General features: G+C 42.5%; 2 protein-coding genes, 1 long non-coding RNA gene and 2 pseudogenes across 4 annotated transcripts; 3 read left to right on the plus strand and 2 right to left on the minus strand.

Annotated features, from left to right (window-relative positions):
• Nucleotides 1–13,773: 13,773 nt before the first annotated feature.
• On the plus strand, nt 13,774–21,696 carry LOC121841607. 2 transcript variants are annotated; one of them, XR_006080622.1, is made up of 3 exons: nt 13,774–13,986; nt 20,051–20,268; nt 20,804–21,696. It is a non-coding gene; the product is annotated as an uncharacterized LOC121841607 (long non-coding RNA). The 2 variants fall into 2 exon arrangements; XR_006080621.1 differs by lacking the exon at nt 20,051–20,268.
• Nucleotides 21,697–30,011: 8,315 nt separating this feature from the next.
• LOC112245055 lies at nt 30,012–31,390 on the minus strand (annotated as a pseudogene).
• A 12-nt stretch (nt 31,391–31,402) lies between these two features.
• On the minus strand, nt 31,403–35,427 carry LOC121841555 (annotated as a pseudogene).
• A 5,416-nt stretch (nt 35,428–40,843) lies between these two features.
• Nucleotides 40,844–44,958, plus strand: LOC112245065 (zinc finger protein 2 homolog; the record flags this gene model as incomplete). Its single annotated transcript, XM_024413008.2, has 1 exon — nt 40,844–44,958. A coding segment is annotated over one exon (1,917 nt), but the record flags the coding sequence as incomplete, so codon positions are not given.
• Nucleotides 44,959–53,438: 8,480 nt separating this feature from the next.
• On the plus strand, nt 53,439–59,246 carry LOC121841598 (zinc finger and SCAN domain-containing protein 2-like). Its single transcript, XM_042310878.1, has 2 exons — nt 53,439–53,974; nt 58,223–59,246. The coding sequence occupies exons 1-2, from the start codon at nt 53,671–53,673 to the stop codon at nt 58,636–58,638; spliced, it is 720 nt and encodes a 239-aa protein (XP_042166812.1). The 5' UTR covers nt 53,439–53,670; the 3' UTR covers nt 58,639–59,246.
• Nucleotides 59,247–72,089: the final 12,843 nt, after the last annotated feature.

Below are 72,089 nucleotides of genomic sequence, written 5' to 3' on the forward strand. Positions count from 1 at the left end.
TAGTATATCTGGTAATGAGGAAACCACTAGTTATGGATGTAGTATATCTGGTAATGAGGAAACCGATAGTTATGGGTGTAGTATATCTGGTTGTAGAAACTCCTCCCTGCTAATTAGGAAACCAGACACTTCAGAACAAACTTCCTTTAGAAGTTTTGGGAGATACTGTTACTATGGTTACTATTGTTCCATGTTGTAAATGTTATCCAATGTGTTACTATGGTTACTGTTGTTCCATGTTGTGAATGTTATCCAATGTGTTACTTATAGCAGTATGGCCTAATAATTTGACATAAATTACTTATGAATATTTTTGGTTGATACTTCAAGGAGTCTTACAATTCAAAATCAGAAAGCCTACTTATCCTTGGTATAATCTTAAAACAGTGCTATACTGGGGAAGCCCTTCATGTTGAAGGGTGTTTCTACAGTACTATACTGGAGAAGCCCTTCATGTTGGAGGGTGTTTCAACAGTACTATACTGGGGAAGCCCTTCATCTTGGAGGGTGTTTCTACAGTACTATACTGGGGAAGCCTTTCATATTGGAGGGTGTTTCTACAGTACTATACTGGGGGAGCCCTTCATGTTGGAGGGTGTTTCTACAGTACTATACTGGGGAAGCCCTTCATCTTGTAAGGATCTTACAATTCAAAATCAGAAAGCCTAATTATCCTTGGTTTAAACTATCTGAAACTTACATTACTCTGAGACTAGTTATCCTGGGATCTAACATTACTCAGACTAGTTATCCTGGGGAATAGTTTTAATACATTTGCAAAAAATCTAAACCTGTTTTTGCTTTGGCACAAAGGGGTATTGTAAAGGCATTATTGGGTATTGTGATGGCATTATTGGGTATTGTGATGGCATTATGGGGTATTGTGTGTAGATTGATGAGGATTTTAAAAATAATTATCCATTTTAGAATAAAGGGATGCACTGATATTACATTTTTGGCCAATATTTTCCGTGTCCCAAAAAACGATACCGATAACCGATATTTAAAATTTTAGTGGCCTTTTAAGCATTCTAGTACAGTTAAAAAGTTAACAAACACACACATGGACGCAGCGGTCTAAGTCACTGCATCTCAGTGAAAGAGGCGTCACTACAGTCCCTGGTTCCAATCCAGGCTGTATCACATCAGGCCGTGATTGGGAGACCCACAGTAGCTGTCTGTTATTGGTGTAGAGAGGACGACAAAGGAGAGCGATCCTTCTTTTACTGTAACATCTTCCTCCTCTTTCACTCTGAACACGTCTTTCTCTTCTTCTTTCACTAAACAGCCTCACCCTCTTCTTCTTGTTTTACAGTAACATCCTCCTCCTCTTCCTTCTCCTCTTTCACAACAATGTTCAGCCCCTGAGCTTCTTTCTCCGTCCAGCATTTCCCCTCTTCTTTAACAGGAGGTGAGTAGTTTAGGGAGCTCATGGTCGGGGATGTTAGCTAGCTATCGTCAGCGACTAGGCTAGTGCTAACTTAACCAGCCAGATACTATAGCTGACTAATACAATATAACGTAATATTACATTAAATATCTTAACAAGTAGATACGACAGAAGTGTGTCTAAAACACAGTAGTTAATATACACCGAAAGCGTATAAATAGCTTGAATCTTTCGGCTATGTTGGCTAGCAAGCTACCGAGGTTGTTGACGAGCTGTTTCTGAAGAATATAGATTATACGTCACGCTGGCAGCGTCTCCTGAAAGACGCACATCGCCGTCTGCTGACGAGGGAAAACGCAGTTGAGGATCATATTTTATTTTCAGACAAGGATTCTTTTAAATGTACTAAACTTACTTTTTTTTTTTTACTTTAATTTACAGCGCAGTCGGAAAGTATTCCGACCCCCTGGCTTTTTCCACATTTTGTTACCTTACAGCATGGGTGTCAAACTCTGGCCCGTGGGCCAAATTTGGCCCGCGGGGTAATTATATTTGGCCCGCGAGACAATACTAAATTACTACTAGAGTTGGCCCGCCGGTATTATACAGCGCATTCACCACTAATACTACGAATCCCATAATGCTCTGCTGTTTTCGCGCGCCAATCAGGACAGGACCCAGAAACGCTCTCTCCTCTGTGACAGTAGTCATAGCAACATAGACGCTACAACTGTCAGCGAGCTAACCCTTCCCAAAAATGGCGAAAGAAAGGCAGAAAACAGGAGCTTTCTGGACAAGTGGGAGGCAGAATATCTGTTTACATATGTAAAAGACAAACCTGTTTGTCTTGTTTGTGGAGTCAACGTGGCTGTAAGTAAGGAGTACAACATTAGACGACACTATGAAACGAAACACCATGACAAATACAAGGACCTGGACATGACTCAAAGGAGCCAGAAATTAGAGGATATGAAAAGAAGTTTGGTTTCACAACAGAATATGTTTAAAAAAGCCACATCACAAAGCGAGGCTGCTGTAAAGGCTAGTTATATAGTGGCAGCAGAGATCGCAAAATCAGCCCGGCCTTTTAATGAGGGAGAGTTCATGAAAAAGTGCATGATGAAGGTTTGTGACCTCGTATGCCCAGAGAAAAAACAAGCATTTTCAAACGTGAGCCTGAGCAGGAACACAGTAGCTGATCGCACATGTGATCTTGCCACCAATCTGTATGACCAGCTGATGGAAAAGGGAAAAGATTTTGTTGCGTTCTCCCTCGCTGTGGATGAGAGCTGCGACGCATCTGATACTGCTCAGCTGTCAGTCTTCATCCGTGGAGTGGACTCAAATCTGTGTGTTACGGAGGAGCTATTAGGATTCAAATCAATGCATGGCACAACCACAGGAAAGGAAATCTTTGAGGAGGTTTCCAAATGTGTAACTGAAATAAAGCTGCCGTGGGATAAACTCGTTGGATTAACGACAGATGGTGTGCCAGCGATGTGCGGTAAAAAGAGTGGACTGGTGGGCATGGTTCGGGAGAAGATGCGGGAAGAGAACTGTGCAGGTGAGCTAACTGTTTACCACTGCATCATACATCAGGAAGCACTGTGTGCCAAAGCCCTAAAGATGGAACATGTTATGACCACAGTAACACAGGTAGTTAACTTTATAAGAGCCAAAGGTCTAAATCACCGCCAGTTTAAATCTTTTCTGGAGGAGTGTGGTTCGGAATACGCAGACGTGCCGTATCACACAGAGGTGAGATGGCTAAGCAGAGGAAAAGTACTGAACAGATGTTTCGAGCTGCGTGAGGAAATATGTCAATTCCTGGAAACCAAAGGGAAGGATACAGCAGAGCTCCGGGAGCAAAAGTTCCTGTGTGAGCTGGCCTTTCTCTGTGACATCTCGAGCCATCTCGATGCGCTGAACCTGCAGCTTCAGGGGCGGGGGCGCATCATCACAGACATACGCTGCAGTGAGGGCCTTCAAAACTAAACTGTGCCTGTGGGAGAATCAGATGCTGCAAGGAAACCCTTGCCATTTTCCCTGCTGCCAATCCATAAAAGCGCAGATCTCTACCGCCGTGTTCCCATGCGCACAGTTTGCTGAAAAACTCAGTGTTCTCACCGCTGAGTGTAGCCGGCGATTTGCCGACTTCGATGCCCAGAAATGCAAGTTTGAACTGCTTAGTAATCCCTTCGCAGTTGATGTGGAAAATGCACCAACCAACATCCAAATGGAGCTGATTGAACTCCAGTGCAACGACACGCTGAAGTCAAAGTATGATGCTGTGGGCGCCGCACAGTTTCCACGGTTCATCCCTGACACAATGCCTCAGCTCCGCACCCAAGCTGCTCAGATGCTCTCCATGTTCGGCAGCACTTATCTATGCCAGCAACTTTTCTCCTCGATGAAGATGACCAAAACAACTCACAGGAGACGTCTGACTGATGAACATCTTCGCTCGATACTGAGGATTTCTTCAGCTCAGAGCTTGAGCCCAGACATTGATGAACTAGCATCCAAGAAGAGATGCCAGGTATCTGGCTTGGGCACATCAGATTAGACCAGTGTGCAATAATTAACGTTTTCTTTATGCACTTTTTCTTGCTACAAGGCATGGGCTTGAATGGTTGATTGATTTATTATCATTTTATTTGTAAAATTATTAGCCAGTGGAAAAACTTTATTTTGGTATTTAAATCAGAAGGCTGCAAATAGAAAAGAGGCATACAATTTTTATTTAAATTTTATTTATTTAATAAATGAATGCCATTGATGTGTTTTTTCATTTGAAATTCGATTTTGCATGTCTCCACTATTAACTTATATATTGTATGGTAATAAGCGATGCTTGTTCCATATTCAATGTTAAAACAAAACTTGTTTGGGTCCATATTAAAAGGTTAATTTGTTCAATGTTGGCCCGTGACTTTGTTCAGGTTTTACATTTTGGCCCACTGGGTATTTGAGTTTGACACCCCTGCCTTACAGCCTTATTCTAAAATGGATTAAATATAAAATGTTCCCCATCAATCTACACACAATATAATTTTAGAAATTATCGGAAATTTTTTACAAATAAAAAACATAAATACCTTATTTACATAAGTATTCAGACTATTATTTGCTATGAGACATATTATGGACATATTCAATCTCTCCCTATCCCAGTCTACTGTCCCCACATGATTCAAGAGGTCCACCATTGTTCCTGTACCCAATATATATATATATATATATATATATATATATATATATACATTTATATTTATAACTTACATTTTATTTAACCTTTATTTAAATTTACAATGACGGCCGAGGAACAGTGCCTGTTCAGCACTCACTTCCGTCATCATGAAGTGCTTTGAGAGAGTAGTCAAGGATTAGATCACCTCTACCTTACCTGATACCCTAGACCCACTTCAATTTGCTTACCGCCTCAATAGATCCACAGACAATACCTGCACACTGCCCTATCCCACCTGGACAAGAGGAATACCTATGTAAGAATGCTGTTCATTGACTTCAGCTCAGCATTCAACACCATAGTACCCTCCAAGCTCTTCATTAAGCTTGAGGCCCTGGGTCTGAACCCCGTCCTGTGTTCCTGGACTTCCTGACGGGCCAGGTGGTGATACCCACAAGGATGGGTGCTCAGCCCCCTCCTGTACTTCCTGTTCACCCATGACTGCGTTGCCACGCATGCCTCAATCATCAAGTTTGCAGACGACACAACAGTAGTAGGCCTGATTACCAGCCTAGATGAGACAACCCACAGGGCGGAGGAAAGGGCCAGGAAAATAACCCAACGTCAACAAAACAAAAGAGATGATCGTGGACTTCAGGTAACATCAAAGGGAGCACCCCCCTATCCACATCAAATCAAATCAAATGTTATTTGTCACATACACCCGGTTAGCAGATATTAATGCGAGTGTAGCGAAATGCTTGTGCTTCTAGTTCCGACAATGCAGTAATAACCCACGAGTAATCTAGCTAACAATTCCAAAACTACTACCTTATACACACAAGTGTAAAGGGATAAAGAATATGTACATAAAGATATATGAATGAGTGAAGGTACAGAGCGGCATAGGCAAGATGCAGTAGATGGTATCGAGTACAGTATATACATATGAGATGAGTATGTAAACAAAGTGGCATAGTTTAAAGTGGCTAGTGATACATGTATTACATAAAGATGCAGTAGATGATATAGAGTACAGTATATACGTATACATGTGAGATAAATAATGTAGGGTATGTAAACATTATATTAAGTAGCATTGTTTAAAGTGGCTAGTGATATATTTTACATCAATTCCCATTATTAAAGTGGCTGGAGATGAGTCAGTGTGTTGGCAGCAGCCACTCAATGTTAGTGGTGGCTGTTTAACAGTCTGATGGCATTGAGATAGAAGCTGTTTTTCAGTCTCTCGGTCCCAGCTTTGATGCACCTGTACTGACCTCGCCTTCTGGATGATAGCGGGGTGAACAGGCAGAGGCTCGGTGGTTGTTGTCCTTGATGATCTTTATGGCCTTCCTGTGACATCGGGTGGTGTGTGTGTCCTGGAGGACAGGTCGTTTGCCCCCGGTGATGCGTCGTGCAGACCTCACTACCCTCTGGAGAGCTTTACGGTTGTGGGCGGAGCAGTTGCCGTACCAGGCGGTGATACAGCCCGACAGGATGCTCTCGATTGTGCATCTGTAGAAGTTTGTGAGTGCTTTTGGTGACAAGCCGAATTTCTTCAGCCTCCTGAGGTTGAAGAGGCGCTGCTGCGCCTTCTTCACGATGCTGTCTGTGTGGGTGGACCAATTCAGTTTGTCTGTGATGTGTACGCAGATGAACTCAAAACTTACTACCCTCTCCACTACTGTTCCATCGATGTGGATAGTGGGGTGTTCCCTCTGCTGTTTCCTGAAGTCCACAATCATCTCCTTAAGTTTTGTTGACGTTCAGTGTGAGGTTATTTTCCTGACACCACACTCCGAGGGCCCTCACCTCCTCCCTGTAGGCCGTCACGTTGTTGTTGGTAATCAAGCCTACCACTGTTGTGTCGTCTGCAAACTTGATGATTGAGTTGGAGGCGTGCGTGGCCACGCAGTCGTGGGTGAACAGGGAGTACAGGAGAGGGCTCAGAACGCACCCTTGTGGGGCCCCAGTGTTGAGGATCAGCGGGGTGGAGATGTTGTTACCTACCCTCACCACCTGGGGGCGGCCCCTCAGGAAGTCCAGTACCCAGTTGCACAGGGCGGGGTCGAGACCCAGGGTCTCGAGCTTGATGACGAGTTTGGAGGGTACTATGGTGTTAAATGCTGAGCTGTTGTCGATGAACAGCATTCTCACATAGGTATTCCTCTTGTCCAGATGGGTTAGGGCAGTGTGCAGTGTGGTTGAGATTGCATCGTCTGTGGACCTATTTGGGCGGTAAGCAAATTGGAGTGGGTCTAGGGTGTCAGGTAGGGTGGACGCATTGGAGAAGGTGGAAAGTCTCAAGTTCCTAATCGTACACATCACTGACAAACTGAAATGGTCCACCCACACAGAAACGTGCCGAAGAAGGCGCAACCTCAAGAGGCTGAAGAAATTTGGCTTGACACCTAAAACCCTCACAAACTTTTACAGATGTACAATTGAGAGCATCCTGTCAGGCTGTATCACCGCCTAGTACGGCAACTGATACCGCCTGATGCGGTCTGCCCAACGCATGCTCCTTTTGCTTCATGCTCCTTTTGCGACAGTGGCACTACAGTCTCCTGGTAAAAAAACACTTTGCCAAAAGAAACATGCAAATTGCTGGAAGTGTGTCGATTTTATGGATCTACTATTGATGAAATAAGGAAAAGATTCAATTTACTTTTAGGGAAAAGATTGTACAATAAAACTGGACTAAAAGTTAAAATCCCCACTTTCTCCTTGATTATCGATAATAATTCCGGGCATTCAACAAAACATATAGCATCCTCCATTACATCCTCCATTACAGCCTACCTCTGAAAGCAATCTGCACAAACCTGGTCACATTCGACATTTCGAGCTTTTGCCATTATAGCCAGTTGGCAGGCATGCTGTAGCGTCTCTTTTGCCAGTCAACATGATTAAACACAACTGTTACAGTGGCTTAAATTAAGGAATGGAATGGAACACTATTAGATGCTAAATAGAGGAAAAGATGGAATGGACACTATTAGATTCTAAATAGAGGAAAGGAACACTATTATATTCTAAATAGAGGAAAGGATGGAATGGAACACGATTTGATTCTAAATAGAGGAAAGGAACACTATTATATTCTAAATAGAGGAAAGGATGGAATGGAACACGATTTGATTCTAAATAGAGGAAAGGAACACTATTATATTCTATATAGAGGAAAGGATGGAATGGACACTATTAGATTCTAAATAGAGGAAAGGAACACTATTAGATTCTAAATAGAGGAAAGGATGGAATGGGACACTATTAGATTCTAAATAGAGAAAAGGATGGAATGGGACACTATTAGACTCTAAATAGAGGAAAGGATGGAATGGAACACGATTTGATTCTAAATAGAGGAAAGGAACACTATATTCTAAATAGAGGAAAGGATGGAATGGAACACGATTTGATTCTAAATAGAGGAAAGGAACACTATTATATTCTATATAGAGGAAAGGATGGAATGGACACTATTAGATTCTAAATAGAGGAAAGGAACACTATTAGATTCTAAATAGAGGAAAGGATGGAATGGGACACTATTAGATTCTAAATAGAGAAAAGGATGGAATGGGACACTATTAGACTCTAAATAGAGGAAAGGATGGAATGGGACACTATTAGATTCTAAATAGAGGAAAGGATGGAATGGGACACTATTAGATTCTAAATAGAGGAAAGGATGGAATGGACACTCAGATTGAAAATAGCAGTGATGTCACAAACATGTCCCATCCTCAAGTCTCTCTCTTTGAAGTGAGTTTGGAAAATCACTATGCAGCATCTTAAAAATAGTTTCACAAACACACTTTATATGTCCGAACTTAGAATCAAATAGACTTCCCAAAAATAATATGGCATTTACTTTTTTTCACCTTAATTTAATCAGATATGTCAATTGAGAACCAATTCACATTTACAATGACAATCTGAATGAAGAAATTGCATTCAATCAATCTTAAATTCATAATCAAAACATATTTTTTTACACTATTTTAATCTGATTTTCGACATGATCATGTTTTGAGCTGGAAAATAAAATGTAGACCTATTTTTCAGTATGATTTCATTCGTACAATATGATTTAATGTAGCATGAACAAAAACCCAATTTCTCAATCAAAAACATAAGTCAGAACACAGCCTCACTCTTCTCTCGTGTGATTTCAGGTCCTCTGACTGGGAAAATGTCTTTTCACAATGAGAGCAGTGGTATGTCTTCTCCTCCTTTGTCTCCTTTGTATGTTGGAAAGGCTTTTCCCCTGTATGTTCTCTCTCTCATGCTTTTTCAAGCTCCCTAACCGGGTAAAACTCTTTTCACACCGGGAACATTGGTAAGGCTTTTCTCCTGAGTGTATTCTCTCATGGGCCTTTAGGCTCCCATACCACCTAAAATTCCTTCCACAGTGGGAACAGTGATAAGGCTTCTCTCCAGTGTGTCCCCTCCCCTCTGTATTATTCAGGTTCTCTAACCCAGTAAATATCTTTCCACACTGAGAGCAGTGGTAGGTCTTCCTATCTTCTGTGTGTATTTCTTCATGTTGTTTCAGGTACCGTAACTGGGTAAACATCTTTCCACACTGGGAACATTGGAAACGCTTTTCTCTTGTGTGTGTCCTCTCATGCTCCTTTAGGTTCCCTAACTTGGTAGGTCTTCCTATCTTCTGTGTGTATTTCTTCATGTTGTTTTAGGTTCCCTAACTTGGTAAAACTCTTTCCACAGTGGGAGCAATCATAAGGGTTTTCTCCTGTATGCATTCTCTCATGTACATTCAGGTTCCTTAAAACCCCTTAAAACTCTTTCCACACTGGGAGCAGTGGTGTTGTCTTGCTGGTTTGTGCCTTTCTGGGTCTGGTTCCCCTGAAGGACTCTTCCCGCTGTCAGAGTGAGAGTCTGGTCCCTCTCCTACCACAGACAAACAGAGTATTTAGTTAAATACTAAACAGAGAACTGAATTAAACCTCCATAAAAATAAAATTGTCTTCCTGTGAGGCTAGATTCCTCAAAATCCTGAAGTCAGTTTTCAGAACATTCCATAATTTAATAAAAAACATAATAATAATAATGTAGAACATAAAATCTAATCTTACTCTCATGTTTATAGCAGAGCTCGATAATAGGGAAAGGGGGTAATATTAGATAACGTAATGTATGTAATGTATAGGCTGAGCAGAGCTCTTATAATAATAGATACTGTCATGTTTTAGGCTGAACAGAGCTCTATAATAATAGATAATGTCATGTTTTAGGCTGAGCAGAGGTCTATAATAATATATATTACTATTTCAGTCAATGTTATAGGCTGCATGCTTCTTATTTTATATATTTCTCCAACATTATTTAGAAATCTGATTTTTTGAGGGTTTACACACTCAATGCAAGGTCTTACAATAGACACACGTCAAACGTTTCACTTATAAACTATATAAACTCATATGTTTGCCATTCTGTGAGACAATTAAATTGTGATTTTGTGGTGTGGGGGGGTCTCTGATGGTATACACATGTTACAGTTAAGCAATAAGGCCCAAGGATGTGTGGTATATGGCCAATATAGCATGGTTAAAGACTGTCCTTTGTACGACGCAACGCAGAGTGCCTGGATACAGCCCTTAGCCGTGGTATATTGGCCATATATCACAAACCCGAGGTGGCTTATTGCAATTATAAACTGGTTACCAACATAATCAGAACAGTAAAAATACATGTTTTGTCATACCTATGGTATAAGGCCTCATATACCACGGCTGTCAACCAATCAGCATTCAGGGCTTTAACCACCCATTTTAAAACGTAGTTTTAACATTATATTATAACATAAATTCCTATAATACAGAACAACATTTTCAAGTATAGCATTTCAGTAGCATGCTGCTACATTCGTTCAAAAACTTTGGAGAGTTAGTGGTGGTAATCAGATCTCCTGACTCCTCTGTCAATACGACAGTTCTCTCTCCCTCTTTCTCGTCATTCACTTCAAAAACTGCATCCTCCTCTTTCCCTTCCTCCTCTTGTTTTACTGTAACATCCTCCTCTTCCTTCTCCTCTTTCACGACAACGTTCAGCCCCAGAGCCTCTTTCTCCGTCCAGCAGACCACCTCTTCTTTAGCAGGAGGAGAGTAGCTTAGTGAGCTCATAGCCGGGGATGTTAGCTAGCTAGTTGTTAGCATGAGCGACTAGTTTAGTGCTAGGCTAACTTATAAAGCCAGCTAGTTGACTAACAATGTACATGTAACATTTAAATGGGGGCAATTAACTAGATGTCAGAAGTATATTTAAAACACAGAGGCAAATGTGGTTAAAATAATTTATTACAATCAAAACCATTCATACTATTACAAAATCATAATTCTCATTCATTCTTAATAAAATTCTATTTACAAAAACATCAAACAAAAACAAACCTCAGGGGAGCATCGTCCCTCCCCGTCATACCTAACCAATACCTAACCCTTTCCCTATCTCCCCTTCCCTAATCTATGCCCTTACCAAACTCACTCTAACACTCCCAGCCCTAAACCCCCTTTCCACCTCTCCCGTGCCGCATGCTTCCCCCACTTCCTCTCCTCCCTCTTCATCCTCCCCCTCAAATCACCTTCCACCCTTCTCACTATCCCTTCCACCCCCCAATCTCTCCCTGTCTTGACTAAATTCTTCCTGGCTTCCCACAGTCCCTTTTTAAAGAGACTCATGAGAAGCCAGAGCAGAAACCTGTCCCTATCCGTTCCCTTTGCTCTCCCTACGCCTCTCTCTAGCCTAGCCCATGTCAAAACAAAATCACTCCTAACCACACCTAGCATCACCCGTGCCCTAGCCCATACTAATCCGGCAAAGGCACAGTCCCAGAAGGCATGGCGAACAGTCTCCTCCCTGCCACAAGCAGATCTTGGACAGGTGGGGGATCGCACCAAACTATACCGGTACAAGATGGAAAGTACCGGCAAACGCTTATGAAGGCTCAACCAATTCAGGTCCATGAGCCCGTTGTCCAGGCCCCGCGCCTGCACTCCCTCCCAGACCACTGACGAGATGCCCGCTACGGGCGCAGGACTCCCTGCCTGCCTGACCTCCTCGTACAGGTGCCTGTGGTCTAAACCTACTCGGGCAACTTCAACCTCGGGGTGCGCACGTAGCCACTTGGCCGCATGACCAAAGTGCCACGGCAGCTGTTCCGCCCGAGGACCCGTGTTAGACCACACCATTACGCTTTTCGCCTGATACGAGAAGAACACCCGCAGGAGGTAACCGGACGGGTGTATCACTGGCTGAGCAAGCTCCGCTAACAAGACAGAAACAAAAATTGAGTCCAGCTTGAGGGGGAAATGTGGTACCTCCCTACCTCCCTCCCCGATGGGACAGATCATGCGTGCCCTGGCGACCCACTCGCACCTGCCACTCCACATAAACTGAAACACAAGCCTCACTAGAGGCCTCCTCAGACAAGCCGGCAATGGGTAGATATATGCCAAATACAAAAGAGACGGCAACACATCCACCTTTAGGACCAGGACTTTGCCCATAAAAGACAAATACCTAGCCTTCCACATTGCTAGCTTCCTCTGTACCACTGCGATACGCATGTTCCAGTTTAGCGTCGCTGAGCCGGAGGTCTCAAAATGAACCCCGAGAATCCTCAAATATGCACAGAAACAGTCTAGATGTTTCGGCTGTTGGCTACCTGGGTGGCAGACTCGTTGTTGTTGATGTTGCAGTGTTCCGTCCACTAGATTACACGTCACGCTGGCAGCAACGCCTGAAAGACGCATATCGCCGTCTGCTGACTGGAGTGGGTAACGCAGTTAAAATACGTTTGTTTATTTTTCATTCCTTTCATTAAATAATATTATATTGAGACGTTTAAATAGAGCAGTGCATATTTTGAGTGAGAATTTAAAACATACTGTCCTTCACATCTGTATTTAAGGCAGTTTCATATTCATTTAACAAAAAAACACTGGTCACACTGGTTGAATTATCTGTCAAACTAGGAACGCTCTGCAGCCTAGTTTAACAGTGATTTATGTTCTATGAAAGCAGCTGGGAGCAAACTGGAGAGTAGCTAGAGGAAACCAAAGCTAACTGTGCATCCCCAGGCCCTGGTATATCATCAGACTGCATACAAACCTAACTTCAGCCCCAGTCCCTGATATATCATCAGACTGCAAACAAACCTAACTGCATGCATAGTCCCTGGTATATCATCAGACTGCTGTGACAACCCTCCCACTCGTCATTATTATAGATGACATCCCACACCGTAGCAGCATAGCCTTTATGTCATTATTATAGATGACATCCCACACCGTAGCAGCGTAGCCTTTATGTCATTTACTAAACCACTGGCCGTGTTCGAGAGCATCGAGACCATGCTGCATTGTGGGTAAATTATGACTGGCTGACTGATTTATAAATAATAATGAGTAGTTATTTATGATGCAAGTCAGTCGCCTGCAGTATCGAACAAGCCCAAAACCAAACCAATCAGGTGGTTGTTCGATGAAATGAAGCTTCAGACGTCATTGATCACGTGCTGCTGATAAAGTGATACAGGCATCAGCACACTGCTTTGAAGTTTACTGCTTAGCGATTTGGACCCATGCCTCGTAGCTCCGGAATCAAACATAAATTCCCTACCGAAAAGTTGACCAAACAAAAAGGAGCAAGCAGGTATGATTTTCAAAACTCATGCTTCCTACACTTCAACTTGTTGTCTGAAAATGAAATATACATTTTACTCAACTGCGTTACCCACTCCAGTCAGCAGATGGCGAAGTGAGACTTTAAGGCGATGCTGCTGGTGTGACGTATAATCTAGTGGACGGAACGCTTCTTTCAACAGCAGTAACAGTTAGTCATCCACCTCGGTAGCTTGCTCGACAAAATAGCCGAACCAATAAAGCTCTTTAGACGCTTTCGTGTATATTAGCCACTGTGTTTTAAACCCACTTCGGTCCTCTAGTTAGTTATCCAATTGAATTTAATATTTACGTTGTTGTTGTTATTCAGCTAGCGGTCTGGTTAAGTTAGCATTAGCCTAGCTAGCTAACATTCCCGACCATGCGGTCACTAAGCTACTCTCCTCCTGATAGAGAAGAGAGGTGGGTATCACAGTAAAACAAGAAGTAGAGGGTGAGGCCGTTACTGTGAAAGAAGAGGAAGACATGTTCAGAGTGAAAGAGGAGGATGTTAGAGTAAAAGAAGAGGAGGAAGCGTTTTATGGATTGAAAGAGGAGGGGGAGATGACGTTCACATTGAAAAAGGAGGGGGAAGAAGAGGAGGAACCTGGATATCTGGGTCCCGGTTTCCCAAATGCATCTTAAGGTGTCCGATGGTTCTAACGTTGAATTTAGCCATAAGATGGTTTTGAGAAACTGTTCCCTGATTAACACTAGTAAGTACTGTCTTAAAAACACAAGCACAAACTCTGCAGTTGTTGATCTGATGTTTGGTGTTAAAGCGAGAAATCAGCAATTGCTACATCCATATTGTGACTTTTAAATTATTTATTTATAGCCATTGATTCTTGAAGAATATAACACATGCCTCATAAGCTTAGTTCAACTGCTGTAAACAATGTTAAAAAAAACACTACAGCCTCAACATGGTCAAAACTATAATGTTGATATTATGGATGGTCAGTCCTTGCATCCATAGGTCTGTCTATGAATTTGAGAGTAGTTTCATTTCTCCATCCCCATCCATCATCTTATTACCAAAACAGTGGTGGAATTACAGATTTGTTATTGTTTGAACTGCAGACTGCTGGGTTGTGTGTTTTTTTTAAACAGCAACAAAATGGCTGCCCAGAGACCTGGTTTGGTAAACAGCTGAGGGATGGGTGCTGGAGAAATGTAACCACTCTCAAATTCATAGAGAAAGCTATTGTAGCAACCGTAACCCAACACCTAGCGACCTCGTCAAGAAGTTCAGACATCTTGGCCTAACAGTTATAAGGTGTTGGCTTGACAGGCACTGGACCCAGGTTTGAGTTCAGCGCAGGGCTACCCCCTGAATTGACTACACTATGAATACAAAGACCGGCCATCCATGAGGTCAAAATTATCGTTTTAAAAGGATTGAGGCTATATAGTATATTCTAGAATTCATCCATGATGTCATAATGATAGTTTAACCAGGTTTCTAGGATATATACTATATTCTAGAATTCATCTATGATGTCATAATGATAGTTTAACCAGGTTTCTAGGATATATAGTATATTCTAGCATTCATCCATGATGTCATAATGATAGTTTAACCAGGTTTCTAGGATATATAGTGTATTCTAGCATTCATCCATGATGTCATAATGATAGTTTAACCAGGTTTCTAGGCTATATAGTATATTCTAGTATTCATCTATGATGTCATAATGATTGTTTAACCAGGTTTCTAGGCTATATAGTATAAAGAAATTGATCCATGATGTCATAATGATAGTTTAATGGTAGGTTTATTTGAACAGTGAGAGACAGAATAACAACAACAAATCCAGAAAACCTCGTCAAAAATGTTATAAATTGATTTGCATTTTAATGAGGGAAATAAGTATTTGACCCCCTCTCAATCAGGAAGATTTCTGGCTCCCAGGTGTCTTTTATACAGGTAACGAGCTGAGATTAGGAGCACACTCTTAAAGGCAGTGCTCCTAATCTCAGTTTGTTACTTCTATAGAAGACACCTGTCCACAGGAGCAATCAATCAATCAGATTCCAAACTCTCCACCATGGCCAAGACCAAAGAGCTCTCCAAGGATGTCAGACAAGATTGTAGACCTACACAAGGCTGGAATGGGCTACAAGACCATCACCAAGCAGCTTGGTGAGAAGGTGACAACAGTTGGTGCGATTATTCGCAAATGGAGAAACAAAAGAACTGTCAATCTCCCTCGGCCTGGGGCTCCATGCAAGATCTCACCTCGTGGAGTTGTAACCACGGTCATGAGAACGGCAAGGAATCAGCCCAGAACTACAAGGGTTGGATCTTTTATTTATTGATCTCATTTTAGCTGGGACCATAGTCAAGTTGAAAACAACTGGTAACACACTACGCCGTGAAGGACTGAAATCCTGCAGCGCCCGACACAGAGTCCCCCATGCTCAAAAAAGCACAAACATGCCCGTCTGAAGTTTGCCAATGAACATCTGAATGATTCAGAGGACAACTGGGTGAAAAAAGGCAAAAAAGGCCATGGTGGCAAAGTAAATACAATATAGTGTTGTGGAATGTGCAGATGAGACCAAAATGAAGCTTTTGGCATCAACTCAACTCGCTGTGTTTGGAGGAGGATGAAGGCTGCCTATGACCCCAATAACACCATCCCCACCGTCAAACATGGAGGTGGAAACATGCTTTGGGGGTGTATTTCTGCTAAGGGAACAGGACAACTTCACCGCATCAAAGTGACAATGGGTGGGGCAATGTACCATCAAATCTTGGGTGAGAACCTCCTTCCCTCAGCCAGGGCATCGAAAATGGGTCGTGGATGGGTATTCCAGCATGACAATGACCCAAAACTCACGGCCAAGGCAACAAGGAGTGGCTCAAGAAGAAGCACATTAGGGTCCTGGAGTGGCCTAGCCAGTCTCCAGACCTTAAATCCCATAGAAAATCTGTGGCGGGAGCTGAAGGTTCGAGTTGCCAAACGTCAGTCTCGAAACCTTCATGACCCCTCCTGAGATGTGTGCAAACCTGGTGTTGCCAACTACAAGAAACATCTGACCTCTGTGATGGCCAACAAGGGTTTTGCCACCAAGTACAAAGTAATGTTTTGCAGAGGGGTCAAATACTTATTTCCCTCATTAAAATGCAAATCAATTTATAACATTTTTGACATGAGTTTTTCTGGATTTTTGTGTTGCTATTCTGTCTTTCACTGTTCTAATAAACTTACCATTAAAATTATAGATTGATCATTTCCTTGTCAGTGGACAAATGTGAAAAATCAGCAGGGGATCAAATACTTTTTTACCTCACTGTAGTATTTTCTAGAATTGCCAGTGTAGATTTCCTGTGGGGGTCAAATTGTTACAGCTGTTGATAAGTCATTGTATAATATTCAGCCAATTTATTTTCATGCCATTATGTTAAAGGCGAAACATACCTAGATGCAATTACATTCATGAATTGGTTTGAAACCTTTGTTTTAAAACCTTCTCAAAGTTGGTGCCTTGACGGATTTGTAGAAAATGGTTTGTCATAAAACAATAATTTTTATTTATTTAAATGTAACCTTTATTTAACTAGGCAAGTAATTTAAGAACAAATTGTTATTTACAATGACTGCCTACCCCGGACAACGCTGGGCCAATTGTGCGCCGCCTTATGGGACTCCCAATCACGACCGGTTGTGATACAGCCTGGATTTGATCCAGGGTGTCTGTAGTGACGCCTCAAGCACTGAGATGCAGTGTCCGCTGTGCCACCCGGGAGCCCCAAAATCATGTTCTAGTGTTGTCCCCAACTAAAATACATCTTGGTCAACCAAGAGTCATCTGTTCTTTCTACTAATCACCCCATGTTTTAATAAAATCAACTATAAGTGCGTAACATGTCTGATGCTTTAAGCATGCTTTTGATTAAATAATTACAGATACACAAGTTACTTGAGGGACCCAGTCATCAATATAACCGAGAGAAACTCTTCCCTCCTCCTCCTCCCGCTGCTGCTGGACTTCGTAAATTCTGCCGTTATGCTCCTGAAGTTTTCAGTAATACACGACACCAGCGGTCGTCAAACTTTTTCCATTTGGAGTGCCAATTTATCTTACCATTTCTACCAATCTGCGTGCAAGTTATGATTTTCATGTGCTCATTTTTTTGTGGAACAGATTCATTTAATTTATAATAGTGTCTCAAAATCATCGTCTGTGATTCATTTTTATTTATTTATCCGTTATTTTACCAGGTAAGTTGACTGAGAACACGTCATTTGCAGCAACGACCTGGGGAATAGTTACAGGGGACATTAATCTACATTCTATATAAATCTAAATGAAAATTATACAAATCTCAATGTAACTTTTATTGCCATTGCCAACTATGGAAAAATAGCCGATATAAAGCCAACAAATAAAAACATTGCAGCCTACAGGTAGAAAATATCCTGATAAAAATACATATCCTATAAATCACATTGGCTGCACATGACCTGTCTTCAACAAACTTTAAACATTGTATCAACTATCAACTGGGTTAGCCCAAAACTCAGGATAGCAAGCTTGCAACATTGTATAAAATATTCTGGGACCTCATAGAGTTTCCCGGCCAGTGAGTTTGGGACAGACCGCTGTCGGCTATTTGTGTAAACGATAAGAAGTAATCGGGTATTTTATGACATTTCCACTGGATCAGAGCATTACATTTTTCCCTTTTATGCTGAGTGTTTATCAAAAGGGCGAGAGCTGGAAATATTTTATGAAAATACTTTGAGGAACTATTGTCATTCGCAATTGATTTTGATTAGATTTTGTTTACTTGCTGTTTGAGGTGAAGAAAAAATTACTTTGAGAAGCTCCAACTCATTAGTGGTGGTGCGTTAAGACAATCAGAAATACTATCAGACATCCCAAATGTAACTTTGACTATAATTACGTTATGACTATAACTAATGTTCCCTGAAGGAGGGAAATGAGGTACAGGTAACAGCCTGTAGCTCAGGCACAGAACCAAGGATATGCATATTCTTGGTACCATTTGAAAGAAAACACTCTGAACTTTGTGTAAATGTGAATTGAATGTAGGAGAATAACACACAATAGATCTGGTTTAGATAAAACAATGAAAAAAAAAAACCGTCTTCCTCTACACCAATAACAGACAGCTACTGTGGGATCCCTCTCCTTTGTCGTCCTCTCTACACCAATGACAGACAACTACTGTGGGTCTCCCAATCACGGCCGGATGTGATACAGCCTGGATTGGAACCAGGGACTGTAGTGACGCCTCTTTCACTGAGATGCAGTGACTTAGACCACTGCGTCCGTGTGTGTGTTGGTTAACTTTTTAACTGTACTAGAATGCTTAAAAGGCCGCTAAAATTTTAAATATCGGTTATCAGTATCGTTTTTTGGGAGAAGGAAAATATTGGCCAAAAATGTAATATCGCTGCATCCATTTATTCTAAAATAGATTGATGAGGATTTAAAAAATAATAATCTTCACACAATACCCCATAATGACATCACAATACCCCTTAATGCCAAAGCAAAAACAGGTTTAGATTTTTTGCAAATTTATGAAAACTATTCCCCAGGATAACTAGTCTGAGTAATGTAAGATGTAAGATCCCAGGATAACTAGTCTGAGTAATGTAAGATCCCAGGATAACTAGTCTGAGTAATGTTAGATCCCAGGATAACTAGTCTCAGAGTAATGTAAGTTTCAGATAGTTTAAACCATTACAGTCTAAGCCTTGTCTGAGGGGGAGGTCCTTCTCAGGTATATGGAATTGTTTTAAGAAGGTTTAAATAACATGAAGGGCTTCCCCGGTATAGTACTGTAGAAACACCCTCCAATATGAAGGGCTTCCCCAGTATAGTACTGTAGAAACACCGTCCATCATGAAGGGCTTCCCCAGTATAGTACTGTAGAAACACCTCCAACATGAAGGGCTTTCCCAGTATAGTACTGTAGAAACACCCTCCAACATGAAGGGCTTCCCCAGTATAGTACTGTTTTAAGGTTATACCAAGGATCATTTGGCTTTCTGAGTTTGAGTTGTAAGATGCCTTGAAGTATGAACAAAAAATATTCAACAGTTGATTTATGTCAAAACATGATTTGGCCGTACTGCTGTAACACATTGGATAACATTCACAACATGGAACAACAGTAACCATAGTAACACATTAGATAACATTCACAACAGTAACCATAGTAACACATTGGATAACATGGCACAACAGTAACCATAGTAACACATTAGATAACATTCACAACATGGAACAACAGTAACCATAGTAACATTGTTTCCCCCAAAACATCTAAAGGAAGTTTGTTCTGAGTGTCTGTCCTTTATCTGAGAGATATAATAACAAATGTAAATATTTATCTAGAGATATATTTTTTTAAGTATTTCAACTTTAAAAACTTTAAACCTTTTTTTGTCACTTCTTTCCACATTTTGTTACGTTACAGCCTTATTCTACAATGGATTAAATAAATACAAATCCTCATCAATCTACACACAATACCCCATAATGACAAAGAGAAAATGGGTTTAGAGAAAAAAAAGAAAAAAAAACTTATTTTAGTATTCAGACCCTTTGCTATGAGACTCTACTTTGAGCTCAGCTGTGCATCCTGTTTCCATTGATCATCGTTGAGATGTTTCTACAACTTGATTGGACATGATTTGGAAAGGCACACACCTGTCTGGCTACCACAGCATTTTGAAGCGATACGCCATCCCATCTCGTTTCTGCTTAGTGGGACTTTCATTTGTTTTTCAACAGGACAATGACCCAACACACCTCCAGGCTGTGTAAGGGCTATTTTACCAAGAAGGAGAGTGATGGAGTGCTGCACCAGCTGACCTGGCCTTCACAATCACCCAACCTCCACCCAAGTGAGATGGTTCGGGATGAGTTGGATCACAGAGTGAAGGAAAAGCAGCCAAAAAGTGCTCAGCATATGTGGGAACTCCTTCAAGACTGTTGGAAAAGCATTCCAGGTGAAGCTGGTTGAGGGAATGCCAAGAGTCTGCAAAGCTGTCATGAAGGCAAAGGGTGGCTACTTTGAATAATCTAAAATATATTTTGATTTGTTTACCACTTTTTTGGTTACTACATGATTCCATATGTGTTATTTCATAGTTTTGATGTCTTCACTATTATTCTACAATGTAAAAAATAGTAAAGATAAAGAAAACCCCTGGAATGAGTAGGTGTGTCAACTTTTGACTGGTACTGTATATCTCATGAATGTTTTTACATTCAGCTGCATGAAGTCACTTTCTTACCAATTCTTCCATAGTCAAACATGTAAGGAAAGATTTTTTTTAAATCAAAAGGGATGCTGTCAAAAAATGTATTGAATTCAAATGAATTTACCCAGCCTACAAAGCACTACACCCACTCTGTGATGACCAGTTCTGCTCTTTTATTGAGGGATCTAGTCTAGATTAAACCTCATAGGAAGACCGTTTTATCATGTGGAGGTTTCATTTAGGTCTGTGTTTAATGACATACTCTGTGTGTCTTTGCAAGGAGAGGAACCAGACTCTCACTCTGACAGCGGGAAGAGTCCTTCAGGGGAACCAGGCCCAGAGACGCCCAAACCAGCGAGACAACACCACTGCTCCCACTGTGAAAATAGTTTTTGCTGGATAGGGAACCTAAAACTGCATGAGAGGACACGCACTGGAGAAAAGCCTTTCCAATGCTCCCAGTGTGGAAAGAGTTTTGCTGTGTTAGCTAACCTGAAAAGGCACAAGAGACTACACACAGGAGAAAAGCCTTATCACTGTTCCCAATGTGGAATGAGTTTTAATCAGGATAGGGACCTAAAAGCTCACGAGGAAACACACAGGAGAAAAGCATTTCCAATGTTCCCAGTGTGGAAAGAGTTTTACCATGTTAACTAACCTGAAAAGGCATGAAAGAATACACACAGGAGAAAAGCATTTTCTGCTCCCAGTGTAAAAATAGATTTTCACGAATGTCGTACCTTGTTATGGCTGCAATCCCAACACCGGGATCGATATGACAACTACCAGTTGCCTCTTCTTGGGCAGATTTAGTGGATCTCATGGTGGGTGTCTTATATCCCAGTTGTTGTTACTAGTCAACTTTCAGTGGACACCCCCATAGTCTTTCAGAACCCCTCCTTTAAAAACAAGCTTATGTTTTAGGTTGGATATTGCATCCAATTGTTAGTTAATATTTTAATCAATGGCATTTCCTTAGAATGCTCATTAGTTTTTCTGTTGTTGTTCTGTTTTTTATCCTCTTATGTTTGTGTACTAAATATTTCTGTTTATTTTCATATTTTTTTCCTGTGAAGCCATTGTGTTGCATCCATGTCTGAAATGTGCTGTATAAATAAAGCTTGATTTGATTTGAACATATTGCTAAATAAATTATCCCAATGACCGACCAATCAACAGACTCTTGGTCCATCTTAGTATGAAACACAGAATCAATTCCACTTTTCCAGCCCCGGCTCTACCAGGGGCTTGAAGTGGTCTCCCACAGCTCTGCTTATGTCGTGTTTTGTGGCCTTGCTGTTCCATTTCTTGACTGCCCCTGCAACACAGAAAGAAACACATTTAGTCATATTAAATAAAACACTCAAAGTAATGGATATAGAGCATCTATGGCCTCAGTTACACCTGGCGCCTAAATGTGACTTCTGTCATCTGATCACTCCAAGCTGCATTAGGTCTGGATGCACAAAAATCACAATGTGATTCACAATGTGCTGCATTAGGTTTAGATCTGCCAGGATGGGCATTGTGTTCGGAATTTGAGTCGGGCCTCCGAATATGCATAAGCAATGTAAAGAGATGGGGTGAATGAGTGGGGAAAAATACATTTGACACAAATTACCTTCATAATAACAAAGAACAACTAAGGGGACATAAATATTTACCATCTAAACCAAGTGTGACCTCTCACCTCTCTGGCTGTAGGAGTGTTCTTCCTAACCAGTCTCTCAACAGCTCTCTGTCTGAGCTCCACACTCACTGGGTCTTCAGAGGAGAGAAAGGTGAGGAGGGATCGGAGGATGAATGGATCTGTCACTCAAAGTTTAGAGCTGCTGTCTATGCTGTCTAACAAAATCACAATTTTAGTAGTTCACTAAAGTAAATAAGTCTTTATGACTGATGAATACCAACTATCAATCACTTAGATCACGCATTTTCAGGTAGAGATACATCCTTGGGACGTCCCTAGCCCTTTGAAGTTGACATTTAAAATGGTTAAGGTAGGGGTTAAGGTCAGGGTTTAGGGTAGAGATGTCCCAAGAATCCCAGATGGCATTGAACATTGTGCATTCGTCTGTCTCTTTTACATAGCAGGTGTAAAGTAAACAGACAAGACAAGTAGACACACAATGCATTATGGTCATTGTAGTTCAATTATACACGCAGTGGATGACAGAACATATTCCCTTTTTTTCTTCCTTTATTTAAATTGACAAGTCAGTTAAGTCAAATTGTCAGAACAATTTCTTGTTTACAATGATGGCCTAGGAACAATGTGATTGTCAGCCCTAACAATCCATTCTAGCACCACTAGGAACAGTACCTTCCTAGACAATGTGCTGGATGGTAATTATTTATGTGGCCCATGTACCCAGTGTAACTTTACGAGAAAAAAAAGACCACATTTTCTCAGCGGACTGCAGGCGACAGGCTCAGGACACGGTTGATTGGCTATCAGACAAGGTTCATTACACTGCTAGCTGGTAGGACTGCTTTGCTGGATTATACTAGAGCTGAGATCCAATACCCATGTAACCATAGCTTACTGACTGATCAATGAGGTCAGATCCCAATACCCATGTAAACATAGCTTACTGACTGATCAATGAGGTCAGATCCCAATACCCATGTAAACATAGCTTACTGACTGATCAATGAGGTCAGATCCCAATACCCATGTAAACATAGCTTACTGACAGATCAATGAGGTCAGATCCCAATACCCATGTATTGCGAACAGGTCGATTGTAGCGGTAGTTGTTTCGATGGCGACATACTTTACAGTTATTTCGACCATGGTGTTTATTGGAGTCGTGGAAGAAACCATTGTTGTACATCGTCTTTCAACACTCCAAAACCTGATAATGACCAAACCTGTATCGGCTATTTGGGAATTAAAATGTAATTAACCTGAAAGCGTTTCTTCATAGTAGATACATCTGTTGGGTTGGTAGAATGTGGAAAGACCCACCTCATTGGTTAATATTCCCTGTAGTAGAAACATCTGTTGGGTTGGTAGAATGTGGAAAGACCCACCTCATTGGTTAATATTCCCTGTAGTAGAAACATCTGTTGGGTTGGTAGAATGTGGAAAGACCCACCTCATTGGTTAATATTCCCTGTAGTAGAAACATCTGTTGGGTTGGTAGAATGTGGAAAGACCCACCTCATTGGTTAATATTCCCTGTAGTAGAAACATCTGTTGTGTTGGTAGAATGAGGAAAGACCCACCTCATTGGTTAATATTCCCTGTAGTAGAAACATCTGTTGGGTTGGTAGAATGAGGAAAGACCCACCTCATTGGTTAATATTCCCTGTAGTAGAAACATCTGTTGGGTTGGTAGCATGTGGAAAGACCCACCTCATTGGTTAATATTCACTGTAGTAGAAACATCTGTTGGGTTGGTAGAATGTAGAAGTAGGTTTTAAATTCATACTTATTACAACTCTGCAGTTGTCTGACTATTATGTTATTATTTAATGAAAGAAATATAAAAATTCACTTTTTGTCTAAATAAAATTAACTTTAACCTGCGTTAACCACTCCAGTCAACAGATGGCGATGTGAGTCTTTCAAGCGATGCTATCAGTGTGACGTATGAGCTTGGAAAGTCTATACATTCTAGTTATCACTAGTTGTGCAATTTAAATGTTTAAATATGAAATGTAATTTTAGCTTCTAAATGAGAGAATTGTTTTCAATAAGTAAACTGGGCTCAATCAGTGGCCACTCCCAAGTGAACAGACATTGGTTGAGAACTATGAAACACGCCCTTCTCTCCCCCACTACAAAAGCCCATTGACGGAAGTCAACCTCATGTTCCTGATGAGGTGTAAATACGTTTAAAAGGGCTAATTTCAACCCTGGAGATGACGATCACCAACTTGGAAGGATGAATTTCGACTACACCAGCCAGAATATAGTACGAGCTGCGTTGAGGCAACTTGGTAAGAACTTTGAACTCTTATTCACTGAAGAAGAAGTGATACATCCTAGACGTCGAGTTATCAGCTGCAGCTGTAAACGTACGTGGCCTAGGAAAGGACAGACAATCTCCTGAGAACGATAGGGTACAACGTATCCGTTCTATGACACTACGACCAGACAGATTCTACAAGGGACGAGGGCGATCTCTGCTGGGCAAACCAGTCTTCCATTGTCGACCCGTCATGACACAGGCACAAGAATGTCAATATACTTTTATAATATTCTACAGGAAGGCCGTCCAGACCAGGTGATTTCCCTGCTTTCATAGATAAAATGGCGTCTCTAACCTCCTCTTCTGTTATAGTCCAGTCTAGGTCCTCTACCTGGCTATCTGATAATCTAGGTAATTCTATACCAGACAAAGAAATGTATATGGGGCTGAACAGGAGGATATATATACATCTTCATAATAACATTAAAACACACAGTTAACCCACTTTCCTAAAGGAGTTAACCCATCTGTTCCTTCTCAATGGCTGGAATTAACCCAGGTGATGTGCAGTTTTACCTCTTGCTAGTAACCTGCCTGTTTCTCACCTCCCTCATTAAACTGTTCTAGGTCTAAACCAGCATTTTCCCACATTTCCTAGATCTGAGGTAACCACAGTTTTGAAATGGTAACCCACTGTTCCAAATCCCTTTAGACCACATCTGTTCTAGTCTTTTCAGTTAACCCACTGTTCTTTCTGCATGTTAACCCACTACACCAGAGCCTACCATAATACATGTTCCTAGACCGTCATTTGAAAATAAGAATTGTTTCTTAACTGGCTTGCCTGGTTAAATAAAGGTCAAATTACATAATTCAATTCCTCTGCTAGGATACATATCTCCTTGTAATAGCATGGTGTTGAGTTTAAAAAATAGACTGGATTACATATCATTTGTAATAGCATGGTTTTCCCACACTGTGACTGTCTGAATATCCTTTGTAACAGTGTGGTGTTGAGCCCATCTGCTAGTGACTGGAATAAATACGTTATCTCATCTTGTAATAGCATGGTGTTGAGTCTAAATCTACCCTTCCTCTGCTAGTGACTGGATAAATATCTCATCTTGTAATAGCATGGTGTTGAGTCTAAATCTACCCTTCCTCTGCTAGTGACTGGATAAATATCTCATCTTGTAATAGCATGGTGTTGAGTCTAAATCTACCCTTCCTCTGCTAGTGACTGGATAAATATCTCATCTTGTAATAGCATGGTGTTGAGTCTAAATCTACCCTTCCTCTGATAGACTGGATAAATATCTCATCTTGTAATAGCATGGTGTTGAGTCTAAATCTACCCTTCCTCTGATAGTGACTGGAAAAATATCTCATCTTGTAATAGCATGGTGTTGAGTCTAAATCTCCTCACACTTTCGGAGTTTATATCAACATGTAAGTCTACTAGTACACACCTGACTGCAGGACATTAAGGAAAATGTCTCATTGGGCCAGCTGATGGGCCCTGGGCAAATCTCTTGTACTGGAAGTACTCTCACATGACTTCCTCTGGTGTAATCATGCCTTAGTCAAGAGTTCCTTGTAAAAGGCAACCAGACTCCTCAACTCCTCCTGACCATACTGACTGAAGGCCTCTCTGACTAAGATCCACACAGATACATGCATTTTGTAGTCGGTTTAATAATACTTGTGAAAACTGACTGGTGATTGAGGGATCTAGTATAGATTAAAGGTAGTAGGACATTTTATCATGTGGAGGTTTTATTCAGGTCTCTGTTTAAGAGAATACACACTGGAGAGAAGCCTTACCACTGTTCCCAATGTGGAATGACGTTTACCCAGCTAGGGAGCCTGCAGATGCATGAGAGGGGGGACACAGGGGAAAAGCTTTTCCAATGTTCCTATTGTGGAAAGAGTGTTGGCCTGGTAGGAAACCTGAGCAAGCATAAGAGGACACACACAGGAAAGAATACGTACCGCTGCTCCCACTGTGTAGAGAGATTTACCCGGTTAAGGTACCTGAAAGAGCATGAAAGAATACATACAAATACACAGGAGAAGAAGACATACCACTGCTCTAATTGTGGAAAGACATTTTCCCAGTCAGAGGACCTGAAAACATGAGAGAATAGAGAGGCTGTGTTCTACTTGTGTTTTTGACTGAGAATGTGTGTTTTTGTTTGGGCTGTCAGACACAAGATAACTTTGTGTAATGTTAGTGCACTATTTTTTTAAATTGCGATTAATCGCATTGTCTGAAAGGGTTAAAAATACACTAAAAACATCCAAAATACATACTATATACCGTTAAAATCTACAATGCCATGTAAAAACAAGTTGACGTGGAGGTTAAATAAAGTGTGCTTTATCAATATAACATGTTTTGACACGTCCACTGTGGGGCACTGTAGAGTCATAATATCCATAACAACTACAGGTCAAACAGGGAAATGGTTCACATCGTTTTTCCACCATTAATTTTTCCCACAGGGCTGTGTTTTTGTTTAGGCTCACCCTGGTGTGACATTTTGATAACCATGTAAATCTCTCTAGGGCAAGGTGATTGAGGGTACACCGTGTGTTGTGAATGTATTGTAATGTTTTTAATATTGTATAACTGCCTTTATTTTGCTGGACCCCAGGAAGAGTAGCTGCTGCCTTGGCAGGAACTAATGGGGATCCTTTATTCACGGATTTGAAAATGGTATTTAGCATCAAAGTAGAGGACATGCAAGACTACAAATAATAATAAACTTCTTCCATTAAGCATGATAGAGGTCACTGTATTCTTGGGGACATTCAATGCTGCAGAAATGTTTTGGTACCCTTCCCCAGATCTGTGCCTCGACACAATCCTGTCTTGGAGCTCTACATTCCTTTGACCTCATGGCTTGGTTACGTGTGGGACCATATATAGACAGGTGTGTGCCTTTCCAAATCATGTCCAATCAATTGAATTTACCACAGGTGGACTCCAATCAAGTTGTAGAAACATCTCAAGGATGATCAATGGAATCAGGGTGCATCTGAGCTCAATTTCGAGTCTCATAGCAAAGGGTCTGAATACGTGCATAAATGTAAAACAAAAAAACTGTTTTTGGTTTGTCAGTATGGGGTATTGTGATGTCATTATGGGGTATTGTGGGTAGATTGATGAGGGAAAAAATCTTCCATTTTAGAATGAGGCTGTAATGTAACAAAATGTGGAAAAAATGAAGGGGTCTGAATACATTACGAATATACTCCTGGTAGACTTTTCTACCACTGGCAGAGTTTTCTACTGCTGGCAGAGTGTTCTACCGTTGGCAGTTTTGTACAGTCATGTGATACGTGGTATAGAAAAATCCATTCTTAGGAGAGGACATGGGAGACACTATACTGTGTGTCTGCAGGTGTCTATCTGGTCAAAACCACTGATACAGGTTCCCCTCCACCCTCTGGTGGGATGGATCATGTCTACAGAGAAACCTAGATTTGAATACTTAGATTTGTGTGTATTGGGTATATGTTGTGAAATGGTTAGATATTCCTTGTTAGATATTACTGCACCGTCGGAGCTAGAAACACAAGCATTTCACTACACCCGCAATAACATCTGCTAAACACGTGTATGTGACTGATTTGATTTGAAATAAACGTCATATTTATCAAATGTGCTTTATCAAATGTGCTTTTGGCTGGGGTCAAAATGACTCCAAAGGATTTGAATATGTTAAAAGTCTATATTGATACAGAAACACTAAACCATTATTTAGATTTATTAAGAACAAGTTGAATGAACATTTTGAAGAATTGAATGAACCACATTTTGGCAATGATAAAAGATATGCCTCTGGGGTCAAAATGATCCATGTCAGAAGTATGGTTCAATGCAAATATGTAGTGGGTGTAAAGTTTGTTTTAAAACCTCACTCATTAAACACGAATCAATCAACACATGCTTCTCTGTGAACGACTTAATCTAATATTAAACTTTTATTCAATAAATGAAAAATGTACTTTTGGTTCCTCAACTGCGTTGCCCACTCCAGTCAGCAGATGGCGATGTGGCGATGTGCGTCTTTTAGGTTCAGGCTACGCTGCAAGTGTGACGTATAATCTAGTGGACGTGACGCTCCTTCAACAACAACAGCTAGTCAGACACCTCGGTAGCTTTCAAGCGAACACAGCTACAACGTTCACGCTCTTTACACTGTTGTTGGTCTATATTAGTCGCTGTGTATTCAACACTTCTGTCGTATGTACTTGTTGGCCCATTTAATTATATATTTACGTTGTTTGTCAGCTAGCTGGTTTGCTAAGTTAGCTTAGAACTAGGCTAGTCGCTAATGCTAACTAGCTAACATCCCCGACCATGAGTTCACTAAGCTACTCTCCTCCTGATAAAGAAGAGGTCTGCTGGACGGAGAAAGAAGGTCTTGTGAAAGAGGAGGAGGAAGAGAAGGATGTCACACTACAAAAACAAGTAGAGGGTGAGACTCTTACCGTGAAAAAAGAAGAGGAAGACGCGTTCAGAGTGAAAGAGGAGGAGGATGTTACAGTAAAAGAAGAGGGGGAAGAGAAAGAGGGTGCAGTTTTTGGAGAGGGGGAGATGACTGTAACATTGGAGGAAGAAGAGGAGGTTGGAGATCTAGTTAACACCAGTAAGTACCGTCTCTGCAGTCGTTGAACCAATATGCAGTAAAGGGGTTCTACACTTTAACGTTGTTCTGTAGGAATGGCTGAAGCTACACTGTAACGTGTAGAACATCAAGAGTGGACCATCAACAAAACGTTAACAATTGATCAAATGCATCCCATGACAATGCCTGAAATACTGTAGTCCTCAATATCTCCTATTAGATTAGCCCAAGATGTACTCTTAAAGGGGCAATCAGCAGTTGTTACATCCATTTTGGGACTTATACATGAATGATATGTACCCATTGTTTCTTTAAGAAATCACTTATAAATGCCTGATGAGTTTCGTTCAACTGTCGTACCCCATCAGAACCCAAAATATAAGCTTTTTGTTTTACTGCAACGTTTGTCAGTAAATATAAACAAACACTGTATATCCTCAAAACATGGTTAAATCTATAATGTTGATATCATGGATTGTTGCATTTCTCCAGCCCCATCCCTCAGCTTTTTGCTGAAACGGGCATGAAGTACGCTTTGTTATTGTTTCTAATAGAGGTCGACCGATTGTGATTTTTCAACGCTGATACCGATTATTGGAGGACCCCAAAAAAAACGATACCGGTTAATCGGACGATTGAAATGTTTTATTGTTTTATATATATATTTATATACACACACATTTTTGTAATATTGACAATTGCCACAATACTGAATGAAAAATGAACACTTTTATTTTAACTTAATATAATCCATAAATAAAATCAATTTAGTCTCAAATGACATGAGAACATATGTTGACAGGAAGCAGCAGCTTTCATGGGTCTTCAATATTCCCAGTTCAGAAGTTTTAGGTTGTAGTGCAGAAAGCAGAGCTTGTCTGCATGTTCCCCTGTCAGTCAGCTCCTCTGCTTATCATAAATGTTCCCTACCTCACTGAACACTCTCTCTGCTTGGGACTGAAGAAGGTGGGGGACAGAGAAACTTGTTTGCCAGTGGAGCGAGTGATTGAAGTCTATCCTCATTCTGCTTCCACAGCTCCAAAAGCAAGCCGCTCTTTCTGTCAATGACAGGCTCTGTGAGGTAACGTTCAAACTCAATTTCAAAACTGCACTGGACTTCAGCCCTGCCCTCTTGGCTTCCAAGGATTCTAGCGTAGAGGCTGTCCACCAGACTGGGTGGCTGAACTACCTGGTCTTCAGCCCTGCCCTCTTGGCTTCCAAGGATTCGAGCATAGAGGCTGTCCACCAGACTGGGTGGCTGATCTACCTGGTCTTCAGCCCTGCCCTCTTTGCTTCCACGGATTCTGGCGTAGAGGCTGTCCACCAGACTGGGTGGCTGATCTACCTGGACTCTTTGCTTTTTTGCACCTGGGTCCTCCTCTTCACTTGTCCCTTCTACTGTGGCTCTGGGATTTGGTTTCCTTAGTAGGTCAGACTCCTCCTTCAGCCACTCTTTTGCTTTCTCTAATGCTGTCCCTGAGCTGAAGGCATAGCTCTTGTAACGTGGATCCAGGACAGTTGCCAGCACCAGGCACTTTGTCTCCTCGGCCTTGGAGAACCTCCTTGTCAGACTGTCCAACACGGTGTTCTGTAAAGTTTTGATGCCTTCGAGTAGAAGAACCCTCCTGCTGCAGCATCAGCTTCAGCACCGACACACTGGGGATGCTTCATGCTGCTGTAGATTTGGAGTGGCTCATCTTCCAGTGTCACCTCCTCCATAGGTGCCAGATTCTCAATTAGGTTAGAGACAATGTCCCATTGTGAAGCAGACAAACTGCTGATGTGTCCGTATTCACCTGCATACACATTCAGTGCACGCCTCTGTTCAAACATCCTCTGCAACATGTGTAGTGTTGAGTTCCAGCGAGTTTGAACTGCTTGGATGATGCTGTGTTTGGGAAGGTCAAGCTCTTCCTGAATGGCCCTCAGCCTCTGTTTGGCCAGTACAGAGTGGTCAAAGTGAGTTGCACAGCTCTTCAACATGGCAATAATGTCTAGCACAGCTGTCTGACTGGATAGGCCATCATTGATTACAAGCTGTAGGGTGTGTGCACTGTAGCTGAAGTCTGGAAGCTCTGCCAGTCTCATATCTTTCACCATGTTTGCCCCACTGTCCCTGAGGACCAGCACTACACGTTCTGTGTGGATTTCACAGTATTCCAACATGGTCAAAAACATCTCTCTGATGTAGTTTCCTGTGTGTGATCCAATCATAGTCTTGACATTCAGCACAACCTGCTTTCTTGTCCAAACATTATCAATGAAATGTCCAGTAATCAAATCAAATGTATTTATATAGCCCTTCGTACATCAGCTGATATCTCAAAGTGCTGTACAGAAACCCAGCCTAAAACCCCAAACAGCAAGCAATGCAGGTGTAGAAGCACGGTGGCTAGGAAAAACTCCCTAGAAAGGCCAAAACCTAGGAAGAAACCTAGAGAGGAACCAGGCTATGTGGGGTGGCCAGTCCTCTTCTGGCTGTGCCGGGTGGAGATTATAACAGAACATGGCCAAGATGTTCAAATGTTCGTAAATGACCAGCATGATCGAATAATAAGGCAGAACAGTTGAAACTGGAGCAGCAGTACGGTCAGGTGGACTGGGGACAGCAGGAGTCATCATGTCAGGTAGTCCTGGGGCATGGTCCTAGGGCTCAGGTCCTCCGAGAGAGAGAAAGAAGGAGAGAATTAGAGAACGCACACTTAGATTCACACAGGACACCGAATAGGACAGGAGAAGTACTCCAGATATAACAAGCTGACCCTAGCCCCCCGACACAAACTACTGCAGCATAAATACTGGAGGCTGAGACAGGAGGGGTCAGGAGACACTGTGGCCCCATCCGAGGACACCCCCGGACAGGGCCAAACAGGAAGGATATAACCCCACCCACTTTGCCAAAGCACAGCCCCCACACCACTAGAGGGATATCTTCAACCACCAACTTACCATCCTGAGACAAGGCTGAGTATTGCCCACAAAGATCTCCGCCATTGCACAACCCAAGGGGGGGCGCCAACCCAGACAGGATGACCACATCAGTGAATCAACCCACTCAGGTGACGCACCCCTTCCAGGGATGGCATGAGAGAGCCCCAGTAAGCCAGTGACTCAGCCCCTGTAATAGGGTTAGAGGCAGAGAATCCCAGTGGAAAGAGGGGAACCGGCCAGGCAGAGACAGTAAGGTTCATCAGGGACTCTGTAGTGCCTGACCAGCAGTCAGTTGTGAATACCATGTGTGGAGCATTCACTGGTGCCACCAGATTCTTCACTTTCATCACAACTCTTTCATGTGTTTTATCTAGCATTTCGGTGCGAAATATATTTTTAATCTTTGATCCTGTACCGGAATTCAGCAAGAGTAATCAGCCGCTGAAAACCACTGTGAATGGCTGGTTGTCACACCACTGTGAGTGGCTGGTTGTCAGTTGCAATCATCTCAATAATTGCTACATCCATCTTCTTGGCCCTTGGGTCTTTGTCCTGCCATTTTGCTTGTTTATTAAAAAGTTGTAAGATTGTAGCCTGCAATGTGCCTGTATCACTTTTTCCTTGTGAACAATTTGCGTTTGCTTTTTTAATTATTGCTTCCTTATGGGCTTCTGGGTGGGTGTTCTTAAGGTGATTCCACAGGTTGGTGGTATGTTTTGATTTAGCTGTTGCTGACCCCATGCTTACATCTTTATCACAAATAAGACACCTTGCTTTCCCTGGTGCCAATTCCATGTAATAGTCCCACACTGGTGCTCTGCTTTTCTCTGCCATCTGTAAAACACACACACACAGCTCTGAAGTGACAACGATACTGAAGAGTATGCTTAGGAGACAAGTACTCTCAACTGTTTGGAAAAAAATAGAGTTGAAGTTACCGGTGATGAATGTTGAAAACAAAAACTGTAATTTTTATATGCAGGAAATCCTATTTTAAAAATGGGCATGGTAAGAATTGACTACCAAAGTGCGAGTCATAATTCCCATGACACCTTCCAGCCAAATCTGAAAAGCGGTTCCTTCATTCATTTATTCTATAGGATATTTTTATATTCACTTAAAATAAGGTCTGTGTTTCGTGTAGGCTTACACCACCTTGCCAATTTGATAACTGTGTAGATATCCATAGGACAAGGTACCTGATCAATATAAGCGAAGATAAAACTATTTGTAGAGTGGATTGATGAAAATATGTTGACAAACATTACCTTATCCTAGTGAGATTTACATGGGTATCAAAACGCTGAGGCGGTTTAAGCCTGCATGAAACACAGACCTTATTGGAAGTAGATCAAGACATTCTCTATGGAAGACATGAACGGTAAAATAACGAAGGAACCCCTTTCAAGTTCAGCCGCGTGTTATTATAGGAATTATGACGCGTCGACTATTTCTCTCTAAACCATATACCTTTGACTATTACGAGCCTGCTGCTACCTACCACCGCTCAGTCAGACTGCTATATCAAATCATAGACTTAACTATATATAATAAACACACAAATACTAGCCTTAAGTCATTATGGTCAAATCCGGAAACTATCATTTCGAAAACAAAACCTTTATTCTATCAGTGAAATACGGAACCGTTCAGTATTTTATCTAACGGGTGGGTGGCAATCCATAAGTCTAAGTATTGTTGTTACATTGCAAAACCTTCAATGTTATGTCATAATTATGTAAAATTCGGGAAAATTAGTTCGCAACGAGCCAGGTGGCCCAAACTGTTGCATATACCCTGACTCTGCGTGCAATGAACGCAAGAGAAGTGACACAATTTGCCTAGTTAATATTGCCTGCTAACATGAATTTCTTTCAACTAAATATGCAGGTTTTAAAAAATATACTTCTGTGTATTGATTTGAAAAAAGGCATTGATGTTTATGGTTAGGTACATTCGTGCAACGATTGTGCTTTTTTTCACTAATGCGCTTTTGTTGAATCATCCCCCGTTTGGCGAAGTTGGCTGTTTTGTTTTTGGAAGAAATAGTCTTCACACAGTTCGCAACGAGCCAGGCGGCCCAAACTGCTGCATATACCCTGACTCTGTTGCACAGAACGCAAGAGAAGTGACACAATTTCCCTAGTTAAAATAAATTCATGTTAGCAGGCAATATTAACTAAATGCAAGGGCCGCGGCTTCGAGGGTGACTGTTGTTTATGTGTGCAGAGGGTCCCTGGTTCACGCCCGTGTATGGGCAAGGGGACGGTTTAAAGTTATACTGTTACATTGATGCTGTTGACCCGGATCACTGGTTGCTGCGGAAAAGGAGGAGGTCAAGAGGGGGGTGAGTGTAACGGATGTGAAACGGCTAGCTTAGTTAGCGGTGGTGCGCGCTAAATAGCATTTCAATCGGTGACGTCACTTGCTCTGAGACCTTGAAGTAGTGGTTCCCCTTGCTCTGCAAGGGCCGCGGCTTTTGTGGAGCGATGGGTAACGATGCTTCGTGGGTGACTGTTGTTGATGTGTGCAGAGGGTTCCTGGTTCGCGCCCGGGTATGGGCGAGGGGACGGTCTAAAGTTATACTGTTACACAATGACACTTCTTTTTCGCGAAATGCTTTTGTTAAATCATCCCGTTTGGAAAAGGCTGTGATTCAATGATAAATTACCAGGCACCGCATCGATTATATGCAACGCAGGACAAGCTAGATGAACTAGTAATCTCATCAACCATGTGTAGTTAACTAGTGATTATTTAAAGTTTAATTCTAGCTAGCAACTTACCTTGGCTCCTTGCTGCATTCGCATAACAGGTCGTCAGCCTGCCACGCAGTCTCCTCGTGGAGTGCAATGTAATCGGCCACAATCGGTGTCCAAAAATGCAGATCGCTGAATGTTATGAAAACTTTAAATCGACCCAAATTAATCGTCCATTCCCATCTAATCAGTCGACCTCTAGTCTGCACAGTGCGATATCAACCCTGAACATGTCGGACTGTTTTTCTCCACTACATCACTGTATTCTGACGTAAGCTCTGGACCATTACACCGGATAATCGCAGCTAGCTAGCTGCTACCGAGTGGACCAGCCCCGAAGCTAGCCTTGAGCCAGGCCCATCTCCTGGCCTGCTCACTGGACCCTATGATCGCTCAGCTACACAGCTCATGCCTCCCGGATTCTTCACTAAGACGACTACATCACCGGATTCCTGCTGTAAGCTCTGGACCTTTGCACCGGAGTGGCTATAGTGGCTAACATCCTTGTCCCGAAGCTAGCACCAGTTAGCCTCGAGTCAGGTGCATCTCCCGGCTAACAAACAAAATGACTCCAGCTACAATACCTCTTTTGCCAATGGCCTGGGCCATTTGTCGACACGGAACCCCGCCGATCCATCACGTCTGGTCTGCCGACATAATTCCTTCTGATGTGCCCTAAACCGGCCTTTGCCGGACGTCGGTGATGCCCTGGTCCCGACGCTAGCACCAGTTAGCCTCGAGCCAGGCGCATCTCCCGGCTAGCGTAGTAAAGACTACCTAAGGGTTTCCCTGTTTCATATTCCTGTTCACTGGACCCTATGATCACTTGGCTACATAGCTGATGCCCGCTGGACTGTTCATTAATCACAGTACTCCATTTAGTTTATTTTGTTTATCTGTCGGCCCCAGCCTCGAACTCAAGCCCTGTGTGTAGTTAACTGACCCTTTCTGCCCATTCATCGCCATTTTACCTGTTGCTGTTGTCTTAGCTTGCTCTCCCAATCAACACCTGTGATTGCTTTGTACCTCACTTTATGTCTCTCTCTAATGTAAATATGCCTTGTATACTGTTTAGGGTAGTTATCATTGTTTTATTTTACTGCGGAGCCCCTAGTCCCACTCAACATGCCTCAGAGAGCTCTTTTGTCCCACCTCCCACACATGTGGTGACCTCACCTATCATAACTAGTGCCTCCAGAGATGCAACCTCTCTTATCGTCACTCAATGCCTAGGTTTACCTCCACTGTACCCGCACCCTACCATACCCATGTCTGTACATTATGTCTTGAATCTATCCTACCACGTCCATAAATCTGCTCCTTTTATTCTCTGTTCACAACGCACTAGACGACCAGTTCTGATAGCCTTTAGCTGTACCCTCATCCTACACCTCTGTTCCTCGGGTGATGTTAATCTACTGCAGAATGGCATGCCTGAGGTTCGGGTGTAACCTTGGTTTTCATATCCCTGAGTTTGTTTTACTCACTGCTTCAGCAACCTTGATGTCCTTGCCGTGTCTAAATCCTGGCTTTGGAAGGCCACCAAAAATTCAGAAATGTCCATCTAACTACAACATTTTCTGTCAAGATAGAACTGCCAAGAGATGGCATGTGAATTTATTGCCCCCATATATCTTCAAAGTTTGTTCTGTTAGGTGACCTAAACTGGGATATGCTTAACACCCCGTCCATCCTACAATCCAAGCTAGATGCCCTCAATCTCACACAAATTATCAAGGAACGCACCAGGTACAACCCTAAATCTGTAAACATGGGCACCCTCATAGATATTATCCTGACCAACTTGCCCTCCAAATACACCTATGCTGTTTTCAATCAGGATCTCGGCGATCACTGCCTCATTGTCTACATCCGTTATGGGTTCGCGGTCAAACGACCACCCCTCATCACTGTCAAACGCTCCCTAAATCACTTCTGCGAGCAGGCCTTTCTAATCGACCTGGTCCGGTTATCCTGGAAGGATATTGACCTCATCCCATCAGTAGAGGATGCCTGGTTGTTCTTTTAAAAGTAATTTCCTCACCAACTTAAATAAGCATGCCCCTTTCAAAAAATGTAGAACTAAGAACAGATATAGCCCTTGGTTCACTCCAGATGTGACTGTCCTTGACCAGCACAAATACATCCTGTGGCGTACTGCACTAGTGTCGAATTGTCCCCCGCAATATGCAACTTTTCAGAGAAGTCAGGAACCAATACACACAGTCAGTTAGGAACGCAAAGGCTAGCTTTTTCAAACAGAAATGTGCATCCTGTAGCTCAAACTCCAAAAAGTTTTGGGACACTGTAAAGTCCATGGAGAATAAGAGCACCTCCTCCCAGCTGCCCACTGCACTGAGGCTAGGAAACTATGTCATAACCGATAAATCCACAATAATCGAGAATTTCAATAAGCATTTCTGTACGGCTGGCCATGCTTTCCTCCTGGCTACCCCAACCCTGCCCAACAGCTCCACACCCCCCTCAGCTAGTTAACCAAGCCTCCCCAGCTTCTCCTTCACCCAAATCCAGATTGCTGATGTTCTGAAAGAGCTGCAAAACCCGTACAAATCAGCTGGGCTAGTCAGTCTCGACTAAAGTTATCCACCGCCATTGTTGCAACCCCTATTACTAGTCTGTTCAACCGCTCTTTCGTATCGTCCGAGATTCCTAAAGATTGGAAAGCTTCTGCAGTCATCCCACTCTTCAAAGGGGGTGACACTCAAGACCCAAACTGTTACAGACCTATATCCATCCTGTCCTGCCTTTCTAAAGTCTTCGAAAGCCAAGTTAACTTCTCTAGGGTATGTGGGACGGTAGCGTCCCAACTCATCAACAGCCAGTGAAACTGCAAGGTGCCAAATTCAAACAACAGAAATCCCATAATTTAAATTCCTCAAACAAACAAGTATTTTACGCCATTTTAAAGATACACTTGTTGTAAATCCAGCCAAAGTGTCCGATTTCAAAAAGACGAAAGCACACCAAATGATTGTTAGGTATGAGCCAAGGCACTGAAAAAGACAGCCATTTTTCCTGCCAAAGAGAGCAGTAACAAAAAGCAGAAATAGAGAGAAAATTAATCACTAACCTTTGATGACCTTCATCAGATGACACTCATAGGACTTCATGTTACAGAATACATGTTTGTTTTGTTCGGTAAAGTTCATATTTATATCCAAAACTCTGAGTTTAGGCGGGACGCTACTGTCTCACTTGGCAAAAAGCCTGAGAAAATGCAGAGTGCCAAATTAATTACTTTGAAAATTACCATAAAATGAAACTTTCATTAAATCACACATGAAAGATACCAAATTAAAGCTACACTGGTTGTGAATCCAGCCAACATGTCAGAATTCAAATAGGCTTTTCGGCGAAAGCATACAATGCTATTATCTGAGGATAGTACCATTGTAAACAAAGAGATATTCAAGCATATTCAACCCTGCAGGCAAGACACAAAACGCAGAAATAAAAAATATAATTCATGCCTTACCTTTGACGAGCTTCTGTTGTTGGCACTCCAATATGTCCCATAAATATCACAAATGGTCCCTTTGTTCGATTAATTCCGTCATTATATATCCAAAATGTCCATTTATTTGGCGCGTTTGATCCAGAAAAACACAGGTTCCAACTTGCTCAAACGTGACGACAAAATAGCTCAAAGGTTACCTGTAAACTTTGCCCAAAAATGTCAAACTACTTTTTTAATACAACTTTAGGTATTTAACGTAAATAATCGATCAAATTGAAGATGGGATGATCTGTGTTCAATACAGGGTTAAAACCAACTATAGCTAGCCTTCTGGTCTCGCGCATCTAACAAACAGGACATGTCGAGTGACTCTCTTTCAAGATGGCCGTACTTCTTCATTACACAAAGGAATAACCTCAACCAATTTCTCAAGACTGTTGACATCCAGTGGAAGCGGTAGGAACTGCAAGCATGTCCCTTAGAAATCTGGATGGTTTGTCCTCGGCGTTTCGCCTGCTAAATAAGTTCTGTTATACTCACAGACATGATGCAAACAGTTTTAGAAACTTCAGAGTGTTTTATATCCAAATCCACTAATAAAATGCATATCTTATCTTCTGGGTAGCTGGCAGTTTAATTTGGGCATGCTTTTCATCCACAATTCTGAATGCTGCCCTCTACCCTAGAGAAGTTAACAAACAGATCACTGACCATTTCGAATCCCACCGTACCTTCTCCGCTGTGATATCCGGTTTCCGAGCTGGTCACGGGTGCACCTCATCCACACTCAAGGTACTAAACGATATAACCGCCATCGATAAAAGACAGTACTGTGCAGCCGTCTTCATCAACCTGGCCTGTTGTCCGGACCTCTGGGAGTCTCTATGGGGGTACCACAGGGTTCAATTCTCGGGCCGACTCTTTTCTGTATATATCAACGATGTCGCTCTTGCTTTTCTGTATACATCTGGCCCTTCTTTGCACACTGTGTTAACAAACCCCCAAATGAGCTTCAATGCCATGCTCTTCAACCGATGGCTGCCCGCACCCGCCCGCCCGACTAGCATCACTACCCTGGACGGTTCTGACTTAGAATATGTGGACAACAACAAATACCTAGGTGTCTGGATAGACTGTAAACTCTCCTTCCAGACTCATATTAAGCATCTCCAATCCAAAATTTATTCTAGAATCGGCTTCCTATTTCGCAACAAAGCCTCCTTCACTCACGCTGCCAAACATACCCTCGTAAAACTGACAATCCTACCGATTCTTGACTTCTGCGATATCATTTACAAAATAGCCTCCAACTCTACTCAGGAAACTGGATGCAGTCTATCACAGTGCCATCCATTTTTTCACCAAAGGCTCATATACCACCCACCACTACGACCTGTATGCTCTCGTCGGCTGGCCCTCGCTACATATTCGTCACCAAACCCACTGGCTCCAGATCATCTATATGTCTTTGCTATGTAAAGCTCTGCCTTAACTCAGCTCACTGGTCACCATAGCAACACCCACCCATATCACGCGCTCCAGCAGGTATATCTCACTGGTCATCCCCAAAGCCAACACCTCTTTGGCCGCCTTTCCTTACAGTTCTCTGCTGCCATTGACTGTAAGGAATTGCAAAAATCGCTGAAGTTGGAGACTTATATCTCCCTCACTAACTTTAAGCATCAGCTATCTGAGCAGCTTACCGCTCGCTGCAGCTGTACACAGCCCATCTGTAAATAGCCCATCCAACTAGCTACCTCATCCCCATTTTTTTGTGACTTTTTTCTCTTTTGCACACCAGTATTTCTACTTGCACATCATCATCTGCACATCTATCACTCCAGTGTTCATTTCCATAGTAGTACTTCGCTACTATGGCCTATTTATTGCCGTGCCTCCTTACTCCATTTGCACACACTGTATATAGACTTTTCTATTTTGTTATTGACTGTACGTTTGTTTTTTTGTCGCACTACTTTGATTTATCTTGGCCAGGTCACAGTTGTAAATGAGAACTTGTTCTCAACTGGCCTACATGGTTAAATAACGGTGAAAACTAAATTTAATTAAATATACATTTAAAAAATCATAACTTTATTGACAACACCCAATTGGATACTGTCATTAACGTGGTTCTTAATACGGTAGCAAACATTATATTAAGCAGGACATTCAAGCGAGTCTTACAATTATAATCCAAAGTAGTGTGAAATGCACTTATAAGCTTCCTGGAAATGGAGGTTACTTCCCTGAGTTTTCCCCCATTCACATTCAGAATACATTGTGAGAAACTAAAATCTTTGCTCAACATTTTTGCTCTAATCAGATATTGTACATCCATAACTATCGGTTTCCTCATTAGCAGGGAGGAGTTTTTACAACCAAATTGCATGTGCATCGCCCTTGTGCCGTAATTTTAGGAAACACAGAAAGGGGCGTATATTGGAGACCAAAAGTCATCAGGCACACCGCTTAGAGTTTCAACAACATGAATGACTTATTTCTAGCCTACAATCATCGATGTTACTACTAATGTGAAAACAAGACAAAATATGATTGTTGCTCATTTTAAGACAATTGTCAAATAACTAACATTCATTACAGACGTCAATTGTTGTACAACATCATGGCTACGCTGTTGGCATCACCTGTTACAGTGGACTTCTGCTGTTGTGGGCCTTTAATCATCTGTCAGACTTTGTTGTTTACACAGGAGAGATACTTCACTATCGTGGATCCTCTGGGGAGCCTCAACAACCTCATGATGCTGAACAGGCAGAGAAGAATCTCTGCAGATCAGAACACCTCAATAAACACCTGCAGAGATCCACAGGGAAGAGAACTCACTACTGCTCTGACTGTGGGAAGAGATTCACCTCATCAGGCATAAAAATTCATCAGAGAACACACACCGGAGAGAAACCTTTTTGCTGTGTTCAATGTGGGAAGAGTTTTGGTCAATCTGGCCATCTGACAGTGCACCAGAGAACACACACAGGAGAGAAACCTTATAGTTGTGGTCAATGTGGGAAGAGTTTTTCAACATCTGGCTCTCTGACACTGCACCAGAAAACACACACGGGAGAGAAACCTTATAGCTGTGGTCAATGTGGGAAGAGTTTTGGTAGATCTTGCTATCTGACTCAACACCAAAAGACACACACAGGAGAAAAACCTTATAGCTGTGGTCAATGTGGGAAGAGTTTTGGTCAATCTTGCCATCTGACTCAACACCAGAAGACACACACAGGAGAGAAATCTTATAGTTGTGGTCAATGTGGGATGAGTTTTCTTCGATCTGGAGAGTTGACAGTGCACCAGAGAATACACACAGGAGAGAAACCTTTTAGCTGTGATCAATGTGGGAAGAGTTTTGCTGCATCTAGAACTCTGACTCAACACCAGAGAACACACACAGGAGAGAAACCTTATAGCTGTGGTCAATGTGGGAAGAGATGTTCGACATCTGGCCATCTGACTGTACACCAGAGAATACACACAGGAGAGAAACCTTATGGCTGTGATCAATGTGGGAAGAGATGTTCAACATCTGGCCATCTGACTGTACACCAGAGAACACACACAGGAGAGAAACCTTACAGCTGTGATCAATGTGGGAAGAGTTTTGGTCAATCTGGAGAGCTGACAGTGCACCAGAGAACACACACAGGAGAGAAACCTTACAGCTGTCATCAATGTGGGAAGAGTTTTGCTGCTTCGAGAACTCTGACTCAACACCAGAGATTACACACAGGAGAGAAATCTTATAGATGTGGTCAATGTGGGAAGAAATGTACAACATCTGGCTCTCTGACTGTACACCAGAGAACACACACAGGAGAGAATCCTTATAGCTGTGATCATTGTGGGAAGAAATGTACTACATCTGGCTCTCTGACTGTACACCAGAGAACACACACAGGAGAGAATCCTTATAGCTGTGATCAATGTGGGAAGAAATGTACTACATCTGGCTCTCTGACTGTACACCTGAGAACACACACAGGAGAGAAACCTTATAGCTGTGATCAATGTGGGAAGAGTTTTACTACATCTGGCAATCTGACTGTACACCAGAGAACACACACAGGAGAGAAACCGTACAGCTGTGGTCAATGTGGAAAGAGTTTTGCTCTATCTAAAACTTTGACTCAACACCAGAGAATACACACAGGAGAGAAATCTTATAGCTGTGATACATGTGAGAAGACTTTTGGTCAATCTTGCCATCTGGTATCACACCAGAGAACACACACAGGAGAGAAACCTTATAGCTGTGGTCAATGTGGGAAGAGTTTTGGTCAATCTTGCCATCTGGTATCACACCAGAGAACACACACAGGAGAGAAACCTTATGGCTGTGCTCAATGTGGGAAGAGTTTTACTACATCTGGCTCGCTGACTCTACACCAGAGAACGCACACAGGAGTAAAATCTCATAGCTGTGATCAGTGTGACAAGAGATACTCTGATAAAAGATCTCTGATCAAACATCACAAAATACATACATGAAGGAGTTTTTTCATGATATCAATGAATTAATGTCACATAGTAGAATGTTTTTAACATTGTAGTAGAGGAGTATTTTAAGGAATTTCACAATATAGAACCCTAAACGTTTGCCCCATTTAATTGATTTCAGCCTTAGGAAAAATCCAGGCTCTTGAAAGTGTACTATTTATGTGATTTAACAAAAAATTGACTAACACAAAAAGAGCTGTGTTACACTTACCATGTTGGTGACCCACTTGAATCAAAATGTGGCGAGCTGTTTTCCACAAATTGTCCTCTAACCAGTGGTGTACACATTATTCCCAGATTCCGAGTGGTTTTTGAGCTCTTAGTTTTAACAGGGCGTGCAACCTCATCTCCCTCCTCTCGGCACAATTGATTTCAACATGATATCGATGAGTGATGACAAATAAGTGTTGTGTTCCTTTGTTTAGCGACCCCTAAATTTAAATGACTGACTGTCTTCTGTCTTCTGCAGGTTGTCCTCTAACCAGTGAGGTAAAAGATATCTCCCATTTCCATGTGTTTTTTTTTGTTGTGTCAGTTTCAACAGCACGTATAACCTGATTTCCCCTCTAATCGATATCAGTGATTTATTGCTACTTGTCAAAACAACAGCGTTTCTGGTGCTTGTGCAGTTTATAAGGTGCTTGTTTAAAAAATTACAAGTAATATGATTATTGTGGCAGATGTTTGTGTAAATAGCACATTTTATGTTTAGGTTTTCAATTTATCCCTAACTGTTTCTGCATATTGGTTATTGATTTGGACACGTTAAAACTGTGTTTTGACATTGGGGCTATCCCACCTAGCGAAATGTCATTGAAAATAAGACTATGCAACTAAATATTTCATATTTACATTTCATGTAACATTTAGTAATCATAAACATGTAACCAACTGACAATTTTTGGTACAATTATATTGACCCACTTTTAGAATATCAGGCTTAATTCTCAGATGTGCCAACTCAAATGTACTATAGCATGACATTGGGGACTGGGCCCCGATCCAACAACATGCCTATCTAGTGAACCCTGAAAAGAGAGAGAAGCTCCGCGGTGAGGTGGAAAGTTATTACGGATATTGCAGAAGTTTCCTCTTGAAATCAGACATGTCCGTAGTAAGGACAACTTAAATGCTGATTGTCTCAAAGGTGGGCAGTCAAAAATATTTGTGTTTTGCGTTTAGCCAGTGCGTTGTCATGGATCACAATTTATTTTGACTGCATGTTTTTTTTGTATTGGGAATGAGTTTTGTTTGGGCTCGTTCCAAGGGGATGAGAGTTCTAGAAGCTAGTGAGTTTTAGGAAGACGAGAGTTCTGGAAGCTAGAGGGAAAACAATAGTTTTTTCCCCCTATTTTTAATTGTTGACAGTAGACACCATGTTTATATTGGTAAAGGTGAATCATTGTAGTTGATTATAATGTGAAATGTAAATTGTTTTCTATTGGTGGTGAGCAAACTTATCCAACAAAAATATAGGATATATTTGTTGTCTTAAGGGGGAAGGTGTTACAGGCTTTTGTTTTTCCATTTATGTTTTGAGGTTGGACTTTCGCCTGTGTAGCTTGTTAGCACCGATTGGTGTTACACCTGTCCATCTCGTTAGTGGGAAGGTGTTTAACCTGAGCTGTTCCAGGTTCTATTTAAGAGTGTCTGGCCCAGTGCTCCAGTTGTCTTGATAGATGTGGAGAGTCAACACCTTTAGTTGCAACACCTTTTTGGTTTAAGATGTTTTCATTTCAGGTTGAAGCTTCTTTCTGAAGAGAGCTTATTTTTTTAAATGAATCAATACAAGCAAACAAGATCGGTTCCGGGGATTGGTATGGCAAATACATTACGATTTGCCTGGACTGAAAAGGAGATGGAGCCGTGGAGTAGAGAGACATTTGGAAGGACCATTTTGATGGGATGCCTCAGGATAGAGGTGAAGGAGGTGCTCTGCCTTCAAGGGAACCCGAATGAGAAGGCTTTCGATGTGACGTTTCACAAAGAGGAGAAACATGATGATGTATTGAAGATGGCAAAGGAAGCGGAGAAAACGGGACCCCTGTGCCATTATGCGGTGACCAGCCTGGCGAAGAACAACTTCAGGGTGGTCACCGTAACCATGTACAATCCGCATGTGAAAGATGAAGAGGTGAGGGCCTTTCTGGGGAGGTACATGGACAATGTCTCCTCAGCGAGGTACCTCAGGGACTCCCTGGGTTTCTGGAACGGGAGGAGAGGGTTCCAGGCGTTACTCAGGGAGTCCCCGAAGAGTGTGGATGGCTACCTCCATCCTCCGGCGATGTTCTCCCTGGGGGCTGACAGGGGAACACTCTACTATGCACGTCAGCCCCCGTTCTGCAGGCGTTGTATGGCCTACGGCCATATCCTGGCCTCGTGCAGCGCCAAGAAATGTCGTTTTTGTGGGTCGGAAGAGCACGAGGCCAAGGAGTGTGACGAGCCCAAGGCTTGCCACGGGTGTGGCTCGAAAGTACACCTGTGGCGTGATTGCCCGGCTCGTCACAGGTCATACGCGTCTGCAGCTGGGGGGAGCGGGGATGGGGGAGGAAAGAGAGGACGCATGCGGATTGTACGGATGGCACAGGGGAAAGGACGGAGAAGGAAAGAAGGAAGAAGGAAGAGGCGAAAAGAAAGAGGAGAGAAGATGGAAAGAAGGAAAAAGAAGGAGAGATTAAAAAGAAGGTGGAAGAACGTGGAGGAGCTGAGAAGAGGGAGAAGGGGACAGTGGTACGAGAAGGAGTGGAAGAAGGAACGGGGACAGTGACGGAGAAGGAGGGAGGAGGGAGGTGGGAGGGGAGGGGGGAGGGGGAGGATGGGGAGGGGGGACAGCCTGCCAGGCTTCCTCGAGGTCGAAATGAGGGATTTGGTGGAGGAGTTAGCGGGGATGGGACGTTGTGTCTCCCCGCTACCTCCTTCACCAAAGAAGAAAGGGATGAAGAGGGGGAGCTTGGCAGGAAGTGAGAGGGAGGGGGTGGGGGGGGGGGTGGGGGCTAAGAGAGTGGCGGGGGGGGGGGAGGGTAATTTGTCCTCCCGGTTTGCCTCAGTCCCTTGCATTTTAGTGGATGACTCCAGTGAGGGGTCGGTGGGCTGTTTGCTAGAGGGATCCCAACTCCTGTTTGAGGAGATGGGGTCCCCTACATGCAGCCCCGGGGCAAACAGGGAGGGGGGATGGTGGGTGGGGAGGGAGGACCCAACACACTGCCTGGGTCATGGGTTGGGATGGAGGACGGGGGGCGTCAGGAGAGGAGAGGACGTCCCCGCCGGTGGAGATGGACCAGGGAGCATCGGGTGAGTCTCCTGGTTTTTTTTTTGGTTTTTGGGGTTTTTTTATTTGTTGTTAATAATTAAATGAATAGTTCTGTTTCTTTTTTTAGTCTAAATGTTAGGGGTTAAGGAATAATGTTAAAAGGAGGGCGGTTTTTTGTTATTTAGAGGGTGTGGGGTTTGATTTCTGTTTTTTACAGGAGGTTCACCTGAGGGATGGTGGGGATGTGTGTAGATTTAAGAGGGAGTGGGATAAGGGGGAATCTTTTGGGGCATAGGAGGGGTGCACTCAACAGGAGTAGGGATTTTGTGTGGGCATAGAGAGGTTAAAATAGAGAACACTTTTGTAATAATGCAGGGTAGAGTTTTGGGGATAGATGTTAAGTTTAGAGAAGCTAGATATAGGTTAATTGGGGTGTATGGGCCACAGGTGGCGGCAGACAGGAGGGAGATGGTGGACTGTCTGGTGCCCCTGTGTGTTACAAACAGGCACGTGGTGATAGGAGGAGACTTTAATATAGATTTAGGGGTAGGCGGTGATAGCAGTGCAGGTGCCATCTCTGGGCTAATCAAATCAAATCAAATCAAATTTTATTTGTCACATACACATGGTTAGCAGATGTTAATGCGAGTGTAGCGAAATGCTTGTGCTTCTAGTCCCGACAATGCAGTAATAACGAGCAAGTAATCTAACTAACAATTCCAAAAAACTACTGTCATACACAGTGTAAGGGGATAAAGAATATGTACATAAGGATATATGAATGAGTGATGGTACAGAGCAGCATAGGCAAGATACAGTAGATGATATCGAGTACAGTATATACATATGAGATAAGTATGTAAACCAAGTGGCATAGTTAAAGTGGCTAGTGATACATGTATTACATAAGGATGCAGTCGATGATATAGAGTACAGTATCAACGTATGCATATGAGATGAACAATGTAGGGTAAGTAACATTATATAAGGTAGCATTGTTTAAAGTGGCTAGTGATATATTTACATCATTTCCCATGATTAAAGTGGCTGGAGTAGAGTCAGTGTCATTGACAGTGTGTTGGCAGTAGCCACTCAATGTTAGTGGTGGCTGTTTAACAGTCTGATGGCCTTGAGATAGAAGCTGTTTTTCAGTCTCTCGGTCCCAGCTTTGATGCACCTATACTGGCTTGCCATGGTCTGGTTGATGGTGGCCTGCACACTAATCCGGCAATGGTCGGTCCTACATGGCGCAACTCCAGGGGGTTGCGCGGAGGCTCGACTACATTTTTGTATCCAGGTCTTTGGGTCAGTGGTCTGGGCGGCTGTTGACTGTTTTCTTCACGGATCATGACGGGGTGTTCCTGCAGGTGGGGTCGCCAGTCTGCCTCTTCGGTAGGAGGTACTGGAAGTTAGATCGGGATATACTGGAGGAGCAGGCTTTCGTTGACGCATTTTTTGTTTCTTTCGGAGGCTTGACGGCCTCCGGTCCATGTGCGAGGGGGTGTTAGAGTGGTGGGATTTAGTTAAGGTGAGGATTAGGGCTTTTATAATAGGATATTGTAGAAGGAAAAAAAGGGAGGAAAGGAGGGAGGTGGATCGTATCCAAAGGTTAATTGAACTCGAGTACGAGGCAGGCAACCTCGGCGGGTCGATTGACTGGGAGAGATTCGCAGCCCTAAAGGCGCAGCTCAGGGAGCTGCAGGAGCAGAAGGCTCGAGCTTTCCTGGAGCGTGCGCATAGTGGCTTTCTAGAACATAATGAGACTTGTTCCGCTATGTTCTTTAAGTCGGTTAGGGCCAGGCAGAGTAGGAAGGTAATGCATGGAGTTAGGGAAGAAAATGGTAGTATAGTAAGTAAACCAGAGGAAATGGTCAGGGTGACAACTGATCATTTCCAAGGTTTATTTAAGGAAAGGGAAATAGATGTAGAGCAGGGAAACGTGTTTTTAGAACACTTGTCCCGGCGGTTGCCAGAGGACATTAGAGACGTGATGGAGGCCCAGATCTCACTAGAAGAGGTTGAGAGCGCTCTTAGGAGGATGGGAAAAGGGAAGGTGCCTGGGATGGATGGGCTGCCGGCTGAGTTTTACCTCAAGTTTTGGGGTATACTTGGACCAGTGGTTCTCGAAGTCTTGAAGGCCATCCTTGAGACGGGGGTCCCGGGGGGATCAATGGCTGTTGGTGTGCTGTCACTTCTTTATAAGAAGGGGGAAGCAACTGACCTTGGCAACTGGCGGCCATTGACCATGCTGTGCGTAGATTACAAGATTCTTGCAAAGGTTTTAGCAGACCGGTTGCGCACAGCCCTTCCCTACGTCGTCCACGAGGATCAGACGTGCGGGGTAGAGGGCCGCTCTATAAGATGGAACCTACAGTTGATCAGGGATTCCATCGCTTGGGTTGAAGATAGAGGGCTGCCTTTAATGGTAGCAGCGCTAGATCAGGCGAAAGCTTTTGATTGCGTGAATAGATCTTTTCTATTCAGGGTGAAGTTTATAGGATGGATCCGTACTTTATATGTCGGAGCGGGGTGTCGAGTTAGTGTAAATAGTCACTTAGGTGACGTTTTTGACCTCTCGTCTGGGGTCAGGCAGGGATGCCCACTCTCGGCTCTCCTCTTCGTTCTGTACATGGAGCCTCTGGGGGCTGCCATTAGGGCAGACACAGGGGTGGAAGGCTTGTTGATCCCTGGAAGCGGTGGGCTGCGTGTTAAGATGACGCAGTACGCCGACGACACTTCCTTGCTGTTGTGCAAGGACTCGTGCCTGACAAGGTCCCTTGCCATCTTTGGGGATTTCACCCGAGCGTCGGGAGCAGTTCTGAACCATGCAAAGTCTTCCGTCAAGTTTTTCGGAAGATGGAGGGGTAGAACGGATGTGCCTGGGGGGTTATCTCTCTGTGAAGGGGCCCTGAGGATTCTCGGGGTTCATTTTGAGACCTCCGGCTCAGCGACGCTAAACTGGAACATGCGTATCGCAGTGGTACAGAGGAAGCTAGCAATGTGGAAGGCTAGGTATTTGTCTTTTATGGGCAAAGTCCTGGTCCTAAAGGTGGATGTGTTGCCGTCTCTTTTGTATTTGGCATACATCTACCCATTGCCTGCTTGTCTGAGGAGGCCTCTAGTGAGGCTTGTGTTTCAGTTTATGTGGAGTGGCAGGTGCGAGTGGGTCGCCAGGGCACGCATGATCTGTCCCATCGGGGAGGGAGTTAGGGGGGTACCACATTTCCCCCTCAAGCTGGACGCCATTCTTGTTTCTTTCTTGTTGGCGGAGCTTGCTCGTCCGGTTATACACCCGTCCGGTTACCTCCTGCGGGTGTTCTTCTCGTATAAGGCGAGAAGCGTAATGGTGTGGTCTAACGCGGGTCCTCGGGCAGAACAGCTGCCGTGGCACTTTGGCCATGCGGCCAAGTGGCTGCGTGCGCACCCCGAGGTTGAAGTTGCCCGAGTAGGTTTAGACCACAGGCACCTGTACGAGGAGGTCAGGCAGGCAGGGAGTCCTGCGCCTGTAGCGGGCATCTCGTCAGTGGTCTGGGAGGGAGTGCAGGCGCGGGGCCTGGACAACAGGCTCAAGGACCTGAATTGGTTGGGCCTCCATAAGTGCTTGCCGGTACGTGCCATCTTGTACCGGTATAGTTTGGTGCGATCCCCCACCTGTCCAAGATCTGCTTGTGGCAGGGAGGAGACTGTGCACCATGCCTTCTGGGACTGTGCCTTTGCCGGACTAGTCTGGGCTAGGGCACGGGTGATGCTAGGTGTGGTTAGGAGTGATTTTGTTTTGACATGGGCTAGGCTAGAGAGAGGCGTAGGGAGAGCAAAGGGAACGGATAGGGACAGGTTTCTGCTCTGGCTTCTCATGAGTCTCTTTAAAAGGGGACTGTGGGAAGCCAGGCAGAATTTAGTCAAGACAGGGAGAGATTGGTGGGTGGAAGGGATAGTGAGAAAGGTGGAAGGTGATTTGAGGGGGAAGATGAAGAGGGAGGAGAGGAAGTGGGGGAAGCATGCGGCACGGGAGAGGTGGAAAGGGGGTTTAGGGCTGGGAGTGTTAGAGTGAGTTTGGTAAGGGGATAGATTAGGGAAGGGGAGATAGGGAAAGGGTTAGGTATGACGGGGAGGGACGATGCTCCCCTGAGGTTTGTTTTTGTTTGATGTTTTTGTAAATAGAATTAATTAAGAATTATGATTTTGTAATAGTATGAATGGTATTGATTGTAATAAATTATTTTAACCACCTTTTTGGTTTGCTTCCTGTCTTTAAGTTTGGTGTGGGTGTTTCTTTTGTTTTCCTCTTCTTGGGCAGATTTAGTGGGTCTCATGGTGGGTGTCTTTTAGGTCCCAGTTGTTACCAGTCAATTTTCAATCGATGCCCCCGTAGTGTCTTTCAGAGCCCCTCCTAAAAAACAAGTTATGTTTTGGGTGGATGTAGCATCATGTTGTTAATATTTTAATGAATGGCATTTCCTTTGCAATGCTCATTAGTCTTTCAGTTTTTATTTTATTTTTTATCCTCAATATTTCTGTTTATTTTCATTGTTTTTTCCTGTGAAGCCATTGTGTTGCATCCATGTCTGAAATGTGCTGTATAAATAAAGCTTGATTTGATTTGAACATATTGTAAAACAAATTAACCCAGTGACTGACTAATCAACAGACTCTTGGTCCCTCTTAGTATGAAAATCAGTATCAATCCCACTTTCCCAGGCTGCTGAAGGTGTGGTGGAGTGGTAAACACCACCCCCGGCTCTATCAGGGGCTTGAGGTGGTCTCCCACAGCTCTGCTTATGTCATGTTCTGTGGCCTTGCTGTTCCATTTCTTGACTGCCCCTTCAACACAGAAGCACATTTAGTCATATTACATAAAACACTCAAAGTAATGGATATGGAGCATCTATGGCCTCAGTTACACCTGGCACCTAAATGTGACTTCTGTCATCTGATCACTCCAAGCTGCATTAGGTTCAGATCTCCCGGGATTTGCCTTTGACATAGTCTGGACACAGACAGGCCACTAAAAATGCATAAGTAATGTAAAGAGATGGGGTGTTTCTAACTAAATGCTTGTGTTCATAGCTCCAACACTGCATTAATATCTAACTTAATGCTCGTGTTTCGAGCTCCAACAGTGCATTAATATCAAACTAAATGGTTGTGTTCATAGCTCCAACAGTGCAGTAATATTTAACAATTTCACAACAAATACCTAATACACACAAATCTAAGTAAAGGAATAAGAATATATAAATATATGTATGAGCGATGTCAGAACGGCATAGACAGATACAGTAGAATAGGATAGAATACATATGAGATGAGTAATGAGTATGTAAACATGCAGGAGATCCATGAAGGAAAGATAGTGATGGTGCTCAGTGATGTTGTTGCAAATGGTGGGGAACAACCAATTTTGGCATTTTTTAAATAATTTTACCCCCGTTTTTTTCTCCACATTTTCGATATTGTGATGTCTACAGTGCTGTTGGCTGTTCGTCATTGACCTTGCGTAGGCTTAAACACTGGTATACACTGATTTATAAGGCCAATATCATTTTATCTCTGATCTTTTTTAGTCAGGTCGGAAAATAAATATATATTACGGTCCCCTTCTCATTTGCTTCTAACAGTACCAAAAATTAGAACAGGTCATGGTAGAAATAGTTTTAGTTACTCAGCTCCGTGGTCCTGGAATCCTCTCCTGAACATTTTAAAATTTGATGATCTAGTTTCGTTGGTGGAGCTAAACACTTGATCGATGTATATATCATAGGAGAGTGTAATTGTTTTTAGGACAGCTGTTTTTAGTCAAACTTTCATGTTTTTAACATAAAATGTTATTGTTGTACTGTGTGAGTGTTTATAGCTTTGTTTAATGTTGTGTTAGTGTACGTAAGTTGTTGTCTGAAACGTTGTTTCCCCTGCTGCTATTGGACCAGGTCTCTCTTGGAAAAGAGATGTTATCTCAATGAGAAAAACCTGTATAAATAAAGGTAAAATAAAAAATAAGAATATTGTCTCATCGCTGCAACTCCCCAAAGGGCTCAGGATTCGAAGGTCGAGTCATGCGTCCTCTGAAACATGACCAGCCAAACCGCGCTTCTTAACAGCTGCCCGCTTAACCCGGAAGCCAGATGCACCAATATGTCGGAGGAAACACTGTTCACCTGACGACCGAGGACAGCCTGCAGGCGCCACAAGGAGTCGCTAGAGTAGTAAAGCCCCCGGCCAAACCCTCCCTAACCTGGGCAACGCTTGGACTATAGTGTGCTGTTCTATGGGACTCCTGATCACAGCAGGTTGTGGTACAGCCCGGGATCAAACCCGGGTCTGTAGTGATTCCTCAAGCCCTTCGATGCAGTAGCTTCGACCGTTGCACTACTCGGGTAAAACCTTTTTTTTTTTTTATCCAATTCTGATGTTTGTTAAAAGTGGGATTTTGACATTATTACCGTTATATCTACACACTTTGACACTCCCAACTATCAATGTCTTTGGCACCGTAGACATCAAGTCACTTGACAATAATGTTTCATACAACGTTGCATTCCATGTTTGAAAGGTCTATCATTTTCATTGAAGACAATCAAAGTTAACATTCCATAAAATTGTAATTCAAGGCTGAGTCTCAAATAGTCTCCTGTCCATTTTAAAAGCTGGGCACACATGATATCATTCATTACATGTTTTAGATAAAATGTCCATAATATCTGCATTAATAGTGGAATGATCGTGTTTCACAATATTCCTAAACATAAAAGTATATTCTCTATCTTCTATTGTGTTGTTGACTGAATGTTTGTTCATGTGTAACTCTGTGTTGTTGTTTTTGTCAAACTGCTTTGCTTTATCTTGGCCAGGTCACAGTTGTGAATGAGAACTTGTTCTAAACTGCCTACCTGGTTAAATAAAGGTGAAATAAATACTACATAATAATACATAAAAATTTAGGAGCAGTAGAGACCTAGTCTGTTCATTATATACATCTACATGATGTATTGTTACACCATGTAGGAGCAGTATAGACCTAGTCTGTTCATTATATACATCTACATGATGTATTGTTACACCATGTAGGAGCAGTATAGACCTAGTCTGTTCATTATATACATCTACATGATGTATTGTTACACCATGTAGGAGCAGCATAGACCTAGTCTGCTCATTATATACATCTACATGATGTATTGTTACACCATGTAGGAGCAGTATAGACCGACAGTAGTAGCAAGCTACTTATTTAGACTTTATGAAACTTCCTTAAATGTGCTGTAGTAAACATTGTTTTATTCGCACTAATCAATCAACACATTCAAGTCTTTTGTATGTCTCAATATAATAGTATTATTTAATTAAATCCATTAAAAAAATAATCTTTGTCTGAAAATAAAATATGATCCTCAACTGCGTTTCCCCTCCAGTCAGCAGACGGCGATGTGTGTCTATAATCTAGTGGACGGTTCTTCAGAAACCTCCGTAGCTTGCTAGCCAACATAGCCGAAAGATTCAAGCTATTTATACGCTTTCGATGTATATTAGCTACTGTGTTTTAGACACACTTCTGTCGTATCTACTTGTTAACCTATTTCATTTAATATTACGTTATTTTGTATTAGTCAGCTATAGTAGCTGGTTGGTTAAGTTAGCACTAGTCTAGTCGCTAATGATAGCTAGCTACCTAACATCCCCGACCATGAGCTCCCTAAACTACTCCCCTCCTGTTAAAGAAGAGGGGAAATGCTGGACGGAGAAAGAAGCTCAGGGGCTGAACATTGTTGTGAAAGAGGAGGAGGAAGAGGATGTCACAGTAAAACAAGTGGAGGGTGAGGCTGTTACAGTGGAAGAAGAAGAGAAAGATGTTTCAGTGAAAGAAGAGGAAGATGCTGTTTTTGGAGTGAAGAAGGACGGGGAGATTACTGTCACATTGAAAGATGAAGAGGTGGAGATAGGAGATCTGATTCAAACCAGTAAGTACCGCCTTAAATTGGTTTTTCACTTTGGATATTCGGAGTTGGCTCGTCAATACCTCTTCAAGGGAGGGCCCTAGAATGATGACTGATATGTCTAAAATCAGACGACGTAGAGAGCAAGCTACCCCTTGTTTTCTCCATTCCGTTTCCAAAAAGTGTCTTAACATATATATTTGAGAAGGGTCTATCTGCTGACCGCAGACTGGGGGGTACGGCTTGTAGTGATTTTCGTGTAGTGATGTTTTACTACACACCGTGCCCCCCAATAGTGCCATGTGAGAGTTGGGTTGACTACACCAAATATTATGGATATACTGACAAGATGTCTCTCCTCCTTAACAAGAGGAGTCGTTGTCCACAAAGCGGCACTGCGGGTTGTCTAGCTCCCGCCTATCCTTTCTTTGGATTGGTGGATACATCTTATTATTGTAAACTATTGTTTATATTCTATGAGGGTTGTTGACGTCCACCGCCTGTATTCAATGGAGAGAGATGCTAAGCTACTAGCATGAATATGCATAGCGATCTGGAGACAACTCCTATAGTGTTTTTATCAAAGTTGTCGGTATGTCACGTGTCCACATAACAACTTAATCATTACGAAACTTCTGTTAGATCAAGTAAACCTCACGTAGCAAATAAGCCATTAATTTTGTTGTTGACCAAATTCAACATTTTCCAAGTTGGGTTGATAATTGTTTGCACTTGGATACAACCTACTGGCATGGATACAACCTACTGGCATGTCCTAGAAAGCCAAAGTTGTTAAATTCCTGGATTTTAAATTAATATTTTCCATAATAATGGTAATTTGTGTCTTCCCATCCAAATGTGGGATCCCTCTCCTTTGTCGTCCTCTCTACACCAATAACAGACTACTACTGTGGGACTCCCAATCACAGCTGGATGTGATACTGCCTGGATTCGAACCAGGAACTGTAGTGACACCTCTTGCACTAAGATGCAGTGGCTTAGACCGCTGCGTCCGTGTGTGTTAACTATTTAACAGTACTAGAATGCTTCAAAGGCAGCAAAACATTTTATTTCAGTTATCGGTTTCGTTTTTTGGTCATGGAAAATATTGGCCAAAAATGTAATATCGGTGCATCTCATTATTCTAAAATTGATTATATTATACTTTTTTTCCTCATCAATCTACGACATCAAAATACCCCATAATACCAAAGCAAAAACATTTTTTTGATTTTTTGCAAATGTATTAAAACTATTCCCCATGATAACTAGTCTTCGTAATGTAAGATGTACGATCCCAGGATATCTAGTCTCTGAGTAATGTAAGTCTCAGATAGTTTTAACCCATTACAGTCTAAGCCCTGTCTGAGGGGGAGGTTCTTCAAAGCTATATGGAATTGTTTTAAGAAGGTTTAAACAACATGAAGGGCTTCCCCTGTATTGTACTGTTTTAAGAAGGTTATACCAAGGATCATTTTGCTATTTGATTTTGAACTGTAAGACCCATGGAATTATTAACAAAAAAGATTTGTCCATACTTCTATAACTCAGTAAAAGGCACCTGACAGCCCGCTTGGAGTTTGCCAAAAAGGCACCTAAAGGACTCTGACCACGAGAAACAAGATTCTCTGGTCTGATGAAACCAAGATTGAACTCTTTGGCCTGAATGCCTTTTGGCAACCTCCAAGCTGGCTATCATGTGCCTTTTACTGTGGAGTGGATTCCGCCTCCCCACTCTTCCATAAAGACCTGATCGGTGGAGTGCTGCAGAGATGGTTGTCCTTCCGGAAGGTTCTCCCGTCTCCACAGAGGAAATCTGTAGCTCTGTCAGAGTGACCATCGGGTTCTTGTTCCCTTCCCCGATGAAGGTAACACTTCCCCAGATCTGTGCCTCAACACAATCTTGTCTCTGAGCTCTAAGGACAATTCCTTCGACCTCATTGCTTGATTTTTGCTCTGACACCTGTGGGACCTTATATAGACACGTGTGTGCCTTTCCAAATCATGTCCAATCAATTGAATTTACCACAGGTGGACTCCAAACAAGTTGTAGATACATCTCAAGGATGATTAATGAAAACAAGATGCACCTGAAAGCAATTTTGAGTCTCATAGCAAAGGGTCTGAATACTTATGTAAATAAGGTATTTCTGTTTTTTTTAACCTGTTTTCCCTTTGTCATTATGGTCTATTGATGACACCCCTCTGAAACAAGATAGCCATCAGAATAAAACCTCTTCCTTAGCCTACTCCTCCCGTTGCTGCTGGCCTTTGTAAAATCTGATGTTATGCCTCTAAAGTTTCTGGTAATAGGCTACACTAGCAGTCGTTATGCTCCAAAAGTTTCTAGTAATAGGCTACACCAGCAGTCGTTATGCTCCTGTAGTTTCTGGTAATAGCCTACACCAGCAGTCGTTATGCTCCTATAGTTTCTGGTAATAGGCTACACCAGCAGTCGTTATGCTCCTATAGTTTGTGGTAATAGGCTACACCAGCAGTCGTTATGCTCCTATAGTTTCTGGTAATAGGCTACACCAGCAGTCGTTATGCTCCAAAAGTTTCTGGTAATAGGCTACACCAGCAGTCATTATGCTGCTATAGTTTCTGCTAATAGGCTACACCAGCAGTCGTTATGCTCCTATAGTTTCTGCTAATAGGCTACACCAGCAGTCGTTATGCTCCTATAGTTTCTGCTAATAGGCTACACCAGCAGTCGTTATGCTCCTATAGTTTCTGCTAATAGGCTACACCAGCAGTCGTTATGCTCCTATAGTTTCTGCTAATAGGCTACACCAGCAGTTGTTATGCTCCTACAGTTTCTGCTAATAGGCTACACCAGCAGTCGTTATGCTCCTATAGTTTCTGGTAATAGGCTACACCAGCAGTCAGACAGCTGACACCTACAGCTTTAGGCTTTGTGAAAGGGATAAGAAGTAATCAGGTATTTTGACATTTCCACTGTATCAGCGTATTACGTTTTTCCCTTTTGTGCCGAGTGGATATCGAAAGTGCGAGAGCTGGAAATATTTTTCAAATACTTTGAGGAACGATTCTCATTTGCAATTGATTCTGATAAGACTTTGTTCATTTGCTGTTTGAGGTGAATAAAGCATTACTTTTCAGAAGCTCCAGAACTCATTTAGTGGTGGTGCGTTAAGACAATCAGAAATACTATCAGACATCCCCAAATGGGCACATTTATAGACCTACATTTGCGTGCAGGCCAGGTAGACTAGTCCTACTTCTATATGCGTAATTAGGTGTGCGTCCTAACTCAACATTGACAGGAGTGTTTCAAACAAAACACAATTAATAAATTGACAAAACTGACGCATCTTGCGGGGTCAAATCAAATGTTATTGGTCGTGTCTTTGGTATAATTAAAGTGAAGATTTGTTTTATCAAATCAATTCATTATTATTACGTAATTAACTAATCATGAAAGTTTTGTGCCAAATTGGCGAACACAGTGTACAAACCCTCATTGTCAGGCTGATGTTGAAGTGTCTTTTTTTAAAGTATAAAGTGATATTTGCGATGATAACACAAACATTATGTTAAGCAGAACATTCAAACGAGCCTTACAATTATAATCCAAAGTAGTGTGAAATTCACTCATAAGCAACCTGGAAATGGAGGTTACTCCCCTGAGTTTTCCCCATTCACATTCAGAATACATTGTGAGAAACTAAAATCTTTGCTCACCATTTTTGCTCCAGGCAGATATGGTACATCCATAACTAGTGGTTTCCTCATTACCAGATATGGTACATCCATAACTAGTGGTTTCCTCATTACCAGATATGGTACATCCATAACTAGTGGTTTCCTCATTACCAGATATGGTACATCCATAACTAGTGGTTTCCTCATTACCAGATATGGTACATCCATAACTAGTGGTTTCCCCATTACCAGATATGGTACATCCATAACTAGTGGTTTCCTCATTAGCAGATATACTACATCCATAACTAGTGGTTTCCTCATTAGCAGATATACTACATCCATTAATTAGCGGTTTCCTCATTAGCATGGAGGAGTTTCTGCAACTAAATTGTATGTGCGTCGCCCTTGTGCGGCAATTTTAGCATACACAGAAATTGTCCTATATTGGAGACCAAACGTTGTCTGGCACATTGCTTAGGGTTTCAACAACTTGAATAACTCAATCATCGATGTTACTACTCATGTGGAAACAAGACAAAATATGACTATTCTTGCTCATTTTGTGGGCCTTTAACCATCTGTCTGACTTTGTTGTTCACGCAGGAGAGAGACGTGGATTCTCTGGGGAGCCTCAGCAACCTCATGATGCTGACAAGGCAGAGAAGAGACTCTCCACATTTGAACACAAGAAACACCAGCAGAAACCCACAGGGAAGAGAAGTCACCGCTGCTCTGACTGTGGGAAGAGATTCACCTCATCAGCGGGCATTAAAATTCATCAGAGAATACACACAGGAGAGAAACCTTTTAGCTGTACTCAATGTGGGAAGAGTTTTACTCAATCAGCCAGCCTAATATCACACCAGAGAACACACACAGGAGATAAATCTTATAACTGTGCTCAATGTGGGAAGAGTTTTACTCGGTCAACCGGCCTGAAATCACACGAGAACACACAGGAGAGAAATCTTATAGCTGTTTTGAATGTGGCAAGAGTTATGTTACATCTAGCTGTCTGACTAAACACCAGAGAACACACCCAGGAGAGAAACCTTTTAGCTGTGCTCAATGTGGGAAGTGTTTTACTCAGTCAAACAGCCTGATATCACACCAGAGAAAACACACAGGAGAGAAGTCTTATAGCTGTGCTCAATGTGGGAAGAGTTTTACTATGTCTAGCAAGCGGACTACAAACCATATAACACATACAGGAGAGAAACCTCAGCTGTGATCAGTGTGACCAGAGATAATCTGATAAAATACCTCTGATCAAACATCAGAAAATACATACATGAAGGAGTTGTTTCATGATATCAATGAATTAATGTCACAATGTAGAATGTTTTAACAATGTAGGAAGAGTATTTTAACGATGTCACAATGTAGAATGTTTAAACATTGTAGTAGGACTATTTGAATAATGTCACAATGTAGAACTCTAAACGTTTGCCCCCTGTTCTATTGATTTCAATTTGATAGGTATATTAGCCTCAAGGAAAAATACAGGCCTTGAATTGAAAGAGTTACTATTTGTGATTTAACAAAAAGTGACTAACAAAAAAAGACTTGTGTTACACTTACCATGTTGGTGACCCACTTGAATCAATATGCAACACTTCAAAATGTAGCAAGCTTTTTCTACAAATTGTCCTCTAACCAGGGATGTACACATTCCCAGATTCCGTGTGGTTTTTGAGCTGTTAGTTTTAACAGGACCTGCAACCTCATCTCCCTCCTCTCGCACAAATTATTTTAGCGATGAGTTATGACAAATAAGTGTTGTGTTCCTTTGTTTAGCGACCCCTACATTTAAATGCAGCACTCCAAAATGTAGCTGACTGTCTTCTGCAGGTTGTCCTTTAATCTCCCGTTTCCATGTGTTTTTTTAGTTGTTAGTTTCAACATCACGTACAACCTGATTTCCCCCCTAATCGATATCAATGATTTATTGCCACTTGTCAAAACAACAGTGTTTCTGGTGCCAGTACAGTTTATAAGGAGCTTGTTTAAACAATTCAAGTAATATGATTATTGTGGCAGATGTTTGTGTATATAGCCCATTTTATGTTTAGGTTTTCAATTTATCCCAAACTGTTTCTGCATATTGGTTATTGATTCGTACATGTTAAAACTGTGTTTTGACATTGGGGATATCTCACCTAGCAAAATGTAATTGAAAATAAGACTATGCAACCAAATATTTAATATTTCCATTTCATGTAACATTTAGTAATCATAATTATTTATGTAACCAACTGACCATTTTTGGGTACAATTATATTGACATTGTTGCCCTGCTTTTAGAATATCAGGATTCATTCTCAGATGTGCCAACCCAAATGTACTAGAGCATGTGGTAAGGACAACTTGGTTGCTGATTGTCACAAGGGTGGGCAGTCAAAATATTTGTGTTGTGCATTTAACCAGTGTGTTTTTAACCAGTGTGTTACCATGGATCATGGATAACAATTGATTTTTTTTTTCCATGTTGGAAATGAGTTCTCTCTTCTTCTTATCTGTATTTTTTTTAAAACTGCACTGTTGGTTAAGGGCTCATAAGTAAGCATTTCACTGTTAGGTCTACACGTATTCAGCGCATGTGACTAATACAATTTGATTTGAGTTTTGTTTGGGCTTGTTCCAAGGGGATGAGAGTTCTAGAAGCTAGTGAGTTTTAGGGAGACGATAGCAATGTAAAGAGATGGGGTGAATGAGTGGGGAAAAGTACATTTGACACAAATGACCTTCATAATATCAAAGAACAAATGCGTGTATGAGGGGAATTAACTTTCATAGAGCCAAAAAGGGTGAGAAATTACACCAATACCAGTGGTCAATTTGCACTAATGTAAATAAACATAGATGATGGAACATATTACCTTTTGCTGATGTGATGAACCGCTAAGGGGACATAAATATTTACCATCTAATCCACGTGTGACCTCTCACCTCTCTGACTGAGCTCTACCCTCACTGGGTCCTCAGAGGAGAGGAAGGCTGAGGAGGGATGGAAGGATGAATGGATCAGTCAGTCAAAGTGTATAGCTGCTGTCTGACAAAATCACTATTTTAGTAGTTTGTTAAAGTAAATTAGGCGTTATGACTGCTGAATACCAACTATCAATCACTTAGATCATGTATTTTCAGGTAGAGATACATCCTTGGGATGTCCCTAGCCCATTGAAGTTGACATTAAAAATTGTTATGGTTAGGGTTTTAGGGTAGGGATGTCCCAAGGATCCCGGGTAGAATTGACCATTGTGCATTCTTCTGTCTCCTTTACATAGCAGGTGATGGGTTCTGACTTCTGAACTTGAAAATATGAAATATCCTTATGTAAAATTGAATGAAACAAAATAATGTACAATATTCCAGGATGATATGATAACAAGAGTAATATATTTAATATGCCATATACTCTTTTTTAACAGTTTCACTAATTAACTTAATCTTTATGATTCAACGTCAGTTCACCGTCTCACCTCATACTGTATTGGAGCAGCAGCAGCAGACTGCCCAGTTCACCGTCTCACCTCATACTGTATTGGAGCAGCAGCAGCTGACTGCCCAGTTCACCGTCTCACCTCATACTGTATTGGAGCAGCAGCAGCTGACTTGTCCGTTGATGCTAATCAGCATGTTTCGAATTTGAGAGTAAATAGAGCCGACTACAACTCTAAAAATGAAGGGTTCAACTGGAGTTGTTCTCAGATCCCCTAAGAACCTTAGGGTTCTTGACAATGAAAAACAGCCCCAAAAAGTTTCTTCAAAGAACTTGTTAGAAGATGGGTTCATCGAGGAACCTCCGTTGTTGCTGGACTTCTTCCGGGAACTTCGCAATTACAACTGAAAACGATGGTGACAAGTTTGGATGCGACAACAGTTAAAAAGGTTAAGTTGGGTTGATGTTTGGCTCTGAATATGTCTCGAAATAATTAATATAATAATATAACATACTAATAATGAATAACGAAGACAATTATGGTTTTCAGTGAATATCTTCCGTGACGTTCCTATAGTTAATTGCCGTAAATATTAGAAAGCCGGGTTTGACCGTCGGCCTTGTATGAGCTACAGTACAGTACTGTTATCTAGCTAGATAACGTTATGTCCTAACTAGACAGAACTAGGTTTGGATTATTTCCCTCAACTATATTCGTTCCCATATATTGCATATCGTTTCCATAAAGCCAACATGGCTTTACACTCATTAACGTAAGTTTCCAATCTAGAGCAGTTCTCAGTTTTGTGATAATGAACTAGCAAACGTTAACTAACTAAGGACGGTGACCTGTCCTTACGAGATGTTACAACGAACTGAATCGTCAATGGAGGTCTTCCTCTTTATATAGCCTGCTACAGCATGCAATACTATCAACTCACAAGGGGGCATAACGTTACATGTACAATACTATCCCATTTTGGAAACGTTACATGTACACTACTATCCCATTTTGGAAACGTTACATGGACAATACTATCCCATTTTGGAAACGTTACATGGACAATACTATCCCATTTTGGAAACCTTACATGTCCGCGTTAATTATCTTAATGATCTTTTCTGATCTCCTCCAAAATTAATAAAGTCCATGGAATGTGTAGTGTATTAACACTTAGTACTTATTTATGTAATAAGAAAGACTCTGAATACAAGCAATTGAACTGGAGCTTCACATTTACTCAAACGAGTTAGTACCAGAATAACATTGAACAACACTGCGCATGACCAAGGGTCCATCCTTAAAGGGGACATCAGTAATTAACAGAACATAACATTCCTTCTCTTATACAATCAGAGTTACTTTAACCAAACCACAACTGAAACATTTCCCAGAACTTGTTGTAGTTATTTTGCATCTTTTAATTTGAACTTGAACAGTTCGTTTTTGTTTGTTTGTTTATAAGTCTAGTCTGTCTGGTGGATGGTGCCTTCGTTCTGGGTAGTGCCTCGGATAGTCTGGAGGCTCCTGAACATCCTCAGTGTGTGCTTGTTCCATTATAGCTTCTGCAATAGCAGCACCTTCATCAACACGTTCCCTTCTTTCAGCCTGGGGTCTCTTTACTGCCCCACCGTCCTCTACAGTTCCTTGTGTGTCACTCTCAGGATCTCTCTGTGCCTGTTCTCTCTCGATTGTTGTGCTGTTTTCCGTGGAATGCATTTGGTTAATGTGACGCCGCCACATTATGTCTGGGCTCACTTGAACCTGGTAAGTTCTGGGACCCGTTTGTGTGTGTACGGTCCCTTTTGTCCATTTCCCTCCTCTTCTGTAGTCTCGCACCATCACTTCCTGTCCTGTTTGGAGATGGCGCTCCCGGCCACCGGAGAGCATCTTGGCTTGTTTGTTCAGCACTTCATTACGCCTGTTTGGCTTCATGATGTCCAGCTGTGTGCGGAGAGGCCTCCCGAACATCAGTGCGGCTGGGTTTAATTTGTCGTGGCATGTGGGGTGTTTCGGTAGGAGGCCAGGAACTTGGCCAGTTTTGTTTGCAAAGTCCCTTCGTCTCGTTTTTCTGCACGGAGTCCTTAATTTAGGGTTTGCACAAAGCGTTCTGCCAGCCCGTTGGTGGCAGTGTGGTACGGAGCTGAGGTTGAGTGTTTGATTCCATTTACTGACATGAATCTTGTAAACTCGTCACTTACAAAAGCTTGCGCGTTGTCACTTACCAGCTGCAGTGGCAAATCGAAGCGTGCAAACGTTGTTCTGAGACACTCTATCGTCTGAGCGGAGATGGAGGAGTCAGTGCAAAACACTTCTGGCCATTTGGAATGGGCATCAACTATAACCAGAAACATGTGCTTTTCAAAGGGACCAGCGTAGTCCACATGAATTCTCTGCCATGGCTCAGCGGGCCATTCCCATGGGTGGACTGGGACAGGAGCAGGCATGTGAAGGGTTTCCAAACATCCGCTACAGTTCTTTGTCATATATTCTATCTGTTGGTCCAGACCTGGCCACCAGAAGTGGCTCCTTGCGAGCAGCTTCATTTTGACAATTCCAACATGACCTTCATGTAGTTGCTGCAAGACTAGATGTTGGCATTTCTGGAGTCTCATGACTCTCATTCCCCACATCAAACATCCTTGGTACGTTGTAATTTAGTTTCTCCGCTGGAAATACGGAGTCAGCTCCTTTCTGCCAGTAGCTGGCCATCCTGACATGGTGTAGGTGTACACTTTTGACAAGGTCACATCTTTCCTTGTCTCATGTTTAATAACTGGGCTTGTGACCGGTAGTGCCTCGAGCTGAGCGGTATGGAACATGTCCACTGCATCCACCCTCCTTTGTCTTTCTCTTGTGCACGGCAGTCTGGATAATCCATCTGCATTTGTGTGGAGGGATGACGGCTTAAACTCAATGTCATTCATATGACTGGCAAGGAACAAGGCATATCGCTGTAACCTGGCTGCTGTCATCGCCGGAATGCCTTTCTTTGGACTGAAAATGGAAAGCAACGGCTGGTGATCTGTAACCAGTGTGAAACGCTTGCCATATAGGTATGGGTGGAATTTCTTGACGCCCCACACTAGTGCCAGTGCTTCTTTGTCGATTTGTGAGTAGTCTTTCTCTGCATCATTCAATGTTCGTGACGCAAATGCAACTGGCCTCTCTTACCCATCTTTCAGTGTGTGTGAAAGGACTGCCCCTAATCCATAAGGGGACGCATCACAAGCCAACTTCACTGGCATTTCAGGGTCGTAATGCATCAGGACCTGTTCAAATGTTATGAGCCGTTTTGCCTCCAGAAATGCATTTTCACATTGCTCTGTCCACCGCCATGTCCTATTCTTTTCCAGGAGCTGATTTAGAGGCTGGAGTACTGCTGAAAGGTTTGGGAGGAATCTTCTGTAGTAATTGATCTGTCCCGTGAAAGATCTCACTTCTGTGATATTTTGTGGTCGTGGTGCCTGTACCACTGCCTCGATTTTGTCCTGTGTTTTGTGCAATCCATTGCAGTCAATCTCATGTCCACAGAAGACAATCTTGTCTTTGAAGAACTCACACTTCTGTAAGTTTGCCTGTAGACCATACTCTTTCAGTCTTTTCAGGACCTCTTCCAGGTTAGCCAGGTGCTCTTTGTCGGTGCGTCCTGTTATGATCATGTCATCCAGGATACACTGGGTTCCTGGGATTCCTTGCAAAATCTGGTCAATAGTTCATTGCCAAATGGCTGGGGCTGATGCAATGCCAAAAACCAGGCGGTTATACCTGTATAGACCTTTGTGTGTGTTTATTGTCAGGTACTGTTTGGAACTCTCTTCAACCGGTAGCTGCAGGTAAGCCTGTTTCAGATCGATTTTACTGAAGTGTTTCCCACCAGCTAGTGCAGCAAAGATGTCATCCAGATGTGGTAGGGGGTATTGGTCCACATGCAACATTGAATTCACAGTTACCTTGAAGTCCCCACACATTCTAACAGACCCGTCTTTCTTCACAATAGGAACTATGGGTGTGGCCCATTCGCTTCTGTCCACTTTCGTCAGGATCCCTGTATCCTGCAAGCGATCGATTTCCGCTTCCACCTTTGGTCTCAAGGAGTATGGAACAGATCTGGCTTTGCAGAATTTTGGGGTTGCGTCATCTCTTAGTACACGTTTTGCTGTGAAGCCTTTTACTGTTCCCATCTGATCACTGAAAACTGTGTTGTATTTCTTCCGCAAGTGTTCCAGTGTTTGGTCTGTGCCTTTCTCTTTGGACTGGAACGTGTAGAGCATTTTCAAGTCACACCAATTCAGCTTTATTTTTGAAAGCCATTCCCTGCCAAATAATGGGGGGCCAGTTCCAGGCACCACATACAGCTGTAACTGCTGTGTTTGCCCCCCATAATGCACTCTGACCTGCAACGCCCCCATTGGGCTCAATCTCTCTCCTGAGTATGTCTTCAGCAACACATTTGTGTTCTTCAGCTTGATAGCCTTAAAGTGCTCATTGTAGACGGTAGTGGACATTATAGACACTGCAGATCCTGTGTCCAGCTCCATTTTGAGGGGTTTGCCTTCGATATCTGGTGTCACCCATATTATGCTACTGCTGGGAGAAGTCACTGTGTTTAACTCCATTGTACCAATTAATCATTCATCTCAATCACTGCCACTGTTCTCTGCTAGTGCATTCACAGACCCTTTAATTTTCTCAGTTTTCCTGTTGCGACTGAATTTTGCTTTGCATGCTCTTTGAATGTGCCCCCTTCTACTGCATTTGTGACAAATTTCGTCTTTGAAACGGCAGTCCTCTGCTCTGTGACCATCTCTGTCACACCTGTTGCATTTTTCGGCCACACGGGGCGCTGTCGACTGCGTGAAAACTTGTGCAGGGAAATTTGTGACAGGTCAGTACTTCTTTTACTTTGCAACTCAAATGCATCTTTAGTCGCAATTTCCATAGCCACAGCAATTTCAACAGCCTTTGCAAACGTGAGCTCTGATTCTGTGAGCAAACGTTTTTGAATGTGTTCATGTTTCAGTCCACAAACAAATCTATCCCTTAATGTGTCATTTAGGTTCTCTCCAAACTGGCAATGTTCAGACAGTTTCTTCAACTCTGCTACATATGTACTAACACCCTCCCCCCCATTCTGATCTCTCTTGTGGAAACGAAAACGTTCAGCGATGAGGAGTGGTTTAGGTGATAGGTGATTTTGCAATATCTCCACAATCTCTGTGAATGTTTTATTTGAGGGCTTCAGAGGGGCAGTCAGATCTCTTAGCAAACTGTATGTTTTTGGGCCAATTAAACTCAACAACGCTGGTACTCTTTTGTTATCAGCAATGTCGTTTGCAATGAAGTACTGTTCCAGTCGTTCAATGTAACTTGCCCAGTTTTCTTGCGTGTCATCAAACACATCTATTTTCCCGATGCTAGCCATTCTCTTTACCTCCGGCTCCACGGGTCTTTGATCTGCTGCCTCGTTGTCGTCAGCTCTCCCCAAAACGAGATTTCAAGGACTAGCAGAGGTAGAGAGGCAGGGGTGAGGACATCCTCCTGCTATTTTGACAGTCCCCGAAGGACAATACAGAAGAGGGATTTGCTCTTGTTCCTTCCCTTTCTCTAATGTATTTTGTAATAAAATTAGCAAGTGTAGTAAGATCAATGCTTTACTAGGACTGGAGACCACAGCAGCGATTCTGCTCTTGCCCAACCTCTTCAAAGAGGAGCCAAGTGGCCTTTATGTCCGTGACAAGGTATGCCTATGCACCAATCATCTGTTTCTTCATAAACATAAGTGTGCATGCTTATATAAAACTACAGCTGAACATTTGTTATGTTCTTTGTTAATTGTATGTGTATTAATCTTTTCTTACTTTTGTTGACACAGATTTCACCGCTCTTCACTCCTTTACTGCACATCGGCGGAAATCCATTTCACCATGAGAGTGAAATCCCACTGGCCTTTGATGGGGAGAACATCCACACCCTCGAGGACGTCCCCATGGGACTTGGGGCTCTGCTAGGGCTGTATTTTTTTATTTTCCCTTAAATTTCCAAAAATGTCAGAAAAACACTTATGTTGTTAAGTTACTGTGTTCTGGGGAAAAGAGAAGTTGGGTGAAGTTACCAGGGCAGGTCATAAAGATGGCAAACTTCCTAACACAACTAAGTGGATACGATATACACACTAAAGCTGAAAAATCTTTATTTAGCATCAAGTCTACAATGTTGTTAGTTTACCTATGATTAATTTTTAATATATGTTGTTTTTATTGTACATCATTATTATTATTTTAAATGTCATGAAATGCACTTTACAAAGTAATTTTATTATTTAATATGGTCTGACATGTCTGCAGAAATGTTGCAATTTGTAATGTGTTTTGTTTGGTAAATTGTATTGTAAATATTAATTCACATTTGTGGTGCCACTAAATAAACAATTAATTATTTAAGTCAATATTGTCAATATTATTATAATATGTTTTTATAATGGAGGGAGGGTGGACAGGGAGTTAAAAAATGACCCCCAAAAGGTTATTTGAGGAACCATGATAAGGGGTTCTTCAAATAACTTATAGGGGTTCCCGCAAAAGGTTCTTCAAATAACTTTTTTAGCTTTTTGTCTGAAAGTATTTTCTCAACTGCGATACCAACTCCAGTCAGCAGATGGCGATGTGGGTCTTTCGATGTGGGATTTTCTCCATCCGGGTACTACATTTGAAATAAAACTACCTTTAAGGCCTGTGGGGGTCTTCCCAGTATGAGAGGAATTGCTAGATTTATTGAATAAACCTTTTTTTCCATCAAGTTAGAGTGAACCAAAGTGTCTGACAAACTGTTGATGTTGAAGGAGCATCCTGTCCACTAGATTACACCTCACAGTGGCAGAATCACCTGATTAGTTTAATAGTTTAATCTTTAGGGTAATTTACCCTAAAGTGGACACACTCCCATCAGTTTCTGAGACAACTGCCCAGACTTTGTAGACTGTTTAATAATGCTTAAACCTCATCTTTATCAAATTATCCATTAAAGACACCAACTTAACTTACGTTTGTCTACATATGGGTTGTTTAAATTGTATCTAATTATATTCCCAGTTTTACTTTATCAAATCTATAGTAATCATTATACACAACAATTCATCATATTTTCATATATTCACAGAATCCATATAAAACGTAATAAATTATTTGGTACTCACGAAAACCATTCAATTAGCTTTTTCAAGGACTCTCCATAGCTAAGAAGCAGCTCTCCAAACATACTCCCAGCAGAATTTAAAAAATAACTTTTGTTTCCCAGACAATGACCATGGGATCATCAACGGTTCTCTAACCTCCCAGAGACCACGGGAAAATCAAGCCTCCCAGGTGCCCCCCTCACTATAGACCTTCCGCTGCTTTCTAAAATATCATCCCGCTTATTATCCAAATTTCAATAATCTGAGTAAGCATATTTCTATATGTTACTATGCAAATGTCAGATTAAGACCAATTTCCACATTCACACAACTCTCATATCAGTCACACAATGTTATTCCCAAACATACCTAATCAATTAGTTGTTTTTCAACAATATTTTAACCTGCAGGAATATTTACACATTTCTATGTAATGGTTAGTTCCTAGGATAATGTAACTCATACATGTACATCTTTCAATTCTTCTAAAATGGGGTCCAGGTTTTAAAAAATTACAGGTGCACCTTACTATCTTCTACTATATTATAAATGGTCTTAACTAGTAAACACAGATCCTAGTTTTCATCCAGTTCACACAGATAACTGCCTCGGCCCTGTTTACACCTCCAAGGTGCCCCCCTCACGCAGAAATACACACTCAGAGCCTACGAGGATTTCCTAAAAACTCCTCTTTACGTGTTTCGCTCGTCTTTTTTTAAACTACGTTTGAGATGTGGTATCCACTCGGCGCGCTGCCTCTCAGATCAAAGGTTGGACCATGTGCTCCGTTCCCAAAGTGTGGTCTCCCTGAGATCCCATGTTTGAGGGATCCCTCGTGCACGATTTACCCAGGTCGTCAGGAGCGTTCACCAAGTGAAGATTAACATCCCCATCGCCAAATGTGGTTAATTTCTTTAATATCAAATGAGACAAACTTATCACACAAGTGAGTTACATTTAAATATTTATTCACTTATTAATAAGGGAGCAGGTCAATACAACGCACAAATATAAAGTGAATCAATTGAGTGCTCTACGAGAATGATGGCTGGTCGACAAATCACCCCAGATGATTCGTTGACAGCCACGATACAAAAGTACAAAGGTCTTTTACAGCGAAGATACACCCCTTTCAACCTACATGACCAACAGATGTATAGAACTGGTCACAAGGTTAAGATTTGTATGAAATATACTTATAATTCTCAGCAGACAGTATCTGCTGTAAAAACAGTACTCTTTGTGTAGAGACCAGGGTCTGGCCCTGGGGTCATCTCTCCCTGGTACCATATAGAACAGAAACATTAACTCATGATCTGGAATGCGGTCTCTTTTAGGTATTATCACCCAAAAGACATTGTAAATCTCCTGTCAGTGTTTTCTCCCAGAGGCCCATCCTCAGTAGAACACAGACAAACGTTATAAGAACCCTCTATTCTGTTGCATGAAACTATTTGATCCAATAAAAGTATTATAACATAATGTTGCAGTTTTGCTCTCAGTGACCACTGTAAGTTGACTAGTAACAACAACTGGGACCTAAAAGACACCCACCATGAGACCCACTAAATCTGCCCAAGAAGAGTTTAACAAAATAATAACCCACACCAAACGTAAAGACAGGACACAAACCAAAAAAGTGGTTAAAATAATTTATTACAATCAAAACCATTCATACTATTACAAAATCATAATTCTCATTCATTCTTAATAAAATTCTATTTACAAAAACATCAAACAAAAACAAACCTCAGGGGAGCATCGTCCCTCCCCGTCATACCTAACCAATACCTAACCCTTTCCCTATCTCCCCTTCCCTAATCTATCCCCTTACCAAACTCACTAACACTCCCAGCCCTAAACCCCCTTTCCACCTCTCCCGTGCCGCATGCTTCCCCCACTTCCTCTCCTCCCTCTTCATCCTCCCCTCAAATCACCTTCCACCCTTCTCACTATCCCTTCCACCCCCCAATCTCTCCCTGTCTTGACTAAATTCTTCCTGGCTTCCCACAGTCCCTTTTTAAAGAGACTCATGAGAAGCCAGAGCAGAAACCTGTCCCTATCCGTTCCCTTTGCTCTCCCTACGCCTCTCTCTAGCCTAGCCCATGTCAAAACAAAATCACTCCTAACCACACCTATCATCACCCGTGCCCTAGCCCATACTAGTCCGGCAAAGGCACAGTCCCAGAAGGCATGGCGCACAGTCTCCTCCCTGCCACAAGCAGATCTTGGACAGGTGGGGGATCGCACCAAACTATACCGGTACAAGATGGAAAGTACCGGCAAACGCTTATGAAGGCTCAACCAATTCAGGTCCTTGAGCCCGTTGTCCAGGCCCCGCGCCTGCACTCCCTCCCAGACCACTGACGAGATGCCCGCTACGGGCGCAGGACTCCCTGCCTGCCTGACCTCCTCGTACAGGTGCCTGTGGTCTAAACCTACTCGGGCAACTTCAACCTCGGGGTGCGCACGCAGCCACTTGGCCGCATGACCAAAGTGCCACGGCAGCTGTTCCGCCCGAGGACCCGTGTTAGACCACACCATTACGCTTCTCGCCTGATACGAGAAGAACACCCGCAGGAGGTAACCGGACGGGTGTATCACTGGCTGAGCAAGCTCCGCTAACAAGAAAGAAACAAAAATTGAGTCCAGCTTGAGGGGGAAATGTGGTACCCCCCTACCTCCCTCCCCGATGGGACAGATCATGCGTGCCCTGGCGACCCACTCGCACCTGCCACTCCACATAAACTGAAACACAAGCCTCACTAGAGGCCTCCTCAGACAAGCCGGCAATGGGTAGATATATGCCAAATACAAAAGAGACGGCAACACATCCACCTTTAGGACCAGGACTTTGCCCATAAAAGACAAATACCTAGCCTTCCACATTGCTAGCTTCCTCTGTACCACTGCGATACGCATGTTCCAGTTTAGCGTCGCTGAGCCGGAGGTCTCAAAATGAACCCCGAGAATCCTCAGGGCCCCTTCACAGAGAGATAACCCCCCAGGCACATCCGTTCTACCGCGCCATCTTCCGAAAAACTTGACGGAAGACTTTGCATGGTTCAGAACTGCTCCCGACGCTCGGGTGAAATCCCCAAAGATGGCAAGGGACCTTGTCAGGCACGAGTCCTTGCACAACAGCAAGGAAGTGTCGTCGGCGTACTGCGTCATCTTAACACGCAGCCCACCACTTCCAGGGATCAACAAGCCTTCCACCCCTGTGTCTGCCCTAATGGCAGCCCCCAGAGGCTCCATGTACAGAACGAAGAGGAGAGCCGAGAGTGGGCATCCCTGCCTGACCCCAGACGAGAGGTCAAAAACGTCACCTAAGTGACTATTTACACTAACTCGACACCCCGCTCCGACATATAAAGTACGGATCCATCCTATAAACTTCTCCCCAAATCCTAATCTACCTAACACCCTGAATAGAAAAGATCTATTCACGCGATCAAAAGCTTTCGCCTGATCTAGCGCTGCTACCATTAAAGGCAGCCCTCTATCTTCAACCCAAGCGATGGAATCCCTGATCAACTGTAGGTTCCATCTTATAGAGCGGCCCTCTACCCCGCACGTCTGATCCTCGTGGACGACGTAGGGAAGGGCTGTGCGCAACCGGTCTGCTAAAACCTTTGCAAGAATCTTGTAATCTACGCACAGCATGGTCAATGGCCGCCAGTTGCCAAGGTCAGTTGCTTCCCCCTTCTTATAAAGAAGTGACAGCACACCAACAGCCATTGATCCCCCCGGGACCCCCGTCTCAAGGATGGCCTTCAAGACTTCGAGAACCACTGGTCCAAGTATACCCCAAAACTTGAGGTAAAACTCAGCCGGCAGCCCATCCATCCCA

This window comes from Oncorhynchus tshawytscha, linkage group LG32 (assembly GCF_018296145.1).
Source record: "Oncorhynchus tshawytscha isolate Ot180627B linkage group LG32, Otsh_v2.0, whole genome shotgun sequence".
Classification (NCBI taxonomy): Eukaryota; Metazoa; Chordata; class Actinopteri; order Salmoniformes; family Salmonidae; genus Oncorhynchus; species Oncorhynchus tshawytscha.

What these genes read in the sequence shown, in the direction of transcription:
- LOC121841598 (XM_042310878.1), top strand. Translation starts at nt 53,671, where the DNA reads ATGATAGCTAGCTACCTAACATCCCCGACCATGAGCTCCCTAAACTAC. An exon ending in AGGAGATCTGATTCAAACCA is followed by an intron (nt 53,975 to 58,222) that starts GTAAGTACCGCC and finishes TTGTTCACGCAG; the next exon opens with GAGAGAGACGTGGATTCTCT.